Source organism: Arachis hypogaea, chromosome 14, assembly GCF_003086295.3.
Source record: "Arachis hypogaea cultivar Tifrunner chromosome 14, arahy.Tifrunner.gnm2.J5K5, whole genome shotgun sequence".
NCBI classification, from domain to species: domain Eukaryota; kingdom Viridiplantae; phylum Streptophyta; class Magnoliopsida; order Fabales; family Fabaceae; genus Arachis; species Arachis hypogaea.
In genome coordinates this window covers 9,526,967-9,587,914 of record NC_092049.1, presented here as the reverse complement: position 1 = coordinate 9,587,914, position 60,948 = coordinate 9,526,967, and the positions used below count along the sequence as shown (strand labels likewise).

The window sequence follows — 60,948 nt, the reverse complement described above, 5'->3', positions numbered from 1 at the left end:
GAATTTTACAACTAATTCAATTCAAAAACCATATATATATGAGTGTAAATGTACGTGTATTGTGTAATAATGCTTGGTTTGGAAAAAAAGGTTGGCAGAGGAGACTTGACAGAAATTTTAAGGATTGTTTTCCCCATTGTCCTTTTGCGGATTCCCAAGATAACAGTAAATTAAATTAAAGTGTGTCAAAGCTCAAAATTTAAAGCAACTACTACTTCATCTCCATGACTCCATGGTCCCTATACTCCTCCTCTCTATCTTCTCTGCGCTGTTCACGTGCCACTATCTCTTCTATGCACTTTACTTATTACGTACCAAATAATAATGTTATGCACCACTATTTTAGAATCTTTGTTGTATTATATATTACATTACATTACACTAGATATGTATGTTACTTACCACTATAAATAATATATATCTAATAATGAAGTTGAAAATTATTGTATATATAACTGTTTGTGATGAATCATGTAGTTGGAATTTTATATGTGCAGAAGAATTTGGCTGCTAATAGAAGAGAATCTGGCGAGGGACCACACGACCACAATTCCAATCGTTAAGACACAAAGACATTCGTGAAAGATGAAAACCAAGTATGAATATAAAAAAATAATAAACGTAAATTTAAAAACTCAAATGTAAAAAGATTCCTTTGAATACTTGCATAATGCTGCCCGCTTGTTTATATATGGTAAGTGAATTATACACTAGTGTTGGGCCATTTTAGGGTTTTTGTATAGTGTCTTATGTGATGCTAAATTTACAGAGATTGTAATTTTTAGAAAAAGATAAGGAATTTTTAGTTATATTTAACGAATTACTTTATTGTTGGTGGAAGTTAATATTGCATTTACATAGTTAATAATGCCAACAATTCAAGAGTTACCATGAGTCCCACACTACTCCCACTAGACCTTGAATAAGGTTTCAATCCAATTTGTTTGCTTAGAAGAGGACACAACATACAAATAGAACAAAAGTTGTATTTAGATTTTTGTTTCTAATATAGATTTGCAAAAGATAAAATTTGTCATCTACTACTTTATTATCTAATCTAATTATTAGTTAATGAAAGTTATTTCCTAACAAAAACATTTTTTAAAATTGGACTCAATGATATAACCGAGATAGTGTAGATTCTTTTTTTCTTTTTTTTTTTGGGGGGGGGGGGGTGTTCCTTTTTTGTTCAAATTTATTTATTTTTTAATGCGTATTTTAGTTGTGGGTCATCTTTTTGGTCTTCAACTTTGTAATTTACAAAATATAGCATTTTTTGTTTTTGTTCAGTAAAACATAGCTTGTTTGAGCGAGTTAAAGTGAAATCTATGAGCTGTTCACCGAAAAAAAAAAGTGACAACTATGAGCTAACCCATTATCTAAGAGCCCATTCATTCTGTTTTTCGTTTTTGGTCATCCAACCCCATAAAAAGTCTATTGTACCAAGGAGTTTTGGGCATCTGGCCTATTGTTAATAAAAAAAAAAAACATGTTTCATATTCAATTTTTAGGGACGGGGTACATATGCGTTAGGCTTCTTGGCTAGTTGGCTAGTCTTCTACCCACCATATGATGACATGGGTGATGCTAAATATTAAATAATAAATTATGAATGGGTTCCGGCATTCCGGCCCCGTTATAGGATTTTTTTTTTAAATAAATATATTATTTACGGAAATAAACAATTTGCAGCATTTTTACGAAATAGCATCGTATTACTGTGTAAACAAAATAATGATCAACATATTTCGTTTATAGACATGCTGAGGCGTGTTTATTTCGTCTACAGTGTAAACGAAATACGTTGATAATTATTTCGTTTACACTGTAAACGAAATACGTGGAATATATGACGTTTACAATGTAAACGAAATACATTATGATAAATTTTCAATAACTATAAAAGTATGCGCAACCCTTTGTATTTTTCACAACAAGTTCTCTACTTCTTCTAAACATTTTTCTTTCGCAAATTAGCCATAATGTCTAGTAGTAGTGAATATTTGGTTGTGTGTATCCCAATTACCTCATGATAAATAGTGATAATAAGGTCGTTTTTTAGTGTAAGAATCTTATGTTGTTGTGTACATGGCGAGTTGTCTTGTTGTCGGAGTTGAAGAGTCTGATATTGAGTAATGTTACTGGTAGTCGGAGAAAAGAGGTTAGACGGGTAGGATATAGGCTGCTAGCACCAATGGAAAAATTGAGATTTTCGGTTTCGTATGTTTTGGCTGCAAGGTGACGAGCATGTGCGGCTGATATTTGACATCCATGGGAGAATCATGGCCGAACAAGTGATGGAGCTTTCTGCGGAGGTTGGTGATATTGGTGGCAGTGAATTTGGGCAGTCGGACTTTGTGCAAGATGATCCACCTCTCACACCACCACCGATCCATGTTGCTAGTCCATTGGATGACATGAACCTTGACAGTGAGAAATCTGACAAGGACTATGTTATGGATAGCAACGATAACGATTCGTTAGAAGATGATGACGAGGAGGAGTTCGTGCCGGAGACTCCGGTAGAGCCATCACATCGGTATCTTCTGTCGGCCCCGCACCCAATTCTGGCGTTGTCATTGGTGCCTAGTCACATGGATGCAATGCAAGAGAAAAATCTATTTTCCAACACGGGCGAAGACGATTACAACTTAGACGGTGGTCTGGAGTTCAGAGTGGGCCACAGATTCAAAAGCAGAGATGCAGTACAGCAGGGGGTGAAGAATTACAGCATCCGTAGAAGTGCAGAGTACCGAGTTCTAGAGACAGATCCATTAAAGTACTATGTGCGTTGCCGATAACACGAAGCAGGCTGCCCTTGGAGTCTCCGAGTTGCTCTCCGACAGAATCTCAAATATTGGTAAGTTTAACCATCATCTATATTCTTAGTTATTACTTTTATGGTTGGTGTACATGTGAAACATGGTTGTTTTACTTGTTTAGGGAGGTTCGTAGGGTGGGAGGCGCTCACACGTGTCTAACACCCACCATGTCTCAAGACCATCGACTGTTGGACAGCAGTCTCATCTGCCGTGTCATCCTCCCATTGATACAATCTAACCTGTATGTGAGGATATCTACCCTACAGGGTGCAGTTAGGCAAAACTATCACTTCAAACCCTCATACAGAAAAGAGTGGATGGCGAAGCAAAAGGCAATTGCTCAAACATACGGTGATTGGGAGGAATCATACAACAAGGCGCCGAGATTACTGCAAGCACTGCAGAGTTCGTTGTTGTCCCGGAACAGTATATGATATCAGTGTTGTACCATACTATGATGGTCAACTTTTGGTGCGCGAATGCAATATGTTTGACAAGATATTCTAGGTCTTCCTTGCCTGTGCGGAAGCTTTTAAGCACTGCAAGCCGTTCATATCCGTCGATGGCACGCATTTGTATGGCAAATATGGACAATAAATATCCAGGTCCCCCACTCTGCCTCCTCTTTTAGCCATAACGGACACATATCCTGAAGTGCAGGATTGTCGTAAGGGATCCACATGAACTACAAATTAAAGAAGTGAATTAGTTATCTGTATCGGTATACATTTAACTATTTTGAAAAAACTACAAAAATGTTAACAACTTAAATCTACAACTCGATTACCTCATCCCACAGTACCCTATCCAAATCCCGACGCCATCGTAGGACTCTCTGCTAGTGGTAATCCCTGGTCTGCTACTCCATGCCGATCAACCTGTGGACAAATCCAAGCGAATCAGAAATCACTTAGTTGCCAATGTAATTGAATTGCGAAAACGGATAATAATCGTAAATAAACTAACGTGACATATACCTCGCAGCCATCGGATACATGTAAATACGTCGATTAGGTGGACACCATTTAGAGAACCTCTAGTAAATCCAAGACACCAACAGAGGAGTGCACCCCGCGATGTCTATGGTAGAGCGGTGTGTTGCACTGCATAAGGAATTATACGTCCATGCCAGCACTGCAGAATCCCAGGACATAGAGCGACACCTCTCAAAATCATCCAGCAGTGGGAGCCACCGGAGATGGACCGTATTGTTGGACTTATCGGTCAGTAGGTAGACCCCGATCATCAACATGATATAACACCTCACATACTGTTGCAGGGTGTCCGAATCGATAGTATCCGGTGCCATCTGTCGGACCCGCTCCCGAAGCTATGTAAGCTTTAGCGACTGCGAGAAAGCCTCTCTCCTCTGCGCTCCCTACTGCACTACTGCAGGAGGCCTGCCACCAAGTAAACACTCAACCAACTCCCAAGTCCCGGTGTGGTACCAAATCTGAAAGTCACGAAAGCAACCACCAACGGGTTCACCGTTAGCGCGCAGTCCGAGGTGATAGGCGACGTCTTGGAGTATGATCGTGTACTCACCCCACGGCATGTGAAAGGTGTGGGTCTCTGGACGCCAGCGCTCCATAAATGCTGTGATCATCGAGTTATCAAAAACAAAGTCTCTCAGTGGCACGACGTCGCCAAATCCAGCCTCTCTCAAGTAAGAGAGAATGACATCTGGTGGTGAAATTCTGTGGCTAACTCTCCTGGTTAGAAGTAGACGACCCAGCTAGTAAACAATAAAAAAAACCAATATCAAGAGTCTATCAATCTATAAAACCATAAAAAGCTAAGATTAGATAATTTTAACAACGAATTTTTTTTAAAATAATTTAATTTCATTATTATTTTATTCTAACCTTAAAAAATTTCGTCCAACCAACGGATGTTTACATAACAACTCAAACTAAATTATAAAATTAAGTTAACAAATAACTAAACATAATATAATATACACTTTCAAATCATTTAAATAAAATCGGTTACTTATTGAATACATAACTAAATGAATAAACGTGTGTATAATTAAATTTAAATAAAAATATCTAAATAAAAAATTCATACCTAACTTGCCAAACGTCTATATAATTAAATTTAAATTAAAATATTTACACAAAAAATTCGTAATTAAATTGACAAACGTCTATATAATTTAAAGTAAATAAACATAATCACTTAAACAAATAATAGCAACATCCATTTCCCATCTAATTTATAAAGTACATTGCATAAAAATATTTACTAAAATAATAAACAATGACTACAACATTCAACTTAGTAACGTAATTTAAGTTATAACAACCTCAGTATAAAAATTCAGAAATTTTTATGCTAAATAAATACAAACCTCAACATATTCATATGTAATTAAGTTTACCAATATATCTTAGTTATCCTTTTTTTTTATAACTAAGATCGTTAAAAACAAACTAAAATAAAATTTTACCTACTAAATCTATTTTCAAGTTCCCCTAACATTCTACCGGTCGTTCAACCCACTTAAAACAATATATTGCTAGACTTAATATCTACTACACACTACTTCTATTAAGGTACCCATATTATGGCGACATATTTCATGTTTAACATAAGCACTAAACGAAGAACAAGACCAACCTCAAAGTTTTTTGTCCCGGCAACGTGCTACGTGTCGTTCAGCTTATTAATGTTCGCATCGTGCTGATCGGTGCACACCATAATCTTTAAGTGACTTGTAGATTTGATTAGAGAAGGACAAAGTGGGAGAAAAGTGAAGGAAATGAAAAGTTTATGACTTTTGGTTGCGTCATGAAGGAAACTCTTATATATAGGCGTTCCTACTCTTATTTCGTTTACAGTGTAAACGAAATAATATCAACGTATTTCATTTATACTATAAACAAAATAAAGTCGTTACACGACACGTGTACAAACGTCATACAACCGCCACGTTTTTAATCTTATTTTATTTACAGTGTAAACGAAATAAGTAATACGATGCAATTTTATAAAAAACTGCAAATTATTATTTCTGCAAATAATATATTTATTTAAAAAAAATCCCCCGGTAATAATAATAATAATAATAATGAATTACGAATAGTTAATTAGTTATAATATGCATAATAAGAATTTGGTGATTACTTTAGTAAGCAAAATTTGTTAAGAAATAAATCTTTCGAGGAGTAAATTTATAAGATGACTAATTTGTTGGTGGGTAGAAAATTAGGTTAATATAACAATTAATTTGATGATTAATTTTACATTTGGAGATAAATCTATATTATATTTTTGTGGAGGCAAATACTTTTACTATAATTTAAAATTTTTTTATAATAATAATATTTATTTATCTCATTAAATTATTAAATTTAATTCTATAATAATTTTTTATTTAATTTTTAAATTTTAATATTTAATAATTAATTTTAAAATTTCATATTATATATTTTTTTAAAATAATTAATGCTCAATTTAGAGAGACGGATGTTTTTTTTAAAGTGATATAAAAAAGTATTATTTATTTTTAAAAAATTAATTTTAATTTTTTTAATAACAACTACATGATATAAAAAAACTTTTTTAACTTTAAATATCAGTAAAAATTAGCATCTAATTATATGAAAAATAAAATTTTAAATAATTGTTCAATGATATATATAAGAGACATTGTATTTATAAAAAAAATATTACTTAATTTTTTTTAAAATATAAAATTTAAAAAATAAAATTTTAAATTATATATTATTATTTAAATTATTATGTAATATTTTAATTTATAAATTAGATATTTTAAAAACTAATCATATTTTATAATAATAAACTATAATTATAATAATAATAATAATAATTATGTTATATGTATATAAAAAATAATTATTTATATATAATATTTATTAAAAATTTAAAATATAAAATATACATTAAAAATAAATTAAAATTATAAAAATTATTATTATTATATTATATATATTTTATTTTTACTGTAAAATTTTTTTGAATCGATCATGGTGTACATTATATTATTAAAAAGATATTTAAAAATATTATTGTATAAAATATCTTATTAATAAATATTAAAATATAATTATGTAACTTCATTATTGTATAAAATATCTTATTAATAAATATTAAAATATAATTATGTAACTTCATTTCCCCCTTTTTTTTTTTTTTTTTCGTGGCTGTGACGTATGTATGAACTATGAAGTAAGGTGAGTCAGACACAGGCAGAAGCCAGAAGCAGAGCCACGTTTCTATTTCGCTTATTATTTTTTATGTGTGAGAGAAGAAGGTGTATAACAAGAAGAGGAGAGGTGTATTTCATATTGGGTATAGGATATATAATCTGAGGGATCGATTTGTTTGTTTTATTTTCTTTTTTTAAACAAACAATTACAAATTGGACCGTTTAATTTGTGATTTTAAAAATAAAAAAAATTTTAATGTTAAAATTGGACCGTTTGATTTTTATTTAAAAAAAAAAATACAAATTGGATCCTTCGATTTGTAGTTTATTTTTTTCTTTAAACAAATTGGATCCTCCGATTTATAGTTTATTCTTTCTTCAAATAAATCAAATCCTCCGATTTGAATAAAACACCATATAAAAAAAACACATAATCTTTCAATAACAATATTACATATATATTTAATCAATATAAAAAAAAATTAACCCTTCTATTTCTTTTTTTTGTTTTTCTTTCTTTTTCTTTTTTCAAAAAAAAAAAAAAAAAAAAACATGGTTAGTGTGGTTTTAACTTCAAAGTTTTATTCGGCCCTCAGTTAACTTAAACAAACCCCTCTCCTTCTAATGGAATCCGGTGGTGACGGCCGTGGTCGCGGCGGAAGAGGGCCACGCCGCCAACAACGACAGCCGGAGCTCAATCTTCAACCACAATGGCGCCGTCCCTTAACATCACCAACAACCTCACACTCAAACATCACTCTCCAACCCCAATGGCGACGATCGACGCAACCGCCGCCAACAGCCCTTCCTTCTCACCCTCAGTATTCTGCCGCCGCCGCTGAACAACCGCGTGAGCTCCTTCTCCAACCAGAGTGGCGCCGCCCGAGGCCCCCGACGACGACAACAACTTCTGCTCCGGAACCGGAACCGGAACGGAGGCTACCGAGGCCCACTTCTTCGTTCTGGAACCAGAATCAGTATTCTCCGAAGCCGCAGAGCTCGAGTTCCGGCAGTGAAGGTTCTAGAACTTCCAGCGCTGCTGACCATGCTGACTTTTGGCGACTTCCCTCAGGTATCTACAATGGTGCATACTCTCTCTATGTTTCTCACCATTTTTATGTTCTATGATTCAGGTATCAATAGTGATAGTACAATGCAAAACTGAACGTGATCATCAAAATTTTCTTAGTTATATTAGACACATTAGCACTAGGAAGGAATAACATTAGTAAGATTTATAAATTCCACAAAGCTGAATTAGGGAATTTACTAGGAATTGATGGTTTCTTTTTTATACCATAAATTAATTTATATATAACAAGCTAGGATTATTATATCATCAGCACATGACTTGTAGCTTTTGTCCCCCTAGCTGTTAGTTCTGTGCGCAGCATTATTAGTGTGTATGAAGTATTTAAGTCTACTTTGCCTTGCAGATTCTCAAGTTCCCAAACTAGAAAGACTGCAAATATCCAGACAGTTAGCTACCCCATCTAGTACCCTCGAAAGGAAGGATAAGCTTTCACCTATTCGGAGACCCGACAATGGTGGCACATTGGCAATTCTAACTAGCAAACTCCGTGTTAATCATTTCCCTGTGAAGTTAAATCCAGAGAGTGTAATAATGCATTACAATGTTGGCGTTAAACCAAAGTTTCCCTCAAAGCATGGCCGGCCTCAGAAATTATCAAAATCTGATCTGTCCATGATTAGAGATAAATTGTTTTCTGATGATCCAGAGAGATTACCCCTGGATATGACTGCATATGATGGTGCAAAGAATATCTTTAGTGCAATACAATTACCGGAAGAAACCTTTACTGTGGAGCTTTCTGAAGGAGATGATGAAAAGACCCTTACATATAGTGTTACCTTAACACTTGTTAATACATACAGGCTTCGCAAGCTAATGGACTATCTTAATGGTCACAGCCTCTCAATTCCCAGGGATATTTTACAAGGGATGGATGTGGTGGTCAAGGAGAATCCATCTAGGCGCACTGTTGCAGTGGGACGACACTTCTATCCCCCTATGGCACTGAAAGATCTTCACCGCGGCATAATTGCTGTTGGTGGGTTTCAGCATAGTTTAAAGCCTACATCGCAGGGTCTGTCCCTATGCGTAGACTACTCTGTGTTGGCTTTCCGAAAGCAAGTGTCAGTCTTGGATTTCTTGCATGAGCATATACATAATTTTAAGTTGGAGGAATTTGAATACTTCAGAAAGGATGTTGAAGATGCACTTATTGGATTGAAAGTTAGTGTGACTCATCGTAAATCCAAACAGAAATATACTGTTGTGAAATTAACACCTCAGAATGCAAGGTACGTCACTTTCCCCATTGACAATGCTGAGGGGTGGAATCTCTCAAAGAATGCTAGTCTTCTTAGCTTTTTTAGAGACAAATATGGGAAAGACATTGTATACAAAGATATTCCCTGTTTAGACTTAGGGAAAGGCAACAAGAAGAACTATGTACCTATGGAATTCTGTGTTTTGGTTGGGGGGCAGAAATATCCTAAAGAACGTCTGGATGCAGATTCTGCAAAGACATTGAAAGCACTGTCACTAGCTCACCCAACTGAGAGGGAGAGTGCAATACAAAAGATGGTGCACTCAAATGATGGACCTTGCGGGTAAGTAAAATATCATTTCAATTGTATTTTTTCTGACTGTTTACGCCTTGTCGTACTCACATTATTACCTTTCCTTTGTTTCTAGTTACAACTTTATGGAATGAGAGCTGTAGGTTTAGGATCGTTAATAAAGAGTAGTTTCAGTTTGCGTCTTTCATTTTTTTGCTGATGTGTGCACTAAGCTATAATGGTTTAGAAAGTGCACATAAACTCCTAAGCCCCACATTTTTTTTGGAAAACACCCTTTGTCACTCAAAATTGCTAAATATCTAGCAATTCTCATATGCTTCCATGCCAACTTCTATAGCTCTTGGTTAGGATGCCTCCATAGACATTGTTATATGATTAGCCCCTCAAGCACTATTGCAACTAGGAGGCCCATCTAATTATTGTGTTGATGCAAATGACAATATGGAAGTTGTTAAACTTTTGGATCATCTAGCCAAGAGATTCGCCAAAAGAAGTTTAATGGTAGGAAGAAAAGTAATTCCCAGTTGATAAGACTAACATTTTCACTCTACATCCTAAACTAGTAAAACAATGTGTCAGCTTTCTGTAAAGGGTATGCATGTAATTGGTTAGTGGTTAGTTATATTGGTTAGGCTGTTAGCTTAGTAGTGTTTGTGATTCTGTTAAAATCTAGTGTACTAGTATGTATAAGTAAAACTTACAGTCACTGTTATGATATATGATTCGGTGCTATTATGTGAACAATATTCAGTAACTTCACAGTCAAGTAATCTCTTCTTCTACAATATTTCTTCATTGCACTTGCTTGTTCCTGAACCTTCAAACTCCATCAGATTCAAGCTTGCAGTCATCTTTCATTTCCTTGGAAGATGACCAAAGAGTATTATGTTTGATTGTGATCCTAACAGTAACAACTGCCAAGCCTTATCCTACTAGATGAGGTTGGCAGCAATTGTGATCCTAATTGTTAAGTTTATTCTACTTGGTAGGATGGACTACATGGAACATAACAATACAGAAAATATGTGATGACTGAACTGTGTAAACATCGGTATAATTTAGCAATGAGTGCAAACCTGCACATGTTTAGCATTACTTTTTAATGGTTGGATGTTCTCCTTTTATCTTTTTCATGTCAATATATTAGTGATAATTTGAAAAACATATATGAACATAAGAATATGTGGAATTCTAGAGGTTTATTCATTCAATGTTTGTGATTTTGATCCGCTATTTCTGTCAATTTATCTGAGACAAATTTCACTTATATTTTTTATATTGTCAGTGGTGGTGTGATAACAAATTTTGGAATGAAAGTGAACACGAACATGACAACCATTCTAGGACGTGTCATTGCCCCCCCAGAATTAAAGCTAGGTGATCCAAATGGCAAGGCTATCAAGATATCGTTGGATCTAGAGAAATGTAATTGGAACCTTCTTGGAAGATCAATGGCAGAAGGCAAACCAGTTGATTGTTGGGCCATTCTTGATTTTACTAGTTCTGGGTCATATAGGCACCAATTGAGAGTCAACGAATTCGTTAAAAAGCTTATTGGTAAATACGAAAGAATGGGTATAAACATGCAGGAGCCCATTTGGTATGAAGAATCTTCAATGCAGATACTTGCAAGGAATGATTTGCTCTCTGAATTACTTCAAAAGATTAGCAATACTTGTAAACAGAATCATGGTCACATGCAATTTCTCCTGTGTGTGATGACTAAGAAAAGTCCAGGTTACAAGTACCTTAAGTGGATTTCTGAGACCAAAGTTGGTATAGTGACACAATGCTGCTTATCTCATAGTGCTAATGAAGGGGATGACCTATTTTATACTAATCTGGCCCTCAAGATCAATGCCAAGCTTGGAGGCAGTAATGTAGAGCTCAACAATATGTTCCCTTACTTTGAGGAAGATAGGCATGTTATGTTTGTTGGGGCTGATGTCAATCATCCTGGTTCTCGGGACACCAAGAGTCCATCGATTGCTGCTGTGGTTGCAACTGTTAATTGGCCTGCAGCAAATCGTTACGCAGCACGTGTTTGCCCTCAGTACAATCGGAGCGAGAAAATACTCAACTTTGGGGAAGTTTGCTTTGAGCTTGTTGCATGTTATAGAAGGATGAATGGAGTCAGGCCTGAAAAAATCATCATTTTTCGTGATGGGGTGAGTGAGTACCAGTTTGATATGGTTCTTAATGAAGAGCTACAGGATTTGAAGAGAGAATTCCAGAGATTAAATTACTTCCCAACTATCACTCTTATTGTAGCACAAAAACGACATCAAACTCGATTCTTTCCAGAGGGTAGGAGGGATGGATCATCCACTGGCAATGTTTTGCCAGGAACAGTTGTTGATGCAAAAGTTACTCACCCTTTTGAGTTTGACTTTTACCTTTGTAGTTACTATGGAAGCATAGGCACCAGCAAGCCTACTCACTACCACGTTTTATGGGATGAACACAGGTTTAAATCTGATGAATTGCAAAAGCTTATATATGACATGTGCTTCACCTTTGCAAAGTGCACTAAACCTGTATCGTTAGTCCCTCCAGTGTACTATGCTGACCTCGCTGCTTATAGAGGACGATTATACCATGAAGCAAGGGTTGGGATGCAATCTATGAAATCAGTAGGATCCTCATCTTCTAAGGCTTCTTTTGAGCAGGGATTTTATAGGTTGCATCCTGACTTGGAAAACTTGATGTTCTTCATCTAAAGGATATATATCTCTCCACAGTCTAGCTGTCTTTCTGTGTTATCTTTTTTATTGGTTTCTTTCTTCTGAATCCTAAGAATATAAAGAAAGAAAATGTCATCATTGAAAAACCATAATAATAATAATAATTGGCATTCACCAATGGCTTCTTCCTTTGCTGAACTTCTTCCCTCAGATGATGGAGCCTCACACAAGAAGAAGCTATCACTTCCTTCATACATATGTCATGATCCTAGAAGTGTTGCTTCATCAAAGCACAAGTCAGAGAAATCCACTGTAAGAAGATATGATATCATAAATGCTTCATTTTTATTCATGTATGCATATTGTTTGCATAAATGCTTCAAATACTACTATCATATTTAATACTCTTACTTGTGTAGGTAAGAAGTGGCTCTTCTTCATCTCAGTTCAAGAGGCCTGGTTCAGCTTCTGAGAGATCAAACTCTAGGTCTCTGGTGGCAGAAGATTCAAGAATGGATGAAGTTGCTATTGGAGCAGTGATGAAAATCCTCAGTGGCTACATTGGAAGATATGTAAAAGGTGAACTTTTCAGGAGAAAAATCAGGGAAAGATGCAGTTCTGTGATGGAGAGAAGAAGAAGAGAGGACTCAAATGATGAGGTTTTTGAGAATTTGGAAATGGGCATGGGGAAAGTTGATAAATTGGTAGAAGATCATGGAAGAATGAGGCAAGTTATGTTGATCAAAAGCTTGAAGAATTCCATTGAGATATTAACCATAATAGTTGCTTCCTCTTTGAATGCTAAAGATTCTCATCTTTCTGCTTGTGCTCAAATTTACTTGGCAATAGCTTATAAGATGTTGAAGAAAGAGAGAGTTTCCTCAAAGCATTTACTTCAAGTGTTTTGTGATTCTCCTAGTATGGATAGAACATACCTGATTCCTGATCTTTGGGAGCACTTGTTTCTTCCCCATCTTCTCCATCTCAAAATTTGGTATAACAAGGAGATTGAGTCTCTTTTAAACATGGTGATAACAAAAGGAAAATGAAGGTGTTGAGCAAAGTCTACAATGAAAAAATGGATGCTGGAACTAGTCTCTTTGCTTTGTACTACAAGCAATGGCTGAAAGTTGGGGCCACAGAGCCTTCTCTTCCGGTTGTATCATTGCCATCAATGCCAAGTTGCAGATCATCATCAAGAAGAAAATCTTCAGATTCTTTGGTTTCAAATTCCTCAATCAATCCAGACTTGTAAGTGATATGAATTACTTATTCTTCCGAATTTCGTATATTCGTAACTAAATGTATATGGATACTACTTGTTTCCAAATTCATTGAGTTATGAATATTTCAAATTTTTAAAATGACAAATATTATGTTTCGGTTCTCTTCAACAGATATAAGGCAGTGTTTGGCCCCAAACTGGAGCAGCAACCTACTGGTCCGGATGAACAAAAAGGAGCCATTGTAATTTATAAGGGCTCAGAGATTAATGATAAAATTTATGGAGATGAATACAGGAGTTCATCTCAGGTTGGTAGTTTCTTTTCCTTTATTTCACAGATGAAAATTTTCTTATTTAATCCCTTCATTCCACAATATCTGTCACTTGTAGAAATCTGTTTATCCATAATCAGTTGTGTCCAGATATGATTGATTTATGAATGTATCAAATTTCTAAAGTGAACGATAATGCGAAAAAGGAGTATACTGTAGAATTGATGTCTTGATACATGATTCTATTTTCTTGCTATTGTCAGAGAGAAAGAGATGTATATATGGGAAGATCATCAATCCAAGATGACAAGAATCATGGTCAATTATGGTCCGAGTCCCAGAGATTGGACTATTTCCAGTGCTTTTCTTGCAGGAACATACCTACAGAAGGATTGGAAAACAGCAACTACAGATCCAAGAACATTGCTTCAATCAAAAGGGGAGGAATAAATTCTCTTCCAAGGAATTAGGCACACTTGCTGGTTTTGCCTTCACCATCCCCAAATTCATCAAGTAGATCCAAGGTATACTTCCTTTGGTACAAAGCAATACCCTGAGAACTGCGTGCTACCTCCATTCCGAGGAAGAACTTCAGTCTTCCCAAATCCTTGATGCTGAATTCATCATCCAAGGATTTCTTAATAGCATTAATCTCAACTGCATTGTCTCCGAATAACACTAAATCATCCGCATTCACAAGGATCACCGCTAGTCCACTGCTGGTTTGCTTGGTAAAAAAAGAACGAACGTGACTGGATTTGAGGAAACCGTTCTGCTTAAGAAAACCACACAGCCGACCATTGGCAGTGTGGTGTGCTTAACTTGCTGCCAGTAACATCAGCTAACCGGACAGCTGATTTGCTCACAAAAGCACTTGTCCCACGACCATTTGGTTTGCTACTCAACAAGCTGGGCATGCTTGATGTGCATTCCCTGCTTGAGGGAGGATGATAAAGATGATAAATAGTTAGCTTTGTTGTTTTTGCATATTCTGCATTGGCAAATTGTAACTAATATTTAGTTCTATCCCTCTCTCAATTCTGATCTTCAGCACGTGCGTTATATCCTAGAAACTTCTTAAAAAAATAATTGTGTGAAATAAATGAGGGAATGGATCCGTTCAATTGTTGAAAAAAATTTAGGAAATAAAGTGTGATTTATAACCTTTCAATGCATTCTCTATGTTTTTTCTTAATCCTATTTATAACAATTAAAGATTAATGACGAAAGATCACACTTTACTTTCTCAATTGTTAAAAAAAATTGAAAAGATTCATTCTCAATAAATGATAAGTATGAGTATCTCACACCAACGACCGGCACAGCTGTAAACGACAAATATGTTTAAATAAACTTGTAAGTTTTAGATGATGACTATAAAAGTTTACTTAAAATGTCCAAAACTTCTCAATCTCGCATCAAAATTTTTTTTATTCTATACATAATTTTTCTATTTTAATAAATTTGTTTATTGAATTATAAAATTACTTTCAAATATCAAAATAAATATTAATGTAAGACATTTTTATTTCACAATACAGACTAAGGCCATAAATGTATATTATATTAGATAAAGTCAAGAAACAAAATTTTTAAAAAATTATACTATCTCAGTATATATATATTTAAAAAAAAAAATACATTGATCATCAACTACTTACACCATCACATAGATTTTACATCATCTTCTATGACTATTAACTTTCTTTTTCTTTTTCAAAACGGTTTTATTTTTCTACAAGTAAAATATTAATTAAAAAAAAAACATAATTATAACACCACAATATATTGTTAATTATCATTTCTTTCTATTTAAAAAAAACATTATTTAAAAAAAACATAACTAGGTGCGCTGAATTCAAGGTGGTATCAATTATCAGTTCAGCTTTCAGAACGTTTGTTAATCACTTACTGTGCTAAGTTTTTGGTGTCTAAGAGAATAGAAAGAAGGAAAAAGAAACCAAACAGAACAGAGCAGAGGTTCAAAAAACAACAGCTTACAATCTGCTAACAATTAATATTCAATCATGATGACAGATGATGAAAAGTATAAAAACATCTCTTTAGGTAGTAGAGTAACCAAATGCATAGAGGCAGGATGTTCCAAAATGATATTACTTTGATAAAACACAATTTTAAAACACAAAATCTCAATAATCTCCAAACCACTAAATAGGAAGCAATCCATGAACAACAGATACTATCATTGAAAATAAAATTAAAACAAAAAAAAAGCTAGTCTTTCACAATCTACTCTTCAACGATTGTTCCCTTCTCGCTGACATAGATACCGTCAAGGAACTTCCTAATATCCTTGTTCTTAACATGACATTTCTGTTAAATAAACAAAAGAGAAAACTTACAATTAGAATCCAGGCAAGGGCGAAATGTAAACTGTTTTGACAGTTTGCAGATGAACAATAAAGGAGAAAGAACTGACCTGGTTAATGAGGGCGCATGACCTTGATACGAGCTCAATGTCATTTCCATCCAAAACAAGCTCATCCTTAACCTTTTCGGATCGAACCACAGATACTCCGTCAAGCATGTCTACTTTCCTCACCTATCAATCAATATCTCAGAAATTAAAATAACTAACAATACACACAATCAACAAAACAAAGTTGAAAAAATAAATCTATGAACACATTACATAGCAGAGTTCTATAACTACGGAATTAACATAACTAACATTACAGTTTACATCATCCTGCAAAATTAAAAAACCTAATTCATTTTTCTACTATGATCTGATACCAGAGAAAAAAATAGGAAGCGGGAAGGAAACACTAACCTTCTTCTCGCCAAGAAAATTGCGGATCTCGATGGAGGAGTTGTTGTTAGAAATGCTGGCGTTAATAGGAAAGTGAGCATAGACGAACCTCATCTTATAACGGTATCCCTTAGTGACGCCGGTGATGAGGTTCTCAACATGGCTGAGGGCAGTGCGGATGGCGGCGGAAGTCTTGCGAGAGCCAAACCAGGCGTCGATCTTGAGCTTCTTCTGGCCATTTCCGTCCTTGATGAGCTGGAAATCAAGGTTGAGATGCTTGAAATCACGTACAAGCTTCCCCCTAGGACCTTCCACTTCAATGACCTTAGCGTGAACCTTGATGCTCACGCCTTCGGGGATGTTCATGGTCTCAGATGAGAGAATAGTCTTCATTTTTGCTAGTAGGGTTTTCGCTCTCTCTTCCTTGCGGCTCTATGTGTAATTTCTTTCTTCCCCACAATAAAAAGGCAAAACCCTAGTTTCTATTTATCGCTGTTGCTGCAGGTTTTCTTCGCCTCATTATGGGCTAGGCCCAACAATGCTTCCAACAAATTCCTTAAGCTGTGAGTTGTGTTGGGCTTAGGCCCATCAGAAATTGCGGAAATAATAAGAAAAGATAAATTCGAATTAAACCAAAGGCACACAAGTTCGAATCCTAGCAGTGGTTGGTGGCTAGGTTAGTGTGTGAGTGGGTGTGTGAGTGTATTTAATTATTTATATGACCAAAAATAAAAAACGAAAAGATAAATTCGGAATATCCTGGTAATTCAGAAAAGATAGAGTCGGTAGAGGTAAGACAACGAGGTTATTACAGATAGCGGATATGGGAGTGCTGAGTGCGATTGGACTATTGGAGGCAGCTCCAAATCTGTGGTGCAAAGCTTTTCACCAGGGTGTCCATGAAGATCGAGATCGCAGAGAAGAGGGGGGCCTGAGGTACCTGCGGCGTCGACCGTTCTACCTAGCAGCGGCTGCAGAGAAGGCGGGCGGCGGAGCTTCACGCAATACCAGAAATCGGGGACACTACAACGAAGGAAGCAAAGAGGAACAAGCTTCGGTGGTGACACAACCTCTGAGGCGGCGAGGAGAACCTGGAACACTGTGAACTCAGGCGGTGACTCAACCTCTGAGGCGGAGCTTCTTGCCGAGGTGATGCCAACAGAGAAATGATGGTGAGTCTTCTTCTATACGACACATTCATCGCTTTCTCCTTTTACCCCTTTTGTTTTTTAGTTTTTTCCACGGTCTTAGTGGATTGTAAAGTGAATTTTGTGTTGAAATGTGAAACTGTGTTGTCGTGTTGTGCATTTCTTTGGATCAGGGGAGGCTTACCCTTCCAAAGCAGTGAGAGCTGAGTTATTTTGAGCATAGTTTCCAATATTGGTAAGTGGTAGCTAAGAGCTTTTTACACTCTTCTGCTTCTGTAAGAAAAATTAAGGGAAAAAAATAGAGAAGGCTCTCTGCAAAATATTGGCTTGGGAAAAAAAATTATTTTATTTGTTTATTATTGTTATTTGCAGGTTTTATAAGATGAATTGAATTGTTCAGAATGTAATATTAGGCTAGGATTTGTTTGATTTAACGGATAAGGAAATAAATGAAATGATTGAACTTGAGTGAAATGGTGTTGTTCAAATTCAAACAATGAAATGGGGTAAAATCATTTAAAATGACTAGCTCCTATGGAATTTGAAACACACTGTTGATTCGCTGCTTTTCTTGTTTATGTGATTCTTTTATTAGTCTTTCTGCCTCTCCTTTTTTTTTTTTTTTCGTATGTTCTCACTATTTTCCCTATCTTCCCTTTTAGTGTTTTGATAAACCCCAATTAATTTTTGCTTAGAATATTTTAAACTTAGTTCAATTTCTAATTGGTTTCGTTGAGATGATTACTACTTCTCATACTTGAATTTCATAAGTTTTGTATTGCTTTGTGATACATTCTGTTATCACAAATTCACTTTCATTGTTGAAGGGGACTTTTTATTACGAATCTTTCGGCTTATTTTACAAAATGGGAGAATAGGAGTTGAGGGCTGACAAGGAAAAATTGCTAGTAAGTTAATGATGAAGGGGGGAAGAAGAAAGGGACTGTGCTTTCTGTTATAAGTGAAAAATTCCTCCAAGAGTATATGAAATATTTGCATAAAGAAAATTGGTTAAATACCCTTCTAAGAAACTTTGTCCTAACTTAATTTTGTATTTTGTTTGCCAAAATTTTGAAAATAATAATTCCAAGGATGTTTCAGGTTCATAATAATGATGAGGTAAGGGCATTGTTCATTCTGCTCTCCAACTCAAGCAATTCGTACACTCATTTTATCAATACCCATCTTTCATTTCTCTCTAATTTTTATAAATTTGGTTTCAATTCTTCTTTTTATGATGTTGGATACCCTCAAAGTTGGCAGCTTTTTCTTTTTTGCATTTTGCTTACCAACTGTTTGTAATTTTGTTTCTTTTTGAGTGTGTTCAGAGAGTGAAGGAGACACGGGGGTTCAAGTGGGAGACATGCAAGGCACTATACCCGTTACACTTGGGCTCTCGGGACAACATTCTTTCCTCAGGTACCAATTTATTATTTTGATTAGTTCCATCAATACCAATAATGAAATTTTGTATGTTTTATGCCTTATTTATAGGGTTATCTTGCACAAGTGTTTGCCTTTCAATATCAGCATCCTATCATCACAGATGTTAAAATCTGGGTATGTTCCCCTTATTTAGTGCAAAAATGTTCACTTATATTTTGGAGTACCTATGATCTTCTTGAGGTTGTACAAAATGACAAAATATATGACAAGGAATTAAATGAAGTAAATTAAGCATTCTAGGATTTCAAGCATAACTATTAGATATCACATGATGAATATACAATTTTAGGAGGGAAAAAAATGATGGGAGTATGTCGTGTTTGACAGGGTGTTTCAATATGTCTCAATACTTTAAAATATAATAAAGGAAACCCCATCACCCAAATGCTTTCTAATTTACTTAAATTTAACTCAAAAGTTTGGGACTTCTCTCTAGACAAGTATCTGTTGAATCAATATATTAATTTAGCGCTGAGTGCATGTTCTAACTAACTATATATCTTAATATATTAATGTCTTAAATTTGTGGGTTCAAGTTCTGATTTTTAAATGAAGAATTGTCGTCAAATTTTGTTGTTCAAATCCTGATTTCAAAAAGGAAGATCATGTTCAAATTGTGTACTTTTCTTTTTATAACTGAGAATACGAATATGAAATACAGCTGAATTTGAAAGCAACTTGGTGATAGATATGGTGAAATGTATTGTGTTCTTAACTATTGAATATTGAGTTACATGTGCTGCACTAAATTGTATACAATATGCTATTTTACTACATCTTTTGAGTAGTCCTTTTTGGAATTCTCTGATGGGAGAAAATGATACTTGCTCCACTAAATATAACCACCATTTTGGAAAAAGGAATTTATATTAAACATATTTTTTCCCTTGCTTATTTATGTTGATTTCTAATATTGTTTATACTTTTTCCTTATAAACTTTGGGTTTATGGCTTAGCCAATAGTAAAATATTTTTGATAAATAATAAACGAGAAGAATTGGACGAGAAAGAAAAATTGAAAGGGAAGTAACCAAATAGCAGTGGTTGTTTGGTTAGAGAGAAGGATAAAGTTGGAAGAACAAATAGTAAAATTTTTCTACAGAAAAAACAAACTAGGAAAAAGCTTTGCTACATTTTGGGGTGAGAGTGGCAGGAATGTGAAGGTAAGAGATGATATTAATTTAGTAAGATCAGTCTTTGTTGTTGTTTTTCTTCTTTATTCTCTCTTTTCTTTTTGTTTTTTATCCTTTTTTATTGGTATGATTGATGAGTTTTTATTTGTTGTTTTTGTTTGATGGATAAGCTAAGGGAGAAGGACTTGCAATAAAATTTAGTTGAGAATATTTATGGTAGCGTGTAGGGGTGTGCATGGTCCGGTCCGGCCCGAAGATCCGGCCCGGTCCCGAACACTTTAGGAGTTAATTTGATGTGATTTCAACGGGTCTAGGGCCGGGTATGGGTCTCAAAAGTAGACCCGGTCATTATTTCGGGTCGGGTCCGGGTCATAGCTCGGGTCACCCGAAATCGGCCCGGTGGCCCGGTCATCATACACAATTAATATTTTTGTGTTATTAGTGATGGATGATGGCTATTATTATGTGAAATTTAAGTATTGTAAACCTTAATATTTTGTGTTATTAGTCATTATATATAAGATTATAAGTTAATGTTTTATGTTTAAAATGTATAAGACTTTAGACTAATGCATAATCTAGTGTTATTTGTATTGATTTAAATATTTGGTGTTATTAGGCAATATTAGTATTGATTATGCTTATACTTTAATTTTAGAGAAGAGTTAGTTCTTATTATATTTTTCTAAGTGAATTTTACCATGTCAAATAATGGTTGGAGTCTTGGAAATTTGGATATTTTTACATGCTAACTTACAAGAAGGTATCAAGGTAATATAATGTTAACGGCCCAGTTTTCACCCAATTTTTACCCGGTATAATCGTGGCCCGAAAGTGTATAGGTTTCATCGGGTCTAGGGTCGGATTCGGGTCTAACAAATAGGCCCGGTATATATTTCGGGCCGGGTTTGGGTCACATCAAACCCGGTTTCACCCGGCCCATGCACACCCCTAGTAGCGTGTGAAGAACACTGATGATCTTTAGTTCTAGAAATTCATAGTTGATGTATGGCAACTAGAATAGCTTCTTTTTTTTATAAATTTTTTTAAGTGTTAGTTATTTAACCTGTTATGTTGTGTTATGTAAAGTATATGACTTGGTCCCTAATAAAATTAATGTGATTGATGGAATCATCTTTAAAAAAAAAAAGTTATCATTATTAAGTTTCATATATTTCTTGATTCCACATTTTATTAATATCTTAAGTGCGATCTAGTTTTATTCTTAAAATTGTAATAAGTTTGATGACATATTGAAAAAGTATGTTAATAAATTGATGTTCCACTAAAAATACTTATCATCTTTTATTTTTTAAAATTTCACTACAGAATAAGAATCTATCTTTGTTATTATATAAAGTTAATATTAATTCTTTGTACATTGATTTAAGTCTAATGATGTCATGTCATTAATTTTGATTATTTAGCAAAATTAAAAAAATTAACTAATTAACTTTTAGTAAAATATTTTAAAAAAAACTAAAACCATAACTCCTATAATTAATTGAGGTATAATTAATTGAGGTGTAAAGTATCGTTTTTGTTCCCAATGTTTGGGGTAAGTTTTAACGTTTAAATCGTCCTATTTAAATCCTTAAAAGTTTCAAAATTTGCTCAATGTTGCTCTTCCATTAAGATCTATTAATAAAATTGACGACCGGACAAAATTGAGACGATCTTGAAACGTTAGGAATTTAAATAGGACGAAAATATTGGGGACAAAAATGATGCATAAAAATAAATTTTAATTTTATCTTTTAATAATATTATTTTTTATGATACATAGTTATTCAATTATTTTTTAACCACATCTAAGTAAATTAAACTTAATTATATTACTTTTATTCTAAATAAATTTATTTTTTTATAATATTATTTTTAAAGATTTTTACTCATTATAAAATGTTCGTAAAATGAACATGCAAAAAAGAAAAAAATGATACATATATAATAAAGTATAAATTGTACATTTTATCTTTAATATATCGAAATTCTTTAATGTTTAAGAGTAAGAATTTTTAAAAATAAAATTATAAAAAAATAAATTTATTTAGAATGAAAGTAATGGGATTAAGTGTAATTTACTTAGATGTGATTAAAAAATAATTGAATAACTATATATCGTAAAAAATTGATATTATTGAAGGATAAAATTAAAATTTAATTTTATGTATCGTTTTTGTTCCAATATTTTCGTTCTATTTATGTCTTTAATGTTTCAAAATCGTTTCAATTTTATTCTGCTGTCAATTCTGTCTCGAACAACAGGATAACATTGAGTCAATTTTAAAACGTTACGGACTTAAATAGGACCATTTAAACTTTAGAAACAATTTTGAGACTTATCTCAAAAATTGGGGACAAAAATAATACTTTACTCTTAATTTATTTATTACATATTATTATTAAAAAAATAAAATATTAATTAAATTTAAATATAATAAATATTTACATTAAAATTATCATAATAATAATATTATTATAACAAATTTTAAGTTACAAAATATTTAAATTAGAAGGCCAGCAACTTTTGGGATTTATAGCCATCAAATAGCCATTAATGAGGCTTTTAATGGTGTGTGATTAGTGTGAGATTTCATCCAATGGCTCACTTTTTTTTGCTGGTTACATGCTGGCCAAAATTTGATAAAGTTGCTGACTCCTAAACTTTTTCATTTAAATTTTATACTATTTAATTTATTTATATATTATACATAAGATTTTTATTATCATTATTTTATTTCATAATTTATAGTTCACCTATAAAAAATATTTAAACTAACACATGAAGAGTTTATTTACTTAAAAATGATTCTATTTGATAATTAAGTATAAAATAAAAATATTTTTGTATTTTAAAATAAATTTACAAAAAAAACACTTGTTATTTTTAGAACAAATTTACTTAAAAAAACTCTTATTACAATCTCAATTATATTAAAAATGATTGTGATTATTATATACTAATTACATTAAATAGGAATTTAGATTTTCGTCCGTGCATCCCGCGGATTTATATATATATATATATATATATATATATATAATTAAGGGTGTTTAAATTTAAACTGATCTAAATTAAGTCGTTCATCTAATTCAATCCAAACCGAAAACGAATTAAAATTGTATTAATTTGGATTTGATTAGATTCTATTTTTCGCAACCGTTGAAACGGATCAGATTTCGGATTTACTTTTCATAACCGATCAAATCCAATCCAAACCGCACAACGTGCTATAATATTATTATTTTATATATTTACAATCATACTTACATTTGTTATATATTTTTATATTATTCATGTATTATTATTATTTAACAAATATTTTATGTTCAAAATGTAATTTATTTATTTAATTTTAATTAACTTATAATTTTATTTATATTGTTATATTATAATATTATTGTTGGTTTTTAAGATATTGTTAAGACTTGTTATGTCATAGTTAGTTATTTAAAATTTGATGTCGAGACTTCTTATATATATTTAATTTTTTTAATTTATAAAGTTGTAAGAGAAAAACTCTGCGTACAAGCGATTAGGGCTTGTAAGTGCTACAAGTCAATTAAACTCTGATCCCCAAAAATCGCTGCAAGTGCTACATTCCTTACACGCGCTACATCCTTTCTTCTTCTCCTTCTTTTTTGATCGTTCTTTTCTCCCCCTTTCTCATTGGTTTGTTCTTCGTCGTTGACGTTAGTTCCTCCACATACTGTTACGGCACGTTTTCATTGCACGTTCTTCTTCCTCTTCCTCTTCCTCTTCTTCTTCTTCTTCTTTTCTTCTTCTTCTTCTTCTTCTTCTTCTTCTTCTTCTTCATTGCACCTTCTTTTCTTTTTCTTCTTCTTCTTCTTCTTCTTCTTCTGCACGTTCTTCTTCTTTCTTTTTCTTCTTCTTGCTGCACCTTCTTCTTCTTCTTCTTCTTCTTCTTCTTTTTTCGTTATTCTCGATTTCTATTGTTTTTTGACATCAAGCTCTGAAATCGTTTTTGAAGAAGAAGAAGTAGCAGAAGATGAGGAGGAGAAAGAGAAAGAGTTCTGAATTATGCATGATTTTGGGTGTATTTTCTTAAATCCTTTGGGTGTATTTTCTGTAATCTTTTGGGTGTATTTCTATAATCGTTTGGGTGAATTCCTGTAACTGTTTGGGTGTATTTCTGTAATCTCTTGGGTGTATTTTATGTAATCGTTTGGGTGTATTTCTGTAATACTTGCCATTTTTTCTGAAATGAAAAATACACCCATAGATATCAGTCAGATATCACTCAAATATACTCAAATGATTACAGAAATACACCCAAAGGATTACAGAAAATACACTCAAACGGTTACAAGAATTCACCCAAACGATTATAGGAATACACCCAAAGGATTTAAGAAAATACACCCAAAGGATTTAAGAAAATTCAGAACTCTTTCTCTTTCTCCTCCTCATCTTCTGCTGCTTCTTCTTCTTCAAAAACGATTTTACCATGAAAAATCGAAAATAAAAGAGAAAACAGAGAGAAAAGACGTAAATGAAGAAGAAGAAGAAGAAGAGGAAAACGAGGAAGAAGAACGTGCAGAAACGAAAGAAAAGGAGAAGAAGAAGAGTAAGAGGAAGAAGAACGTGCAGCAAGAAGAAGAAGAAGAATTTCAGAAACTATGAAAATCGAAAAAAAAAAACGAAGAGGAAGAGGAAGAGGAAGAGGAAGAAGAAGAAGACGAAGACGAAGAAGAAGAAGAAAAGAAGAAGAAGAAGACGAAGAGGAACCGTTTAAGTGGGGCGCGTGTAGTTATGCTCCATTCAAAATGAGTTAATGCGCGTGTTAATGAAATTTGGGCTGATAACTTGTAAAACTTGTACGGCCTTTTTACTTGTATGTGTAGCAGGCCCCAAGTTGTAAATTCATTCCAACCAAACCGCTTGAAATTGGATTGGATTTTTTTAAAAAAATCATCCAATCTAAACTACACCGCAAATAAAATTAGTATTTAGATCGGATAAATTTTTTTCTCAAAACCAATTCAAATCGCACCGCAAACATCTTTTATATATATATATATATATATATATATATATATATAAATAATGACACCACAGTATAAAATATGGTGAAAATTTTCTGGTGTAAATTATCTTTTTTTCTCCTCTATTTTAAAAACAATATAACAACTAAGTGCCGAGTCCAACTATCATTTTAATTTTATGTGTAATGTGTATATATATTTCAGATTACTAGAGGTATATTATTTAGGTGAATACTATGGTGATAAAAGGTTTTTGCTTTTTTAAGTGATGAGAGTAACATGTAGGGGTGGAGCTAGATGAAAGATTAGAGGGGGCTAAAAATATTTATATAATAAAATAAGACTAAAATAAAATTTAAAGAGGACTAAACTGAAATTTACATATAATTTATATGTAAAAAATTAAAATTAAGGGGGACATTGCCCCTTTGCTACAATATAGCTCCTCCCTTGGTGACATGGATAGTATTGTTTCATGACCCGTGTCTTTGGCATAATTTTTCAGGAGACATTGTCTGCCTCTGGAATTGTCCCGTTTTATGACATATTTAGTTCAATGCAAATTAATTCTAATGAAACTATGAAAGTGATCTGTTTGTTGGGCTTTTTGTGGGCTTAGGTTTCGTTTTTGTCATTCTATGAATATAGAGTTCAATTTTTTTTTTTATCACATTAGAGTAATCGGCAAAGGGAGAGAGTTGGAGTAGCACCCATTGTGAAAAAGATGGTTGAATCGCGTCTTAGGTGGTTTGGACATGTGAGAAGAAGACCGATAGAACATCCAGTCAGGAGAGAAGATGAAATGGAAGATGGACAAAGGGCGAAAGACAGAGGAAGACCTAAGAAGACCATTCATGAGGTGGTCAAACGAGATCTACATGTAAACGGTCTCTCTGTAGACATGATACATAACAGAGCACAATGGCGTCGTTTGATTCATGTAGCCGACCCCACTTAGTGGGATAAGACTTTGTTGCTGTTTTTGTTGTATTAGAGTAATCAACAAAAATTTTACGGCCTCAAGGAGAGAAAATAATTGCAGATCCAAATAAAAAAAGATAATAATAATAAGGGATAAGTATGATTTTGATCCCCAACGTAGAGCTTGAAAATTTATTTCGTCCTCGGCATTTTTTTGCTATAAAATGGTCCTCAAGGTTTCAGTTTGTTTTTAAATCGTCCTTTTTACCAATTATATTTTTTTATTACCAAATTATCCTTTATTAACAAAATAATAAAATAAAATAAATATAAAATAAATAAATAAAAAAGGAAAGAAAGGGATAGACAGAATCGGGGGAGGAAAGAGGGGGGGGGGGTGGGGCACGAGAAGGGGGGGGGGGAGGGAAAAGGGGGAAGGAAGGGAAGAAGGGGAAAAGGAGAGAGCACCATCGCACCGCCGCCCTGCCGTCTGTGATCCGCTACTGCTCCCTACACTAATGGCAAGAGAGGAGAGAGTAGAGGGAGAGAGAAAGAGAAGAGAGGAGCACCGCAACCCCTCCTCCTCCACCACCGCCACAACCCCTCCTCCTCCATATTGTCATTTACCGCCGTAACCCTTCCTCCTCCACATCGACGTTCACTGTCGCAGCCCCTCCTCCACCACCACCGCAATCCTTTTCCTCTGTTTCAATTTTTTATTCTTTTTTTTTTAATTTTCAGATTTAAAGGATTCTATTGTTGTTGTTGTTGATGATGCTTCTGATAGCTTCTGTTTATTCCTTTTATTCCTGTTGTTGATGCTTTGGTTGCTTCTATTTCTGCTGCTTTTGTTTTTTATTCTATTTCTGGTTTTGTTTTTGTTGTTGCTCTAATTTCATTATCCATTGTTATTGTTGTTGTTGTTGTTCTGCTGATTATTATCCATTATTGTCTATTTTTTTCTTGCGTTTGTGCATCTGCTTCTGCCGTTCTGCTTCTATTTAGTGCTTTAGTGCTTCTTGCTTAGTTGTTGCGCTTGATTTTAGTCTTTTTTTTTTTTGTTGTGTTGTGAAAAACTAAAGAAAGAAACAAGAAAGTGAATACTTGAAAAGGAAAAGACAAAAGGTTTCTCTAATGAAGATTCAAAAACGGTCTTGGAGGTTGAACCCAATCCACCATCTCCTCTTTACTAGAAACTCCAATTATAGCAAGAAAATCAGTTCCATTGTTTGCATCTTTACGAATCAAATTAAACCCCACTTTTTATCCGTGATTTTAGTCATTTATTGCTAAGCTAAATTAAATTGGTAATATGATTTTGTGTTGTTATAATGGCTGAGTTTAGTCAGTTAGTAGTTGTTAAATGAGTAAATTATTGAAGTTGTAGTATTTAATTAATTAAAATTTTCTTTTATTTTAAAGATGGATACAAAGCATGATCAACAACCACATTATAGTGCTAGATTTGAATGTGAATTTAGCATTTGTGTGGTTTATTATTTGTGTGTATTTTAGTTTTCTTCGGTCATAAATTTTGATTTTTAAATTTAAATGTGAAATTTTATTGATAAAATATAAAAAATTATGTTAAATTTTGAAAGTTTGATTTTTATTGTTATATAAATTAGTGAATTTAAATATTTAAAATTTTATATTATATTTTTAATAATTTTGAGTTTGGGTTTTGTTTTCAAGAATAATCTAATTAGGTTGTGTTAGTGAATATAAGTTACTTGATTTTTGTGAGTGTAGTATTATGGTAGCATTAACAATGGGGTTTTAATAGCATCTTTAAGTGGATTTATGTTATGCCAATATGTTGGTTGCTTGATTTATTTATTGATAAATTGTGGTGTTACTAACTTTATCTTGTTTACCTAGGTATGCTGAATTCATAGGTGTGTTCTTTACATGGAGGCCCTATCAGCAGATTACCCAACTGATGTGAATAACGAGTTTGAATGGTTTTCAGAAGATGAAACAGACGATGCTAAAGGGTTAGAGTACGGAGACATTTTGGGGTTGACTGCTGGAGACATAATGAGGATGGTTTTTTGGAATGATGACGGCGCTTATAGAGTTTTATAGGGTGTTTGGTAAATTTCACAGATTTGACATTTGAAAGGGTGATTGTGGTAAGAATGATGACGAAAGGTTAATTAAGAGGAGGTTTTTTTGTAATAGGACAAGATTGAGGGAGCATAAACACTACAATCGAGTTGATAGGCGGTGAGAGCATAAAATAATTATCACTAATATATATATATATATATATATATATATATATATATATATATATATATATATTAACGAATAATTTAATAAAATGAATTATGACGTATGTTATTTAACCCTTCTAGTGGAGGAGATAGAAGAGTATATGTTACGGACCCAGTTCCCGGGTCCCATTCCGGAACAGCCTCCACCCAGTTATCCGAGGTTTGGCCTCTTTTTAACGGCCTAAACTGGCCTTACAATCTCTAACCAACATTCGAACTCAAATACTTCCTTTATCTTAGCTAAATAAGATAAGATGAGATAACTACCACCAGACATTCGAATTCAAATACTTCTTTTATCTTAGATAGATAAGATAAGATGAGATAACTACCACTAGCTATATAAAGGGGAGCCAGAGGCCCCTCAGGTACTCACTCATTCCTCACATCATATACCTCTTAGATCTATTTTGACTTGAGTGTTGGATTGTCTTTGCAGGTACCCACCCCATTGCTCCAGTCGGATAATCCGGCGACCTCCTCGACTCGCAAGTCCCCGATCCATCTCACAACCCGTACCAAAGACTTCTAGTACATTGGCACCGTCTGTGGGACTGCCAAGTCGTGACGGCATGACGGAGAACCTCGAGGAGAAATTCTCAAGCCAACACCGCAACTCAAACCCGCGAAGCCCAACACCCGACATTCGGGATAATACTTCTCCCACCCACGGGAGGATAACAAGCACTGTGCTCTGCCAACCAACCCCGGTCCATCAACAACCGAAGGAGAACAACCATCCACCCATTGAAGCCCGGGCACCCGACGGCCTAAGGAGAGAAGGCGGTCCAAATAATCTAAGAGCTTTGTCTCAGGGTGCAAAACCTCAAAGGCCGAGTCACGCCTAAAGAACGGTATCACCCGGAGCATGCAAGCCAAGCGACTTCCAGGACCCGATCTTACCGCGATACCAGGAACAACAGGTCACCTGAGCGGAGACACAACAAGCGACACGACCGCAGCATTTTCTGAGACCCAGAATGCCGACGCGAAGAAGACGACCGACGGCACCACCGGGAAGCCAAACAAGCACGAAGCGAGCACGTGATAATGGGAGCCACCCTATTCACAGAATGAATCTTGAAAGCCAAACTCTCAAAGGGATTCGACAAGCCCACTGAGATGAAATACGATGGAACCAAGGATCTCCAGGAACACCTAACGGCCTTCGAGGCCAGGATGAACCTGGAAGGAGCCGCCGATGTGGTCCGGTGCAGGGCTTTCTCAATAACTTTAGTTGGTCCCGCAATCAAATTGTTCAACGCTTTCTCGAACGGCTCCATAGCCAGTTTTCATGAGATTTCCGGAAAGTTCATGGCCCAATTCACCACCAGAATCACCAAAATTAAACACCCCATCAACTTGCTTGGAATCACCCAGAGACAAGATGAATCCACGAGAAAATACCTCGATAGGTTCAACGATGAGTGCCTGACGGTCGACAGACTTACGGGCTCGGTCGCCAATCTTTGTCTGACCAACGGCCTCGTGAATGAAGACTTCCAAAAACACTTCACCACCAAGCCGGTCTGGACCATGCATGAAATTTAAAGTGTCGTAAGAGAATACATAAACGACGAAGAGGTGAGCCAAGTCGTGGCCGCTAACAAACGGCAGCACGGCAACACGGTACCCCGTAATAACCCACCACCAAGAGAGACCCAGAAAGAACATCCCAAACCCGTAAACACCAACCAACCACCCAGGGTCGGAAAATTCTCGAACTACACCCCTACCCGCTCCCATCACGGAGATCTACCACCAAATATTGAAACGAGGCATCCTCCCAAAAGCGCGACAACTAAAGGAACGAACAGGCGGCAACAAGAGCCTATACTGCGACTACCATCGAGTAGGGGTATTCAAAACCGATCCAGACCGAACAAAACCGATCAACCGAACCAATAAAATCGAAAACTGAATTAACCGAAAACCGAAAAAACCAAAAAAATTATGTTTTGCTGTTTTTTATGCGGTTCGATTCAGTTTTCGGTTCTGACACCGAAAACCCTAACCGAACCAAACCGAACCGGTAACTAAAAAACCATTAAAAAACCCATTAGTTAACCCAACCCACTAGGCAGCCCAATAGCCCATTACCCCACGGCCCACGTCCCCACCCCCATCAGATAACCTAGCTTCCCCATTACCCTACTCCCACATCTCCCCGCAGCCAAAACTCTCAAAGAAACCCCATTACCCTGACCTCCCAGCAGCCCCTCCCATCCTTGCAAAACAGCGCCTCCAGCCCCTTCCATCCCCGCCGAACAGCGCCTCCCAGCAGCCCTTTCCAGCCTCGCCGAATAGCGCCTCCCAGCCCCTCCTAGTAGCCCCTCTCAGCCCTCCCACCAGTAACCCTAATTCAGCTTAGCCTCTCTCTAGTCTCCAATCCTCTGAGCTCTCACCACCTCTCAGCGCCGAAAACTCCTCTCCCTTCCCCGCTGTCAATGCCGTTGGACAACACCATCGCGGTGGTGCGGCTCTTTTCTCTCCCTCTCCCTTCGTCGTAGCAGTTCTCTCTCCCCGGCGTCCTCCACACACCACCTCTTCTAGCAGCACATCGTCTACTCCACGCACCAGAGCCGTCGTTCGTCATCCTCGCGTTGTAGTCATCGTAGTAGCCATTCCTCTGCATCTAGAATGGGGATGCCTCTTAGTTTTCAGGTAAATTATTTGTTCTAATTTTTTTGGATCTAATTAGTTGTTCTTAGTTCTGTTTTAATAATTGGTTCTATTTTTATTTTGCTATATGATTTTTGGTTTTGGATTTTTGGTTCTGTTCTTTCTAATTTGTTCTTGCAGCTTTGGTAATTTGTGGTTCTGTTTGATCATTTTTGTTTGAAAATATGTTCTGTGTTCTTATTTTTATTATCTAAGTTTATAGTGTTCTCTGTTTTAATTATTTAATTTGAGTTTGTGGTTTGGTGTTCTAATTTATGTTATTTTAATTTTAGTGTTATTCTAATTTATGGCTTATTTTTTGTTAGGCAAAGATGACTATAATTTTACATTGTCCTGTTTTATGATAAAAGCTGAATCCTTTTCTTGATTTTTTTTTATCATGACAGGTATAGGATGCATCCAGAGATATGCAAATCCTCTTCACTGCATTTTGATGATAATAAAGCACAAAATAGGAGCCAATAACGTATATTTGATGGATTGCTGCTGGTTGTTGACTTGTTTATTTCATTGTTGCTGCCTTGCTGGTTGTTCTGTTGAATTATTAAAACTGCTTCTGTTTTGTTTTGTTTTGTTTTGCTGTTCTATTGAATTACTTAATTACTTTTGAGTTTTGAAGTGATTTAGTATGATTTATCAAGTGCTGGAGGTTTTGGATCAAGTGTTGGAGGTTTTGAATTACTGAATTATTGTTGAATTACTTTATTGTTGGTATTGTTGCTGGTTGGTTAATGATTTTGTAAATTGCTTGTAAATTGATTTTGTTGTTTAATGTATTTGTTTAGTAAGTTTGATGTCATATTTCAAGTGAAAATATGGGTGACACCTGATTATTGATTTCAATTGTGTATTTGTGTTTGTCAATTTCAATGTATATGACTTTGTGAAATAGTATTGTAGTATTTTTTTTAATTGATTGAAAAAACCGAACAAATCGAACCAAACCAAACCGATTTTAATTGGTTTGATTTGGTTCGGATGGCTTCGATGAAAAAACCGAACCAAACCAAACCGCAGTTTAATTAGACGATCGGATTGGATGACATTTCTCTCAAAAACCGAACCAAACCGCACCGCGAACACCCCTACCATCGAGGATACGATCATAAAAACCAAGACTGCCTCGACCTGAAAGACGTCCTCGAACAAGCTATCCGAGATGACAAACTCCCCGAGTTTGCCAAAATTATCCGAGAACCCAGAAAAACCGAAAAAGAAAGATCACCAGAACGCGAAGGGCGCAATCGAAGGACATCGCGACAAGCACCCCAAAAAATTCTAGAGGCCGATCCCACCATAAACGTGAACGTCATCACCAAAAAAGATGCGCTAAAAAAGTCAAAATCAGCACTAAGAAAGGATCTCAAAATCCTAGTGGTAAAAAAACTAAATTCCAACCTCCCCGGTTGCAGAGGCGATCACATTCTCCCCTGATGACTGCCAGCACGACACCTCGGCAGAGGACGCCACATTCGTCATCTCGGGAAAAGTCGGGACTGGACTCGTGAAGAGAATACTGGTTGACACCAGAGCAGATTTCAACATCCTCCTCAGAGGAGCCTTCAACAAGCTGGGTCTCCAAAACAAAAATCTGCAAACCCACCGCAACGGGGTTACCAGACTCGGAGACAACTTTCTCAAACTAAACGATTCTATAGTGTTACCACTAACCATCGGAACCGGAAGCCAGAGGAAGACCATCCCCTCCGAGTTCGTGGTCCTCAAGGACTCCACTGCCTACAACATCATCCTCGGAAGAAAGACGATCAACGACCTATCCGCCGTCATCTTCACTAAGTTCCTAATCATGAAGTTCCAGGCCGATAACGGCACCATCAGAACGATACATGGAGACTGAGAAATCGCGGTAAAGTATGACAACACCAGCTTGGCCCTCCGTAAGAGATCCCGAGACGCGGCAGGCATCTTTCTCATCAACCTCAATGCATGCCAAGACCCCATCCCGCACAGAACCATGGGAGGAAACGACATCGGCCCCCTCATCCTTGAGAAGGGAAGCTCAGGCCCAACTGGGAGGGTCCCTATCGAATTAAGATGGTAAACGGAAAAATAGTCTACAGGCTCGAAAGATTAGACGGGACCGAGCTCCCGAGATCCTGGAATGCCACTAACATACGTCGCTACTATACGTAGAAACATCCTTTCAAAGCAACAAGATCGAGGTCGTTTAAGACTATCTCTTTATCCTTTATTTTTTGCTTTTTTCACTTTCATTTATTGCTTAAGTTGTTTAATCGTATATTTTCTTACCGGGCACTCTTTCCTACCCACATCGGGAGGTTTTAACGAGGCCCAAACTACAAATAAAATTCATTTTTTTCAAAAGCATTGCCCCGTCCGACGGCACAAACTAAACACGGCCACTCCGGGGGATCGATCACCCCGAGACCAACAAAACGGATATCCAAATAAGTAAACAGCTACCCAGGAATCGATCATCTCGAGGCCAATAAAACAGATATCCAAATAACAAAACGGATATCCAAATAAGTAATCGGCTACTCGAAAATCGATTACCCTGAGGCCAAAAAAATAGATATCCAAATAACAAAAAATGGTGGCCCGGGAATCGATCACTCTGAGGCAAAAAAAACGGATATCCAAATAAAAAATGGATATCCAAATAAGTAAACGGCTACCCGAAAATCGATCACCCCGAGGCCAACAGAACGGATATCTGATCATCTCGTGGCCAACAAAACGGATATCCAAATAACAAAATGGCTACCTGGGGATCGATCACCCTGAGGCCAACAAAACGGATATCCAAATAAGCAAACAGTTACCCGGGAATAGATCTCCAAGAGGCTAATAAAAGGGATATCCAAATAACAAAAAACGGCAACTCAAAAATCGATCACCCTGAGACCAACAAAATGGATATCCAAATAACAAAACAGATATCCAAATAAGTAAACAGCTACCTAGGGATCGATCACCCCGACGCCAACAAAACGGATATCCGAATAACAAAACGGATATCCAAAAAAACAGCGGCCCGGGGATCGATCACCCTGAAGCCAACAGAATGGATATCCAAATAATAAAACGGATATCCAAAAAACGAAAAGGGCGTCCTGGGAATTGATCACCCCGAGGCCAACAGAATGGATATCCAAATAACAAAACGGATATCCAAATAAGTAAACGACTACCCGGGTATCGATCATCCCAAAACCAACAAAATGGATATCCAAATAAGATAAATAAGCAAAGTATTAAAATCGGCCCACCAAGAGGCCTAAAATAAGTTCACAATAAAGGTCCAAAAAGGCCACACAAAACAAGTGTGAGTTGACAGTCTTCCAATTCACAGAAAGCCGAACTCACCAACATCCCGCCAATCGGCGCAGGATGATGTTACGCCCTTCCCAGGCACCTCACGACATCCCAATAATAGAAAACCAAACAACGTGCTCCTTGCCAAGCCACAACGGGAAGGAAAAGGTTCCCTCAGCATTTAGACCGAGCATGCTCACTCTCTCGCTCCGGGGGCAACTGTTACGGACCCGATTTTCGGGTCCCACACCGGAACAGCCTCTGACCCAGTTACCCGGGGTTTGGCCTCCTTTTAACGGCCCAAACCGGCTTTACAATCTCTAACCAATATTCGAATTCAAATACCTCCCTTATCTTAGCTAGATGAGATAACTACCACCAGACATTCGAATTCAAATACCTCCCTTATCTTAGCTAGATAAGATAAGATGAGATAACTACCACCAGCTATATAAAAGGGAGCCAAAGGCCCTCTCAGGTACTCACTCATTCCTCACACCTTATACCTCTTAGATCCATTCTGACTTGAGCGTCGAAATGTCTTTGCAGGTACCCATCCCATTACTCCAGTTAGATAATCCAGCGACCGTCTCAACTTGCAAGTCCCAAGTCCATCTCACAACCTGTATCAGAAACTTCTAGTATAGTATACATTTTAGAAATAGAGATGAAGAAAATGTTATTTAAACATTTCATAAAGAAAAAAAATATCATCTTTTATAAAAATATTTGACTTAATTCTACAAATATCTTAAACCTTTTAAATCATATATCTCTCAAACCCTAAATTCTAAATTTATTTGTCTTAACCCTGCAAACAATTGCATAAATTTAAATCTTAAATTTTAAATCATATATTCTAAACCTCAAAATCCTAAAATCATCCAAATCTAAAAACTTTTAAATCCTAAACTCTAAATGTATTTGTCTTAACCCTGTAAATAATCTAAACTATTGATTATACCATAAACCCAAAATCTCACACCCTGAAGCTTCCAAACTTTAAACCTTTTCAACTAGTGACAGACGTAAACAATTTTAGTTATAGAGACAAAAACATATTAAAATAAATTTTTTTCAATATCAATATATTTATAATTTAAAATTACAATGATGTATAAGTAGAATTTTTTTTACATATATTTAAAATAATTATGTATAAGAGTTAAAATAAAAAATATCAATAAAACTTTAACTAAGAAATTTATTTCTTTTAGTCAATGGCAATTAACTTTTTTAAAATAATTTTGTTTATTTTAAAATATATATATAACTAATATTCTTTTACAATTTTAGTGGGGCAAGTGCCCTTCTTCCGGTAAATATCGGTCCACTCCTATTTTCAACTCTAAATTTTAAACTCTCTAAACTATTAAACCTTAAACTCTCCAAATCTTACATTCTAAATTATAACTCCTTAAATCTTAAGCCTTAAACTCCAAACAATAAATTCTAAATTATATTCCTAACTTCTAACCACTAAATTCTACACACTCATCAATAAATTCTAAACTCTAAATCTTAAACCCTAAATCATAAACCCTTAACCTTACTACGCATTCAACTGAAAATAATCATGTCTATCATTTTCTATTGTGCAACATTAACTATTTGCATGCATGTCACCTCTTACCAACTAACAAATCCTAAACAAAAAAAAAAAATCCATCTCAAACAATGACATACTTCACATGTGTCAACAATTATAAGATATGTCTCGTCCACTAATTAATTAAAATATAACTTTTTTCCTCCATAAATTATTATACATTGCATTAAGCCAAACTAATTGCAATTTAAATATATTTATGACAACACGACACGACATATACCAACTTCAAATGATATAATCACTTTCATAACCAAAAAGTCTTTAAATATTCATAATGTAACGATATAATCACATATGCATTCATCAACTCTAATAAAGAATAAATGACTAGTTGTATCTATAAAAGATGAAAACACTGACATATGTATCAATACTAGATCGAAACTAAACTTGTACCCATGCAAGATGTCTTCTGTGTGACAAAAGTACCCTACGTGTCACTCCAACCCTCCAAAGACAGAGTACTTTTGTCACACAGAAGACATCTTGCATGGATACAAGTTTAGTTTCGAACTAGTATGGATACATATGTCAACATTTTCATCTTTCATGAATACAAATGATCATTTATTTCCCTAATAAAAATAGTCCATCAAACCCATGGAACAAAATTTATTATTCTTATATTGAGCCTATTATTATTATGCATTTAATTTTGATGCACTAACAGTGTAAAATAATTTTATACGTGCATTCAATTACGTAATGCCACATCAGTAAAAAAAAACTACGTTTCACATCGACCGCGTGAATGATCATCCAAAAGAACAAATGTGATTGCACGACTATGTAAAACGCTTTACACTGTCAGTGTATCAAAATTAAACTCTATTATTATTCAAAAATATTTGATAACAAAAAAATATTAATCAAAACAGCCAGAATTTTCTTTATTTAACGCAACAATTAATGCATACTAAATAAAGCAAATTTTGACTTTTTTTTGTTTACCTATTATTGTCCTTGTCCTTGTGGTTATTGTTGTTGTTACTATTATAATTGCTACTATTGTTCTTTCTGTTATTGGCACTTTTTCCAATTTTTCGCTCATTTAATTAGTGTTATTTTTATCAACATAGTTTTTATTTACCAGCAACTGATTTCTCGAAGCTTTAGGGTGTGTTTGACAAACACTGTGGAGAGGATAAAAGTGTGTTGCTGTTCTTTAGTGTTTAGTAATTTTTTTTTTCTATAAACGCAGACGTGATTTTGCATCCTATAAACACGTTCACTTGAAGTAAGAAATTGTAACTTCTATCTGTATTATTGGTTTTAGTAGTTTTTTTATAAGAATTTTTATATTTGTTTCAAGTCATTTTAAATATTTTTTTTTTATCATTTTTAGTACTTTCTTTCATATTTTGATTTTAATTTTTAATTTTTAATTTTTATTTTTTATTAAATTTTTATTGTAATTTTGTTATAATATGAATTATTGATCTTATTTAAAAAGACAAAGTAAATAAAAAATTGATCATACATAATAATAGAGTCATAAGCAATAAAATTTTATCGTCCAAAATAATTCTAAATAAAAGAATACTGAGAATGCTAAAACAATTATAAAAATATTTTTTTATTTGACATTATAAAGTTTATCATAGTAATTCTTATGCACGGTTTATTATTCTAATTTTTTATAATATGTATTATTGTTCCTATTAGAAATGATAAATTAAATAAAAAAAAATTAACCATAAATAATAATAAAAATATGGTGAAAACTTAGGTGCAGTCGACTTCACGTGAAGTTGATAGCCGAAAGCCGTTAAATAATTTGACTGATTTGACTAAATTTTCATCTAACGGCTCTCAGTTATCAACTTCACATGAAGTCGACTTCACCTAAGTTTTCACATAAAAATATAACTAGTAAAAAGTTAGAACCTAAAACAATAATAAAAATAAGATTATTGAGAGTACTTAAAAAAGTTACAAAAATATATATATTTTTTACTCACTTTGAAATTGAGTATCCATTTTTCCCTTTTCTTGTATATGTTATTTTTAATTTAATAATAAATATTAATTTTTATTATAAAAAGTGTACTTAAAAAGTTATCAAATTTTATATGTTATTTTTAATTTAATAAATAAATATTTATTTTTATTATGATAGTAAAAAATTATAACATATTAAAATAGAGTACTATAAAAAATACTATATAAAAAATATACTAAAAAAAGTATAAAAAAATACTTAAAAAATAATATTATAATTTAATATTATATTTTTTTGATAATTAACTAATTATTTATTTAAAAATAATTTTAACTAATATTATCCAAACAATATTCATTTAATCAAAATTAATTTTAATATAGAATTGCTAAACATAAATTATGTTGGCATAGGCTCATTTTTATCCAAAATCAATTCTACAAAATCACTTTCATTCAAACTATAGTTTGATAATGTCAATCCATCCAAACACACATTTAGTTGTTGCTACTAATATTCCTCTCTCCTAGATGATTACCAAAAACTAAATTGACCAAAAATTCGTAGCATATTAAAATTAAAAAACCATGTAGAAATAATTAAGGCCGACAATCATTCTTCTAACCCTTTTGTAGATTACACTCTCCATCAATAGATTATTTTGTTATATTGAATGATAAAAGCATATTTCTTGTACCATCTAATTTATATGATAATCACATCCTATATCACTATATTTTAGTTTAGCTTTCCAATAATCATAATATATTATTATATATTATTGTGATAAGAATAGTTAGGTGAATGCTCATTTTGATGGACGGTTCAGTATTCTAAAGATAGATTACATTTAATAGAATTTAAAAAATAACCTTATGTATGTATATAAATAGGAGGTTAAGACTCACTTAATAACACACAATTAATAACAATTTACTATCTCTCTTTTATACTGCCAAAACATTCTCCTTTTATATATGTGAATCATTTTTATTATATTGAGATATTCATTGTGGTGAATATTAATACTATAGTCTTTTATTTATATTTCTTTATTTTATATCTATATTCTCTTCATTATTTATTTATTTGACAATATGTTATCAGCGCGAGACTGTGATCAAAATTTAGAAAGACTCGAGGTAATAAATTTTTATTATGTCAAAACTCTCTCATCTTGAATTTAATGCTCTTGATATATCTAGAAACAACTACTTATCATGGATACTAGATGCCAAAATCCATCTTGATTCAATGGATCTAGGAGATACCATTAAGGCCGAAAATAATGCATCTCAGAAGGATAAAGCCAAAGCCATGATCTTCTTTCGTCGTCATCTTGACGAAGGATTGAAAAATAAATATCTCACACTAAACGATCATGCAGATCTGTGTAAAAACCTTGAAGAAAGGTATAATTATCAAAAGATAGTGATACTTCTTCAATCCCGATATGAGTGGATGCACTTGCGTCTACAGGATTTTAAATCCATAAATGAATAACATTTAGTAATGTTCCGAATTACCTCATGAATGAAATTATGTGAAGAAAAGATAACTGATAATGACATGTTAAAGAAAATATTTTCGACCTTCCATGCCTCGAATGTGCTCTTGCAGTAGCAGTATCGAGAAAAAGAATTTAAAAAATATTCTGAACTAATTTCTTACATTCTTGTTGTTGAACGTAACAATAAATTGCTTTTAAGAAATCATGAAGCGCGCCCAGGTGGCGTTGCTCCGTTTTCTGGAGCAAATGCAGCAAATTATTACCCCATAAGAGGTAAATGGCAAGTTTTTAGTAACAAAAAAAATTATGGAATGAATAAAAATTATGTTCACAAGAAAGAATCTCACCAGAAGTGGGATAAATAAAGAAAAAAATGGGTAAAATAAATCAACAAAGGATAAATATTTCCGTTATAGTGGAAAGGGCCATTGGTCGCGTACCTATTCGTACACCGAAGCACCTAGTTGATCTTTATCAAGCATCTTTGAAAAAAGATGAGAAAGGAAAGGAGACAAATTTTGTTTCAAATGATATTGCTGAAAATTACACCACTCATTATGAAATATCTTATTTCTTTGAGGATCCTAAAGAAAATATTAGTCATTTGATCAATGATGGAAAAGTTTGATATTTGGGTTTAGTACTGATGTAAATAAATAATTAAAAAAAAAAGCTTTTAAGTTTTATTCCCTATGTATTTGAATTTCAAGTGTGATGTATATAAATAATATTTAATAAAATATTTATGTTTATGAATTTTAAATTTATTAAATGTGTGATGTTCTAAAATAATAATAATAATAATAATAAAATTTTTAGTATATCATATTATGTACAGTACCTCTTAGAAAAATAATTTCAATCTAGAAAAACAATTTTAATCAAGAAAATAATTTTACTGCGCAAATACTTTTACTCATTTTTATTATTATTTGTCTTTAAAGAAAATAGAAAGAACATATAATGAAGATGTTTGCCTTACGGATAGTGCAAGTTCGCATACTATTCTCAAAAGTAATATACATTTTACTCATCTTGTGTCAAAAGAAGAATATGTTTATATTATTATTGGCTCATCCAATGTGATAGAAGGCTCCGGAAGAACTATAACCTTGTTTTTCGGAAGAACAAAATTCATAATAAATAATGCACTATTGTCTATCAAGTCTCTAAGAAACTTGTTGAGTTTTAAAGATATTCGCTGAAATGGATATCATATTGAAAAAATGAATGAAGGAAATCATGAGTACTTATGCATCACAACTCATGATTCAAATAAAAATTTCATCTGGGTTATATTATACTAAAATTAGTGCAATTGAATCACATGCAACTGTAAACCAGAATTTTACTAACCCAATTGAATTTATAATTTGGCATGATCGATTGGGTCATCTGTAAACTACCATGATGCGGAGAATTATTGAAAACTCTCATGGACATTTACTAAAGAAACAGAAGATTCTTAAATATAGTGAATTTTGTTATGTTGTATGTTCTCAAGGAAAGCTAATTTTAAGGTCATCATCAATAAAGATTGGATTTGAATTCCCTGAATTCCTAGAAAGGATTCAAGGCGATATATGTGGACCTATTCATCCACCATGTGAATCTTTTAGATATTTTATGATCCTAATAGACGCATCTTCAAGATGGTCACGTGTGTGCTTATTATCTTCTCGCAACCTATTATTTTTTCGAGATTACTTGCTCAAATTATTCTATTAAAAACACAATTTTTAGAAAATCTAATCAAAATAATTCGTCTTGATAATGCTGGTGAATTTACTTCCCAAGCCTTTGATGCTTATTGTATGTCTAACGGAATAAGCGTTGAACATCCAGCAGCTCATGTTCACACACAAAATGAGTTAGCAGAATCACTTATTAAACGCCTCCAATTAATTACTAGACCCTTACTTATGAGAGCAAATCTCCCAACCTCGACATGGGGCATGCTATTTTACATGCCGCAGCACTTATTCGTTTGAGGCTAACAAGTTATCATCAGTTCTCTCCTACGCAATTAGCTTTTGGACAACAACCAAATATTTCCCATTTAAGAATATTCGAGTGTGCGATATATGTTTTCATTGCACTACCTTCTCGCACCAAAATGGGACTGATACATGCTCGGAAAGATAATAGGGGCAGTCTAAGACAAAAGGGCAGAATGGAAATTTCACACTTCTAGAGGACCCCATCACTAGAGCCCGTGCAAAGAAGCTCAAGGAAAGCTTTGGAAACTTGGCAGCGCTTATGCATATGGAGTTACATCAAGTTCTAACCAAGGAAGAATGGGCAAGACCCATTGGGCTAAGTCAGGACAGCAAGAAGCCTAATAATGCTTTCCGAATTCAGTAGAAGGCATAATTTATCTTTAAATTTTGAAATTCTAGACTTTTGTTTTAGTTTGTTATGTGGTCAAAAGTTTGTTAGAAGACTTGTTTTAAATCTGCTATGCTTAGTAGTATTTTTATGGATTTTAAATTTAAATCAAATCTGATCCAATCTAATAAGATCAAATCTGATTTAAATTAGTTATCATATCTTTAGGATTTTAAAAATTTAAATCAAATCTGATCTAATCCAATAAGATCAAATCTGATTTAAATTAGTTATCTTATCTTACCTTTTAGCTAGTTTGTTTGGGGTCTATTTAAACACCTTTTGGTGAGACAATTTACATAACTTTGATGAATAAATTTCAGTTGCTTTTAAGCACGTTTATTGTGTAAGCAGTGAGGTGAGTGATTTGCTTTGCTTGTTGCATGAAGAAGATTGAAGGATCCAACACTAAGGTGATCTATGTGGTGGTTTCTTTCAGTTTTTGTCCTTCTGATCTAGGTTGTCAAGGACAAGTTCTTTGAAGGTCTAGTAGAAAATTCCTCCCGGTGATCTAGGTTGCTAAGAATAGGTATCTTAGAGGTCTAGTAGAAAAAGTCTTTATCTATCTTTTATGTTTTCACTGTGTCTCTTTATGCTAATAAATTCTTCTTCTTGGTGCCATTCTTTTCTTGTCCTCCTTCCATTAGGATTTTAATACTTTAAATGTATTAAAACTCCAACATAATTCTTATCATCTGGTATCAATTACAGGTCGTAGGTAAATTCTTATTTATCTGCACGTTCCAGGATTTTTGTTTAGTCTCTTTATTTTTCTCTTCAATTTCTGCAAATTTACTTTAGAATTTAAAAAAAAAAGAAAATTTCTTCCTTAAATTCTATTACTGCAATTTCTGTTATTCCAGTTAAAAAAAAAATGAAATTTTAAATTTTTCCTTTGTTTTATCCTTTCAAATTTTCTTTGGGTTCCAATTAGGATTCAATTTTGCTAGTTTTTGTCATCCTAGTATCACTTCTTGTTTCTTTTGTCACATACTTTAATTGTCTTCTTGTCAAGTTGAACGTTTCTATCATTCAGATTATCTTAGTTTGGTGTCTCAATTCCTCATCTTCCGAAGTGCAACTTGTTAAAGCAATCCAAGAGTGAAAAAAGGCAAGAGTAGTGAGCTCAACAGAGGGTAAAAGTCACGTATTAAGTGAAACACGAGTGTCCTACTCCGAGTGATACACGTGAGAGGATGCTGTAAGGCCTTTTCTTTTACAGGTTCATTGATGGCTAACACTGAAGGGAACCTCGATCCACAACTAACTTTTCGCATCGACGCACTTACTAGCATCCTTACAGGGATTCAACAACATCTTGATGACATGGATTCCCAAATTAACTCTTTCTCCCCTAGGCAAAAAGTACGGTCACGAGGATCTATTCATAATGATTCTACGGAGTCTGAGGAGGAGACTTCATCCAGATCCCGGCATCATAGACAACCGGCAGATGTTGATAGTAACCTTAATGCTATCAAGATGCGCATCCCAGAATTTAAAGGCAGAAGTGACCCTGAGGCATACCTGGAATGGGAACGAAAGGTGGAGCTCTTATTTCAGTGTCATTAACTACTCTGATGTGAAAAAGGTAAGACTAGCGGCTGTAGAATTCTCGGATTATGCCCTTGTCTGGTGGGCCGAGCTGGACAAACAGAGGAGGTGGAATGGAAAACAACTAATTCTGTCTTGGGAGAAGATGAAGAAGGTCATGCGACAAAGGTTTGTCCCTTTTTACCACTACAGAGAGCTACATCAACAGCTCCAATGGTTATACCAAGGTTCTAAGTCTGTAGATGAGTATCATAAGGAGATGGAGATGCTGCTAATCCAGGCAAACATTGAGGAGGAGCCTGAGGCTACTATGGCACATTTCTTAAGTGGGCTGAACTGAGACATTGCAAATACTATAGAACGTCTCCCATTTGTGACTATGGAAGACTTGGTTAACCTAGCTATCAAGGTGGAAAGACAGCAAAAGGTGAAAGGGCTACGTAATTCTACTTCAAGGTGGGATTCGAGAGGTGCTAATTTTGGGGAGAAGACTGGATCCAAACCTATCGAATCAAAGGAGAAGCCCACAGAGCAACACAGGAAGACGCACACGCCTAATACCACTTCTAAACCTCTTGCACGGCATCGTGATATTACCTGCTTTAAGTGCCGCAGATTAGGCCATTATGCTTTCGAGTGTCCAAATAAAAGGACCATGGTAATTAAAACAAATGATATTTTCTCAGAATCTGATAACTCAGATGGGTATGAGGGCATGCCACATGCGGATGATTCTACAGATAATGAAGATATAGTTGAGTATGCTGTTAGTGGCGAGACCCTTGTTACTAGGCGGATCTTAAATGTACAAGCCAAGGACGATCGTCTAGAACAATGAGAGAACATCTATCATACAAAAGTTTTGTTTGGAGGTAACGTTGGACTCATGATCATTGATGCTGGAAGTCATACAAACGTTGCTAGCTCTACTTTGATCACAAAGTTGGGGTTGAAATGCACCAAACACTGTAACCCTTACAAACTGGAGTGGCTAAGTGATGTTGGTGAATTGAAGGTTATGAAGCAAGCTCACATACAGTTCTCTATTGGGAGATATAGTGACGAGGTACTTTGTGACGTGGTTCCCATGCAGGCTTGTCATCTACTTCTAGGCCGTCCATGGCAGTATGATAGGAAGGTGGCCCATGATGGTTTCACAAACCGATACTCCTTCACCTATCTTGGGAAGAAGATTACCCTTGAACCTTTGAAACCTAAAGAAGTGTACCTGAAGCAACTGAGCATGCGCAAATCTACTAAAGAGTCTTTAGGATGTGAGAAAATTGAAAAACAAGAGGGTAAAAAGAGGGCTCTGAGAGATGAAATGTGTGAGAAAAAGAGTCAGGGTCTGAGTGAAAAAAGAGAGTTCTAAAAGAGAAACATCTGTGGAGAGTGAGAGTGCTCACAAAATATATTTTTATGCAAAAGAGAGGGATCTGAGGCATGCTAGTTTAGGAAAAAAAGCATTGGTGTTAGTACGATTTAGAGAGTCTTTACTTTCTACCATTGAAACTAACCATGACCTGCCTGGTGCTTTTATTTCACTCTTGCAGGAATTTGGCGATGTCTTTTCGAATGAGATGCCCCCAGGTTTACCTCCGTTACGAGACATTGAGCATCAGATTGACTTTTTCCCTGGATCAAGCATTCCTAACCGGCCAGCTTACCAGACTAATCCTGAGGAGATGGAGGAACTGCAACGGCAAGTCGAGGACCTTTTGGCTAAGGGTTTTGTGAGAGAAAGCATGAGTCCTTGTGCTATTCCATTACTGTTGGTGCCCAAGAAGGATGGCTCATGGAGGATGTGTGTTGACTGCAGAGCTGTAAACAATATTACGGTAAAGTATCGCCATCCTATTCCTAGACTTGATGATATGCTTGATGAATTACATGGATCTATTATTTTTACTAAAATAGATTTAAGGAGTGGTTATCATCAAATACGAATGAAACTTGGTGATGAATGAAAAACAGCTTTCAAAACTAAATATGGTTTGTATGAGTGGTTAGTTATGCCATTTGGTTTGACTAATGCACCTAGTACATTCATGAGATTAATGAATCATGTTTTGCGAAATTTTTTAGGTAAATCTGTGGTTGTTTATTTTGATGATATCCTTATCTATAGTAAATGCCTTGATGATCATATTTTTCATGTTCAATCTATTTTAGAGGTACTTAGAAAGGAAAAATTGTATACTAATCTCCAAAAGTGCTCGTTCTGTCTGAGTAAAGTCGTATTCCTAGGTTTTGTGATAAGTTCGGCAGGGATTGAGGTAAATGACGAGAAGGTGAAGGCTATTAGAGAATGGCCCACACCTCAGAGTGTCTCTGATGTTAGAAGTTTTCATGGTCTTGCGGGTTTTTATCAGAGGTTTGTTAAAGATTTTTCTACTATTGCTGCACCTTTAACTGAAATCATCAAGAAACATGTTAACTTTAAATGGGATCAAGAATAAGAATTTGCCTTTAACACCTTGAAAGAATTATTGTGTTCTGCCCCCATTCTTATTTTACCGGATTTTTCTAAAACTTTTGAAATCGAATGTGATGCTTCCGGAATTGGTATAGGTGCTGTTTTGATGCAGGAAAAGCGAGCAATCGCCTATTTCAGTGAGAAGTTGAATGGAGCCCATCTCAACTACTCAACTTATGATAAGGAGCTTTATGCCTTGGTGAGAGCTTTGGAAGTGTGGCAGCATTATTTGCTACCTAAGGAATTTGTGGTACATACTGACCATGAATCCCTCAAACACTTGAAGGGCCAAGGAAAGCTGAACAAGAGACATGCAAAATGGATAGAATTTCTTGAATCCTTTCCATACGTAATTGCCTATAACCAAGGTAAGGAGAATGTGGTTGCTGATGCATTATCTAGAAGGTATTCCTTAATCACAACCCTTACTTCTAAGTTGTTGGGTTTTGAGTGTATGAAGGAATTGTATGCATCTAATTCTACTTTTGCCTCTATCTATGCTGCATGTGAACATGGTGCACATAACAAATTCTACAAGCATGATGGTTTTCTTTTTCGGGGTAATAGGATTTGTGTACCTACTTGTTCTATTCAGGAGCTACTTGTTCTAGAATCACATAGTGGGGGTTTGATGGGTCATTTTGGTGTGCATAAGACTTTGGATATTTTATCTGAGCATTTTTACTGGTCCCACATGCGTAAAGATGTCGAAAACTTTTGTGCTAAATGCATTGCATGTAAACAAGCTAAATCTAAGTCCTTACCACATGGTTTGTATACTCTTTTACATGTTCTTGTGCATCCATGGGTTGATATTTCTATGGATTTTGTTCTTGGTTTGCCTAGAACTAGGAGAGGTCGAGATAGCATTTTTGTTGTGGTAGATAGATTTAGAAAAATGGCTTATTTCATTGCTTGCCATAAAACTGATGATGCCACAAATATTGCTGACCTATTCTTTAGAGAAGTTGTGCGCTTACATGGTGTTCCCCAAACTATTGTTTCTGATCGTGATGTCAAATTCTTAAGTCACTTTTGGAGAAGTTTTGTGGAGTAAGTTGGGAACAAAATTGTTATACTCAACTACTTGTCACCCTCAAACTGATGGTTAAACTGAAGTGGTAAATAGGACATTGGGAACCTTGTTGCGTGTTGTTGTTGGTAAGAATTTAAAAACTTGGGAAGATTGTTTACCTTTTATTGAGTTTGCTTATAACAGGACAATCCATTCTTCCACTGGTTTTTCACCTTTTGAACTTGTCTATGGTTTTAATCCTCTAAATGTCTTAGATTTAATGCCTTTACCCTTGAGTGATCTTATTAGCTTAGATGGAGCAAGCAAAGCTGAGAAAGTTAAAGCAATACATGCAAAGGCTTGTGACCTAATTAAGAGGAAGAACAAAGCCACGACTGAAAGGATTAACAAGAGCCAAAAGCATATAGTCTTCGAACCAGGAGATTGGGTTTGGGTACATTTGAGGAAGGAGAGATTTCCTACTCAAAGGAAGTCTAAACTTGATGCTAGAGGGGATGGCTCATTTCAAGTGCTTGAGAAGATCAATGACAACGCCTACAATATTGACCTACCAAGTGAGTATAATGTCTCTGCTACTTTCAATGTTTTTGATCTCTCTCCTTTTGATATGGACACGAATTCGAGGACTAATATTTTTGAGGAAGGAGGGAATGATACATGCTCGGAAAGACAACAGGGGCATTCTAAGACAACAGGGCAGAATGGAAATTTCACACTTCCAGAGGGCCCCATCACTAGAGCACGTGCAAAGAAGCTCAAGGATTGTTTTGGGAACCTGGTAGCGCTTATGCATATGGAGTTACATCAAGTTCTAACCGAGGAAGAATGGGCAAGGCCCATTGGGCTAAGTCAAGACAGCAAGAAGCCCAATAATGCTTTCCGAATTCATTGGAAGGCATAATTTATCTTTAAATTTTGAAATTCTAGACTTTTGTTTTAGTTTGTTATGTGGTCAAAAGTTTGTTAGAACACTTGTTTTAAATCTGCTATGCTTAGTAGTATCTTTAGGGATTTTAAATTTAAATCAAATATGATCTAATCTAATAAGATCAAATCTGATTTAAATTAGTTATCATATCTTTAGGATTTCAAAATTTAAATCAAATATGATCTAATCCAATAAGATCAAATCTGATTTAAATTAGTTATCTTATCTTATATTTTAGCTAGTTTGTTTGGGGTCTATTTAAACACCTTCTGGTGAGACAATTTACACAACTTTGATGAATAAATTTTAGTTGCTCTTAAGCACGTTTATTGTGTGACAAGTGAGGTGAGTGATTTGCTTCACTTGTTGCATGAGGAAGATTGAAGGATCCAACACTAAGGTGATCTGCGTAGTGGTTTCTTTCAGTTTTCGTCCCTTTGATCTAGGTTATCAAGGACAAGTTCTTTGAAGGTCTAGTAGAGAATCCCTTCCAGTGATCTAGGTTGCTAAGAACAGGTATCTTCGAGGTCTAGTAGGAAAAAACCTTTATCTATCTTTTATGTTTTTGCTGTCTCTTTATGCTAATAAATTGCTCTTCTTGGTGCCATTCTTTTCTTGTCCCCCTTCCATTAGGATTTTAATACTTTGAATGTATTAAACCCCAATTAAATTCTTATCAGGGACTCCAAAAAAATTGGGAATATATGTTGGATATCTCCATCTATAATGAGGTATCTTGAGATACAAACTGAAAATATATTTAAAACCTGATTTGTAGATTGTCATTTTGATAAATCAAAATTTCTAGCATTAGAGGGAGAGAATAAACTTCTTGAAAAGGAACTTAATTGGAATGCATCATCCTTGATGCATTTAGACCCTCGATCAGGACAATGTGAACTAGAAGTTCAAAAGATTATACATTTGAAAAGAATAGCAAATGAATTGCCTGATGCATTTTTCAATACGAAAAGGATAATTAAATCATATATACCAGCTAAAAATGCTCCAATTCGAGTTGATGTCCTAGTCAGACAATTGGCCACCGAAACAAATTCACATCAGAAGCGTGGTAGGCCTGTTGCTTTCAAAGACAAAAATTCTTGAAAAATAAAAGAGGTAAATACTATTCATGTTGAAAGATAAAGACATAGTAAAGACACTTGTAGTTGTCCGAAACTCTGATAAAGTTTTGATGCCAGAAGACGTTCAGGTACCTAAAAATACTGAAAATTGTGAAAATTATGAGATCTCGATAAATTATGTCTTTACATGAGAAAAATAGGACCGAAATAAGATAATTGTCAATAAAATATTTGCATATAATGTGGCATTAAATATCATGCATGAAAGTAAGGATATTGAGCCAAGAACAGTTGAAGAATGTCGACAAAGAAATGATTGGCTGAAATGGGAAGAAGTTATGAAGGCTAAATTAGACTCGCAAAACATGAATTCTTTGGACCTGTAGTCCGTACACCAGAAGACATAAAACCTGTTGGATACAGATGGGCAGGGGCGGAGCTACATTGTAGCAAAGGGGGGCAATGGCCCCCTAATTTTAATTTTTTACATATAAATTATATGTAAATTTCAGTTTAGCCTCCCCTTAAAATTTTATTTTAATCTTATTTTATTATATAAATATTTTTGGCCCCCCTCTAATCTTTCATCTAGCTCCGCCCCTGCAGATGGGTATTTGTGAGAAAATGAAATGAGAAAAATGGAGTTGTATGTTACAAAACTCGACTTGTGGCACAATATTTTTCACAAAGGCCCGGTATAGATTATGTAAAAACATATTCTCCTGTAGTGGATGCAATAACATTGCGTTATTTGGTCAGTTTATCCGCATACCATAAACTACATATACATCTAATGGATGTGGTAACAGCCTTTTTATACGGATCATTAGATCATGATATCTATATGAAAGTCCCTGAAGGACTAAAGATATCTAAACCATCAAATGAATATTCGCAAGGGTTATTGGTGCACGAAATCGCAATCACACTTTTGCAATTTCGCACAACTAACCAGCAAGTGCACTGGGTCGTCCAAGTAATACCTTACGTGAGTAAGGGTCGATCCCACGGAGATTGTCGGCTTGAAGCAAGCTATGGTTATCTTGTAACTCTTAGTCAGGATATCAATAACAATTCTTAGTTTTAATTGCAAAAAGTAAAAGAACATGAAATAAATACTTGTTATGCAGTAATGGAGAACAGGTTGAGATTTTGGAGATGCTCTGTCTTCTGAATCTCTGCTTTCCTACTGTCTTCTTCTTCATGCACGCAAGGCTCTTTCCATGGCAAGCTGTATGTTGGTGGATCACCGTTGTCAATGGCTACCATCCATCCTCTCAGTGAAAATGGTCCAAATGCGCTGTCACTGCACGGCTAATCATCTGTCGGTTCTCACTCATGTTGGAATAGGATCCATTGATCCTTTTGCGTCTGTCACTACGCCCAGCACTCGCGAGTTTGAAGCTCGTCATAGTCATCCCGTCCCAGATCCTACTCGGAATACCACAGACAAGGTTTAGACTTTTCGGATCTCAAGAACGGCCGCCAATCATTCTAGCCTATACCACGAAGGTTCTAATCTTAGATTAGAAACCCAAGAGATATGCACTCAAGCTATTGCAGATAGAACGGAGATGGTTGTCAGGCACGCGTTCATAGGTGAGAATGATGATGAGTGTCACGGATCATCATATTTATCAGGTTGAAGTGCGAGTGAATATCATAGAATAGAAACAAGCGTGATTGAATGGAAAACAGTAGTAATTGCATTAATCCATCGAAACACAGTACAGTTCCTCACCCCCAACCATGGGTTTAGAGACTCATGCCTTAGAAAATACAAGTTCTGATGTAAAATGTCATGAGGTACTCAAATGAATCTCTAAAAGTAGTTTTTATATTAAACTAGTAACCTAGGGTTACAGAAAATGAGTAACTAAGTGCAGATAGTGCAGAAATCCACTTCTGGGACCCACTTGGTGTGTGCTTGGGCTGAGTATTGAAGCTTTTTCGTGCTTAGGCTGTTTCTGGAGTTAAATGACAGCTTTGGTGCCAGTTTGGGCGTTTAACTCCAATTCTGGTGCCAGTTTGGGCGTTTTACGCCAGAATTTTTAGGCTGACTTTGAACGCCAGTTTGGGCCATCAAATCTCGAGCAAAGTATGATCTATTATATATTGATGGAAAGCTCAAGATGTCTACTTTCCAATGCAATTGAGAGCGCGCCAATTGAGCTTTTGTAGCACCAGAAAATCCATTTTGAATGCAGCAGAGTCAGAATCCAACAGCATCTGCAGTCCTTTTTCAGCCTTTGAATCAGATTTTTGCTCAGGTCCCTCAATTTCAGTCAGAAAATACCTGAAATCATAGAAAAATACACAAACTCATAGTAAATTCCAGAAATGTAATTTTTGAATAAAAACTAATAAAAATATAATAAAAAGTAACCAAAACATACTAAAAACTATGTAAAAACAATGCCAAAAAGGGTATAAATTATCCGATCATCAGAACAACAAACTTAAATTGTTACTTGTCCCCAAGCAACTAAAAATAAAATAGGATAAAAAGAAGAGAATATACAATGAATTTCAAACTTATCAATGAACTTAGTTCCAATTAGATGAGTGGGACTTGTAGCCTTTTTGCTTCTGAACAGTTTTGACATCTCACTTTATCCTTTGAAGTTCAGAATGATTGGCTTCCATAGGAACTTAGAATTAAGATAGTGTTATTGATTTTCCTATTTTAGTATGTTGATTCTTGAACACAGCTACTTTATGAGTCTTGGCCGTGACCCTAAACATTTTGTTTTCCAGTATTACCACCGGATACATAAATGCCACAGACACATAACTGGGTGAACCTTTTCAGATTGTGACTCAGCTTTGCTAAAGTCCCCAGTTAGAGGTTCCCAGAGCTCTTAAGCACACTCTTTTTGCTTTGGACCACGACTTTAACCGCTCAGTCTCAAGCTTTTTACTTGACACCTTCACGTCATAAGCACATGGTTAGGGACAGCTTGGTTTAGCCGCTTAGGCCAGGATTTTATTCCTTTGGGCCCTCCTATCCATTAATGCTCAAAGCCTTGGATCCTTTTTACCCTTGCCTTTTGGTTTAAAGGGCTATTGGCTTTTTCTGCTTGCTTTTTCTTTTTCTTTCTTTTTTTTCTTTATTTTTTTTGCCAATTTTTTTCTTTTTTGTTCTTTTTTTTTCTGCAAGCTTTTCACTGCTTTTTCTTGCTTCAAGAATCAATTTTTGTAATTTTTCAGATTATCAATAACATTTCTCCTTTTTCATTATTCTTTCAAGAGCCAACAATTTTAACATTCATAAACAACAAATTCAAAAATATGCACTGTTCAAGCATTCATTCAGAAAACAAAAGGTATTGCCACCACATAAAAATAATTAAACTAATTTCAAGATAGAATTCGAAATCATGTACTTCTTGTTCTTTTGTAATTAAAAACATTTTTCATTTAAGAAAGGTGAAGGATTCATAGGACATTCATAGCTTTAAGACATAGACACTAGACACTAATGATCATGTAATAAAGACACAAACATAGACAAAATATAAAGCATAGAATTCAAAAAAACAGAAAAATAAGAACAAGAAAATTAAAGAACGGGTCCACCTTAGTGATGGCGGCTAGTTCTTCTTCTTGAAGATTCCATGGAGTGCTTTAGCTCCTCAATATCTCTTCCTTACTTTTATTGCTCCTCTTTCATGGCCTTTTGGTCTTCTCTAATTTTATGGAGGATAATGGAGTGCTCTTGTTGAGGTCCATGAGTGGGCTCTCTTGTTTGCTCCATCCTCTTTCTAGTGATGGGCTTTTGAGATGAATTTTTCCATCTCCCATGACTCGGAGTTGGAAGCAACTGCCTTCCTTTTCCTCTTCTTAGAGGTTTCTCCGGCCTTAGGTGTCATTAATGGTTATGGAAAAATAAACAGCAAAGCTTTTTTCACACCAAACTTAAAAGTTTTGCTCGTCCTCGAGCAAAATAAGATAGAAGGGAGTAGAAGAAGAGTGATGCAATTAATTTTGGAAACATATTAATGTATACAAGAAAAAGAGTTGAAAAGAATTTGAAAAGATATGTAAGTTTTGAAAATATTTTGGAAGGAATTGAAAAGAATTAAAAAGAGAATTAAAAAGAATTGGAAGGATTATTAATTTTTGAAAATAGAAATTGAAAGATAAAAGTTTAAAATATGTTTGATGCAAAAAAGTATAAATTAAAACATGAAAAATTGAAAAAAATTGAATTTGAAACAAAATTACCTTCCTTGTGTCATCCTGGCGTTAAACGCCCAGAATGCTATCCATTCTGGCGTTTAACGCCCACTGGACTGCCTATTTGAGCGTTTAACGCCCAGCCAGATACCCTGGCTGGCGTTAAACGCTAGGATTCCTTCTTTACTGGGCATTTTTCTGAACGCCCAGAATGCTGCCATTTCTGGCGTTAAACGCCCATTCTGCTATCCTTACTGGCGCTTAAACGCCAGTAAGCCTATCCTCCAGGGTGTGCTATTTTTGATGCTGTTTTTGATTCCACTTTAATTCTGCAGCTGTTTTTGTGACTCCACATGATCATCAACCTAAAGAAAACATAAACTAACAATGGGGAATGAAATGAAAAATTAATTATCATGGATAAATAAGATTGGGTTGCTTCCCAATAAGCACTTCTTTACTGTCTTTAGCTGGACTTTTATTGAGCTTTTAGTTTAGTCTTAGTTTTGAGCATTTTTGCTCAACATTGCCTGCAAGATAATGTTTGTGCTTACTGATGCGTGAGCATCTTGTCTATCTTTTCCTAGTGAATTTGCATCTAAATTGTTGAATTTAATTAAGAATTAATTATATTTTAGCCACTATAGATGCTATTTTGAGTTTTGTACAATACTGTTTATTTTAGGTAGCATTTGGCGGAATTTGATGAAGTTTCTGCAGAGAAAGAGAAGAAGTCAAAGAGATGACCAGCGAATACCGACGCAGACGCATGGCTCACGCGACCGCGCGGAATGGAGGAAATCGCAATGACGCGATCGCGTGCCTAACGCGAACGCGTGGACTGGAATCTGCACAAATGACGCAAACGCGTGGACGACGTGGACGCGTCACATGCGCCACGTGCAGAAAATGTAGAAAATGCTGGGGGCGATTTCTGGGCTGTTTTGACCCAGTTCTTAGCCCAGAAATCACAGATTAGAAGCTGCAGAATGGACAAATCAAGTGGTCCCACCCATCAGCTGAAGACTTGTTAATTAATTCGAATTTAAATTCAAATCTTATTTTAGAAAAAGATATTATTTTAATTTTAATTTTAGAAATTTGATTTTTAAATTATTAGGATTAGTTATAAAAGGAATCCCAATAGGGTGGTTCCAAAAGGAACATATTCAACAACATTATTCCATACAAATTTATATTCCGTATTCCATGAGCAACTAATCCTCCACTGTTAAGGTTAGGAGCTCTGTCTATTGTATGGATTGATAATATTATTTTTCTATTTTAATTCATGTTTTGATGTATATTTCAATAATTATTTTCGTTCTTTATTTTATGAATTTGGGTGGAACGGAAGTATGACCCATGTTCTATTTGAGTTCTTGTAAAACTTGGAAAAACTCTTTACTTGAACAATAGCTTGAAAACATATTATCCTGAATTTTTAATTGTTTGGACTTAACGGGATATGTGACATATAATCCCCTTATTTTTGGATAATTAGGATTCTTGTGGCATATAAACTAGAATTTGATCATCACCCTCTAATTGGAATCAATTGACCAAGGAATTGGCAGTTGACGAATTTTAGAGGAGACTAGGAAGGTCTAAGGAATTAGGGTCTAGTCACAATTAGTTTGCCATGAATTAAATCATGCATGATTAAAATAGTTAATAAGAAAAGTCAATAAGGAAAATAGATAACTCTGAAGCCTTAACTATTTCCCCATATATATTTCACAGCTCATTTACTGCTTACTTTAAGAAATTCTTAATTACTTTTTAATGCTTTTGAACTTCCAAACGCTATTTTCTGTTTGTCTAACTAAGCCTATCAAATACCATTGTTGCTTAATCCATCAATCCTCGTGGGATCGACCCTTACTCACGTAAGGTATTACTTGGTACGACCCGGTGCACTTGCCGGTTAGTAAGTATGGTTGAAAATACCCCACCACTTACTGTACTCTTTGGGTATAAATCTCACAGCTTTATAGTTTGCAATGTCTGCAAACCAAGGTACTTCCTGAATGGCAAAGAGTTGCTCACCAGGAAAGGTTTCAGAGATCTCAGTAGGAGGAGGGGACGCCTATGCTACTGGTTCTATCCGGGACAGGTGATCAACTACTTGATTCTCTGTCCCCTTTCTGTCTCTTATTTCTATATCAAACTCTTGCAGAAGCAATACCCATCTCATGAGTTTAGGTTTTGAATCCTGCTTTGTGAGGAGATATTTTAGAGCAGCATGGTCAGTGTATACAATCACTTTTGATCCCACTAAATAAGATCTGAACTTGTCAATGGCATAAACCACTGCAAGCAACTCCTTTTCTGTGGTTGTGTAATTCTTCTGTGCGTCATTCAAAACACGGCTAGCATAGTAAATGACCTGCAGAAGCTTGTTATGCCTCTGTCCCAATACTGCACCAATGGCATGGTCACTGGCATTACACATTAGTTCGAATGGTAATGTCCAGTCTGGTGCAGAAATGACTGGTGCTGTGACCAACTTAGCTTTCAGAGTCTCAAACGCCTGCAGACACTCTGTGTCAAAGACAAATGACGTGTCAGCAGCTAGCAGATTGCTCAGAGGTTTTGTAATTTTTGAAAAATCCTTTATAAACCTCCTATAGAATCCTGCATGCCCCAGAAAGCTTCTGATTGCCTTAACATTGGCAGGTAGTGGTAATTTTTCAATTACCTCTACCTTAGCTTGATCCACCTCTATTCCCTTGTTCGAAATTTTGTGCCCAAGGACAATTCCTTCAGTCATCATAAAGTGATATTTCTCCCAATTTAAAATTAGGTTAGTCTCTTGGCACCTTTTCAGAACAAGTGCTAGATGGTCAAGACAGGAGCTGAATGAGTCTCCAAATACTGAGAAGTCATCCATGAAGACTTCCAGAAATTTTTCTACCATATCAAAGAAGATAGAGAGCATGCACCTCTGAAAGGTTGTAGGTGCATTGCACAGACCAAATGGCATCTTTCAGTAGGCAAACACTCCAGATGGACATGTGAATGCTGTTTTCTCTTGGTCTTGAGGATCTACTACAATTTGGTTGTAACCTGAATAGCCATCCAAAAAGTAATAGTATTCATGGCCTGCTAGTCTCTCTAGCATCTGGTCTATAAATGGTAAAGGAAAATGATCCTTCCCGGTGGCTGTATTGAGCCTTCTGTAGTCAATACACATATGCCACCATGTAACTGTTCTTGTAGGAACCAGTTCATTCTTTTTATTATGAACCACTGTCATTCCTCCCTTCTTGGGGACAACATGGACAGGGTTCACCCAGGGGCTATCAGAAATAGGATAAATAATCCCAGCCTCTAGTAACTTAGTGACCTCTTTCTGCACCACCTCCTTCATGGTGGGATTTAGCCGCCTCTGTGGTTGAACCACTGGCTTAGCATCATCCTCCAATAGGATCTTGTGCATGCATCTGGCTGGACTAATGCCCTTGGTGCACGAAATTGTGATCATCAACAATGGCGCCAAAGACTTGGTGCTCTCAAACGTGAATCACACTTTGTCACAATTTCGCACAACTAACCAGCAAGTGCACTGGGTCGTCCAAGTAATAAACCTTACGTGAGTAAGGGTCGATCCCACGGAGATTGTCGGCTTGAAGCAAGCTATGGTCATCTTGTAAATCTCAGTCAGGCAGATTCAAATGGTTATGGAGTTTAAGGTGATGAAAATAAACATAAAATAAACATAAAATAAAGATAGAGATACTTATGTAATTCATTGGTGGATATCAGATAAGCGTATGAAGATGCTTTGTTCCCCTTGAACCTCTGCTTTCCTATTGCCTTCTTCCAATCATTCATACTCCTTTCCATGGCAAGCTTTATGTTGGGCATCACCGTTGTCAATGGCTACATCCCGTCCTCTCAGTGAAAATGGTCCTGATGCTCTGTCACAACATCGGCTAATCAGCTGTCGGTTCTCGATCATGTCGGAATAGGATCCATTGATCCTTTTGCGTCTGTCACACGCCCCACAATCACGAGTTTGAAGCTCGTCACAGTCATCCCTTTCCAGATCCTACTCGGAATACCACATACAAGGTTTAGACTTTTCGGATCTCAGGAATGGCCGCCATTAATTCTAGCCTATACCACGAAGGTTCCAATCTTAGATCAGAAACCCAAGAGATACGCATTCAAGCCATTGCTAGTAGAACAGAGGTGGTTGTCAGGCACATGTTCATAGGTGAGAATGATGATGAGTGTCACGGATCATCACATTCATCAAGTTGAAGAACGAATAAATATCTTGGAGAAGAAATAGACTTGAGTTGAATAGAAAAACAATAGTACTTCGTATTAATTCATGAAGAACAGCAGAGCTCCACACCTTAATCTATGGTGTGTAGAAACTCCACCGTTGAAAATACATAAGAACAATGTTCAGGCATGGCTGTGAGGCCAGCCCTCAAACATGAAAAGATCTATGAAAGTATATGAAAGTGTGTAAAAAGAGATGAAAATACAATAGCAAAAGGTCCTATTTATAGAAAACTAGTAGCCTAGGGTTACAGAAATAGGTAATTAATGCAGAAATCTTCTTCTGGGCCCACTTGGTATGTGCTTGGGCTGAGCATTGAAGCATTTTCGTGTAGAGACTTTTCTTGGAGTTAAACGCCAGCTTTTGTGCCAGTTTGGGCGTTTAACTCCAGCTTTTGTGCCAGTTTTGGAGTTAAACGCCAGAATTCTTGAGCTGACTTGGAACGCCTGTTTGGGCCATCAAATCTCAGGCAAAGTATGAACTATTATATATTTCTGGAAAGCCCAGGATGTTTACTTTCCAACGCAATTGAGAGCGTGCCAATTGGGCTTCTGTAGCTCCAGAAAATCCACTTTGAGTGCAGGGAGTTCAGAATCCAACAGCATCTGCAGTCTTTTTTCAGCCTCTGAATCAGATTTTTGCTCAAGTCCCTCAATTTCAGCCAGAAAATACCTGAAATCACAGAAAAACACACAAACTCATAGTAAAGTCCAGAAGAGTGATTTTTATTTAAAAACTAATAAAAATATAATAAAAACTAATTAAAATATACTAAAAATATACTAAAAATAATGCCAAAAAGCGTATAAATTATCCGCTCATCACAACACCAAACTTAAATTGTTGCTTGTCCCCAACAACTGAAAAAAAAAAAAGAGAATATACAATGAATTCCAAAAACATCTATGAAGATCAGTATTAATTAGATGAGCGGGGCTTTTAGCTTTTTGCTTCTAAACAGTTTTGGCATCTCACTTTATCCCTTGAAGTTCAGAATGATTGGCATCTATAGGAACTCAGAATCTAGATAGTGTTACTGACTCTCCTAGTTAAGTATGTTGATTCTTGAACACAGCTACTTTATGAGTCTTGGCCGTGGCCCTAAGCACTTTGTTTTCCAGTATTACCACCGGATACATAAATGCCATAGACACATAACTGGGTGAACCTTTTCAGATTGTGACTCAGCTTTGCTAGAGTCCCCAATTAGAGGTGTCCAGGGTTCTTAAGCACACTCTTCTTTTTTTGCTTTGGACCTCGACTTTAACCGCTCAGTCTCAAGTTTTCACTTGACACCTTCACGCCACAAGCACATGGTTAGGGACAGCTTGGTTTAGCCGCTTAGGCTAGGATTTTATTCCTGTGGGCCCTCCTATCCACTGATGCTCAAAGCCTTGGATCCTTTTTATCACCCTTGCCTTTTGGTTTAAAGGGGTATTGGCTTTTTCTGCTTGCTTTTCTTCTTTTTTTTTTGCAAGCTTTTCACTGCTTTTTCTTGCTTCAAGAATCAATTTTATGATTTTTTAGATCATCAGATAACATTTCCCCTTTTCCTTTCATTCTTTCAAGAGCCAACAATTTTAACATTCATAAACAATCAAATTAAAAAATATGCACTATTCAAGCATTCATTCAGAAAAATAATAGCATTGCCACCACATCAAAATAATTAAACTGTTTTAAAATTCAAAATTCATGTACTTCTTTTTCTTTTTCAATTAAAAACATTTTTCATTTAAGAAAGGTGATGGATTTATTTTCATAGCTTTAAGGCATAGACACTTAGACACTAATGATCATGTAATAAAGACACAAACATAAATAAATATAGAGCACAATTTTTGAAAAACAGAAAATAAAGAACAAGGAAATTAAAGAACGGGTCCACCTTAGTGATGGCGGCTTGTTCTTCCTCTTGAAGATCTTATGGAGTGCTTGAGCTCCTCAATGTCTCTTCCTTGCCTTTGTTGCTCCTCTCTCATGGTTCTTTGATCTTCTCTAATTTCATGGAGGAGGATGGAATGCTCTTGGTGCTCCACCCTTAGTTGTCCCATGTTGGAACTTAATTCTCCTAGGGAGGTGTTGATTTGCTCCCAATAGTTTTGTGGAGGAAAATGCATCCCTTGAGGCATCTCAGGGATTTCATGATGAGGAAATTCCTCATGCTCTTGTCCATGAGTGGGATCTCTTGTTTGCTCTATCCTTTTCTTAGTGATGGGATTGTCCTCATCAATGAGGATGTCTTCCTCTATGCCAATTCCAGCCAAATTTCAGAGGTGACAAATGAGATGAGGGAAGGCTAACCTTGCCATAGTGGAGGACTTGTCCGCCACCTTATAGAGTTCTTGGGATATAACCTCATGAACTTCCACTTCTTCTCCAATCATGATGCTATGTATCATGATAGCCCGATCTATAGTAGCTTCGGACCGGTTGCTAGTGGGAATGATTGAGCGTTGGATGAACTCCAACCATCCCCTAGCCACGGGCTTGAGGTCATGCCTTCTTAGTTGAACCGGCTTTCCTCTTGAATCTCTCTTCCATTGAGCGCCCTCTTCACATATGTCCATGAGGACTTGGTCCAACCTTTGATCAAAGTTGATCCTTCTAGTGTAGGGGTGTGTATCTCCTTGCATCATAGGCAAGTTGAATGCCAACCTTACATTTTCTGGACTAAAATCTAAGTATTTCCCTCGGACCATTGTAAGCCAATTCTTAGGGTCTGGGTTCACACTTTGATTATGGTTCTTGGTGATCCATGCATTGGCATAGAACTCATGAACCATTAAGATTCCGACTTGTTGAATGGGGTTGGTGAGAACTTCCCAACCTTTTCTTCGAATCTCATGTCGGATCTCCGGATATTCGCCCTTTTTGAGCTTAAAAGGGACCTCGGGGATCACCTTCTTCTTGGCCACAACTTCATAGAAGTGGTCTTGATGCACCCTTGAGAGGAATTTCTCCATCTCCCATGACTCGGAGGTGGAAGCTTTTACCTTCCCTTTCCTCTTTCTAGAGGTTTCTCTGTCCTTTGGTGCCATAAATGGTTATGGAAAAACAAAAAAGCTTTAGCTTTTACCACACCAAACTTAGAAGGTTGCTCATCCTCAAGCAAAAGAAGAAAGAAGAGAGTAGAAAAAGAAGAAATAGAGGAGATGGAGTGGGCTTTGTGTTTCGGCCAAGGGAGAGAAGTGGTGTTTAGGTTGTGTGAAAATGAAGGAGTGAAGATGGGTTTATATAGGGGTGAGAAGGGTGTGTATGGTTCGCCTATAGAGGGTGGGTTTGGGAGGGAAAGTGGTTTTATGAAGGATGGATGTGAGTGGTGAAGAGAATGGTGGGATTTGATAGGTGAGGGGTTTTTGGGGAAGAGGTATTGAGGTGATTGGTGAATGGGTGAAGAAGAGAGAGAGTGGTGGGGTAGGTGGGGATCCTGTGGGGTCCACAGATCCTGAGGTGTCAAGGATA

General features: G+C 35.5%; 2 protein-coding genes and 2 long non-coding RNA genes across 5 annotated transcripts; 3 read left to right on the top strand and 1 right to left on the bottom strand.

The window, feature by feature from the left end:
* The first annotated feature begins 7,544 nt into the window (after positions 1-7,544).
* LOC112741421 (protein argonaute 2) lies at positions 7,545-14,834 on the top strand. The gene is made up of 6 exons (XM_025790413.3): positions 7,545-8,068; positions 8,433-9,633; positions 10,889-12,599; positions 12,707-13,538; positions 13,685-13,820; positions 14,048-14,834. The coding sequence occupies exons 1-3, from the start codon at positions 7,621-7,623 to the stop codon at positions 12,321-12,323; spliced, it is 3,084 nt and encodes a 1,027-aa protein (XP_025646198.1). The 5' UTR covers positions 7,545-7,620; the 3' UTR covers positions 12,324-12,599; positions 12,707-13,538; positions 13,685-13,820; positions 14,048-14,834.
* A 1,049-nt stretch (positions 14,835-15,883) lies between these two features.
* Positions 15,884-17,342, bottom strand: LOC112741420 (large ribosomal subunit protein uL6). Its single transcript, XM_025790412.2, has 3 exons — positions 16,579-17,342; positions 16,225-16,347; positions 15,884-16,118 (listed from the first exon to the last, which is right to left on the bottom strand). The coding sequence occupies exons 1-3, from the start codon at positions 16,948-16,950 to the stop codon at positions 16,035-16,037; spliced, it is 579 nt and encodes a 192-aa protein (XP_025646197.1). The 5' UTR covers positions 16,951-17,342; the 3' UTR covers positions 15,884-16,034.
* LOC114925127 (uncharacterized) lies at positions 17,336-19,399 on the top strand. Of its 2 annotated transcripts, XR_011871632.1 has the most exons (4): positions 17,336-17,729; positions 17,879-17,940; positions 19,034-19,124; positions 19,200-19,399. It is a non-coding gene; the product is annotated as an uncharacterized lncRNA (long non-coding RNA). The 2 variants fall into 2 exon arrangements; XR_003813366.2 differs by lacking the exon at positions 17,879-17,940 and having other exon boundaries at positions 17,493-17,729.
* Positions 19,400-28,933: 9,534 nt separating this feature from the next.
* Positions 28,934-31,931, top strand: LOC140178414 (uncharacterized). The gene is made up of 2 exons (XR_011871633.1): positions 28,934-31,158; positions 31,563-31,931. It is a non-coding gene; the product is annotated as an uncharacterized lncRNA (long non-coding RNA).
* Positions 31,932-60,948: the final 29,017 nt, after the last annotated feature.

What these genes read in the sequence shown, in the direction of transcription:
- LOC112741420 (XM_025790412.2), bottom strand. Translation starts at nt 16,950, where the DNA reads ATGAAGACTATTCTCTCATCTGAGACCATGAACATCCCCGAAGGCGTG. An exon ending in ATTTTCTTGGCGAGAAGAAG is followed by an intron (nt 16,348 to 16,578) that starts GTTAGTGTTTCC and finishes ATTGATTGATAG; the next exon opens with GTGAGGAAAGTAGACATGCT. An exon ending in CATGCGCCCTCATTAACCAG is followed by an intron (nt 16,119 to 16,224) that starts GTCAGTTCTTTC and finishes TTTATTTAACAG; the next exon opens with AAATGTCATGTTAAGAACAA.
- LOC112741421 (XM_025790413.3), top strand. Translation starts at nt 7,621, where the DNA reads ATGGAATCCGGTGGTGACGGCCGTGGTCGCGGCGGAAGAGGGCCACGC. An exon ending in CTTTTGGCGACTTCCCTCAG is followed by an intron (nt 8,069 to 8,432) that starts GTATCTACAATG and finishes TTTGCCTTGCAG; the next exon opens with ATTCTCAAGTTCCCAAACTA. An exon ending in TCAAATGATGGACCTTGCGG is followed by an intron (nt 9,634 to 10,888) that starts GTAAGTAAAATA and finishes TTATATTGTCAG; the next exon opens with TGGTGGTGTGATAACAAATT.